At 36.4% G+C, this 72,089-nt stretch overlaps 1 protein-coding gene across 1 annotated transcript; it reads right to left on the reverse strand.

The window, feature by feature from the left end:
- Positions 1–4,699: 4,699 nt before the first annotated feature.
- On the reverse strand, positions 4,700–34,221 carry CHMP2B (charged multivesicular body protein 2B). Its single transcript, XM_030329728.1, has 6 exons — positions 33,955–34,221; positions 20,232–20,323; positions 14,136–14,330; positions 10,178–10,280; positions 5,382–5,488; positions 4,700–5,197 (listed from the first exon to the last, which is right to left on the reverse strand). The coding sequence occupies exons 1-6, from the start codon at positions 33,986–33,988 to the stop codon at positions 5,087–5,089; spliced, it is 642 nt and encodes a 213-aa protein (XP_030185588.1). The 5' UTR covers positions 33,989–34,221; the 3' UTR covers positions 4,700–5,086.
- Positions 34,222–72,089: the final 37,868 nt, after the last annotated feature.

Genomic DNA, 72,089 nt, shown 5'->3' on the forward strand with positions numbered 1-72,089 from the left:
TTCGTTAAATGAAGAAATGTGCTGTTGTGATATTACCAATGAAGGAGTGTGCTGTTAACAATTGCTACAAACTTGAAGGGTGCGTAATTTAATAACACTATTTAAGTCTCACAACCCAGAAAATCATCAGGCTCCTATGAAAAAGACTATCACTTTGTTTTAATTGGCTAGAATATGATTTGTTATTGATGAAAAAGTTTGACAATCGAGTATTTTAATTTAGCGATTTATATCTAAGGAACATATTTAATTTATAAGAATGAACTTCTTTGAAACTTGCAAATAGAAGCAAATGGTAACATAATAGCAATCTAAGTGATTTTTTTTTTTTGCATTGAAAATATAAATCTGCTGGCAATGTTTATTTTATATAACAAAAATGGAAACAATTAGACCAAATTTTATTAATGATTTAGAATGCTTAATAAATTACACTGTCCAGTCTGCTTTTAGTGATACTAATAAAGATCAAACATTATTTCATAATCTCTATAGATCATATGTTTATGCACACATAATCACCATTAATTGGATTGCTAGAAACTTTGATATATTAACAAAAAGAGATTGTTTTCAGTGGCTTAATCATCTATGCTTAAGTACACATCTAGCACCCAGGAGGTGTTGAACAAAATATACATACAAGGACTTTTATTTTTCAAGAGTAAATTCCATATTATTGAGCCATGTAGATATTTAAGTTCTTTGTATAATTCACCTGCTTACCACATACGTTAATTGGGAAGGGATTCTTGAGTTTGTAAAAGGCAGGAATAGGATGTATATACATACATATATACTAGATACATACACAAAAATGCATATATGCATGTCTGAAAGTTGCAAATAGAAAAAAAATAATGCAATATAAATCTAGAATAGTGACTTTTTGCACTTTAAATATAAATCTGAGAATGTTTCATCTGACTTTATACAACAAAAATAAGCATGTATAAATGCTTATATCATCCTCACATATATATGATAATATCAGACATTCATCCATAAAGTCATTCAGGTTTAGATACAGCTAGCATTGGGAAATAATTTTTCTCCCTAAAAGGAGTTATTTTGAATCAATACTTAATATCAAAATAACAAATCTATAGTTATTCACATTAGTTGTAAATGCATTAGTATTTAGAATTAATTTATTTGTATTAGAAAGTTTTTGAGACTATTCTAACTACATTGAGATATTTTAGGGGCGCCTGGGTGGGTCAGTCGGTTAAGCATCTGACTTTGGCTCAGGTCATGATCTCGCACTCCGTGAGTTCGAGCCCCGCGTTGGGCTCTGTGCTGACAGCTCAGAGCCTGGAGCCTGTTTCGGATTCTGTGTCTCCCTCTCTCTCTGACCCTCCCCTGTTCATGCTCTGTCTCTCCCTGTCTCAAAAATAAACGTTAAAAATACATATATATATATAAAGAGATATTTTAATATAGATTGATCTTTTTATAAAAATAGAAAATGGTTAATGCTATTTAGAATCCTAAACTGCAATTAAATAAATGACAAATGTAATTTGCTATGCAGTTATCTATGTGTTCATACTTTCAGGAATAAATGGCAAAACCTGACTTTAGCAAGTCTTTCCATCTAAAGTTCTTGTGAACTCTTCAGTGGTAAATCTTTAGGAATTCAGAATAGTCCATTAAAATGGAAAGATCTGTCACTTATACCAATTGGTACATTCAATTTTATCTTGCACAGATGGTTGACATTCATCCATTGACCCTTCCATCTCTAATGGTGGAAAAATTGATCTAGTAAAAAATATTTTCAGTGTTTTGGGGATGGGAGCAATGTGTCTTTGTGCACCCGCTCTCAACTTCTGGGGGAGATGGGGGTGGGGGAAGGGGAGTGTGTGTTGTGTGTTGTCCCAACAATTAGAGTCCCTTGTATCAGCCGTCACATTCCTCAGGCTTGCTCTAAGGTAAATTCAATCCAGTTGACTCAAAGGAACTAAGTTTAGAAGAATGGTGTCAAGTCCCTTTATGGGAGACTCAATTTCTACAGAGAGGAAATTGGAAAGTTGATCTGTTTTTCTACAGCTGCAAAAAACCTATTCCTGCAGAATAATGGTAATCAAAGGAGAAAGTTATTATCAGTCTCTCTTCAGATCTGGACACACACCTAGTTTTAATGGAAGAGTATCTAAAATAGGAGTGCACAAAAAAAATAAAATAGGAGTGCACATATTTAAATTAGGTCCACAGGGATCAGGCTAGAAGTGTGGCCACTGGGTAGTAAGGAATGTACTTGTGGCTGAGGGGAAAATGCACTTTTCTCCTAAAGGCAATCAGATGCAAATAATAAAATATACATCACTGTGCAGGTTGAATAAAGCCCAAGGCTGCCAGATTCCCTGTGTCTACAGAGACACAATCTTGAACCCCTTTCCACTGGCCGCTGCCTTAGCCAGGTACTCCTCTCCGAGCATGGAATATAGTCTATGCAACGCAGTCACCTGACAAATGATTTTATTTTCTAACCACATTCTACTTCTCTGGTATTCTGAGATCTCTTCCACCCGTGACTTTTACATCCCAACAGAATGTGACATTGGACTGCATCCTTCTTGGTAAAACAGGTATTGCTATACTTTTCCATTCTCTATTGGCAACCTCTTGTCTGAATACAGTTGTTAAAGTAATCCTTTCACCGAAAAAAGAGAAATTAGGGAAACAAAAATTCAGTTGACCATTGAACAACATGGGTTTACCCTGTGCAGGGTCCACATATTTATATGTGGATTTTTTTCAATACAGTACAGTACCATAAATGTATTTTCTCTTATGATTTTCTTAACATTTTATTGTCCCTAAACTTACTCTATAGGATACAATATATAATACAGTTAACATACAAAATGTGTGTTAATTGATATGTTATTGGTAAGGCTACTGGCTATTAGTAAAGTTTTGGGGAGGTCAAAAGTTATATGCAGACTTGTGACTGCATGAGGTCACTGCCCCAATACCCACATTGTTGAAAGATCAACTCTATTTTCAGTAAACTCAATGTATAAGAATCCTTGTTTCCGAATCTTAAGTGTGGAGAATAAGTTTCATTTTTAGTCAAGGATAGTGTAACATAATTTTACAACGATTGTGAAAATTGCTACAAGAGCATTTTATAAATATAACCAAATCAGAATGGCTCTTCTCTCTACTTTGAGTCCCAAAGCCTTCCGTAGTATCCAGGTTTGCCTGAAAATAAAGGAAATCACTAAGACTTATCTGCTTAAAAATAGTATTTAAAAATGTTTACCCCCTACAAGTTCTAGAAAAGGAATCATCAGATGAATTACACGTGAAACCAATTCTTATTCCATTCACAAACATCAATCCTGTACAACTGCTAATTCTTAGGAAAGACATTTGTTAAAATTTAAGAAGCAGAGTTACCTATTTTCCTTCCAGAAAAATAATAAAAATCATTCTTTTGAAAAATTACCAGATATGCATAAAAATGTTAACTTTAGCAGAAGCCAAAAACAGAGTAAAAGGGGAAAAAAGCATAATAGCAATAAATCTTTATTGGAATCTTTTTAACAAAATAATTTTTAAAAACAAAAGCCCCCCGCATGTAAACAAGAAAGTAAATAAAGTTAGTTGGCATTATTATGTACATCCAAGAATCAAAACAAATTCTGGGTTAACATTCCATAATCCAGTAAAATGTTTTGACCCATCAATGTTCAGGGAAACTAATACTGTAAACAATGCAACCTTATCTATGAACATCATACAATGCTTCATGAATTATAAATTAAATAGTTTAACTTTTTATTCATCCCACCAATCCATATGCCATATGGATACTAGCCCTAAAATGGATTTACCTTGTCAACATTAGACCAAAATGTCCATCATCAGATGTTGATCTGGTCACACCTAACTGATCTCTCCTCCAACGTTTATGGTGGGATGTGCTAGAACCCATATATTACAACAGAACTTTTTCAAACTAACCTAATCCTAAATTCTCTAATCTGCCACTTTACTTTTTCCTCACTTTCTATACATACATTAAATACCATAGCAACTTCACCTTAAAAAATACTGCTAATACATTAATACACATTTAGGAAATAATTTCTGACAAAGTTGTAGTTTATTTACCAAGGAAAAAATGCTAATTTTTATTTTAAAATTTAGGTTAAGTATTGTCATAGTAGTCTTAAACTAAAGATGGCTTCCATTTAGAGTGTTCAATATACACAATAAAGATCAAAATTAAACATATTAAATAGTATCTCACATGGGGAAAATTTTCTCAGTTCTTGGAAGAAAGACCAAAATGTAGTTTTATTACTATAAAATGTTATTAATTCAGTGTCTGTTTTTGCTAATTATTTTCATTTTTATAAGCTTTTACAAAAGAGAACCAGGATAATTTTTCTAAGACGCCTCAATATTAATTTAAAATGTAATTTTTTCTGTCAGTTAAAATAATTTAAAGATGTGCACAATATATTTGTTCTGTTTAAGGCAGGTGCCAAGCACATTTTGAAAGGTAATAAACTTACCAACTAGAATGTTCTCCCAAAGGAAAAAAAAGGAAAAAGGAAAAACCCATGACAGTTTTAAGACAAATGTTTATATAGCACTCTTCTTTTGGCTCATTTAAAAATAATTTGGCAGCTGAACCGCCTATGGTCATAATATATATCACTCACAAAGGACAAGCAACAGATACAGAATTAATGATATATTTTTAATATTTTTTACAAGTCTCTTTAGTTGGTGCCTAGTGGCATTTAACAAGATTTTTGTATTCCGTGTAAAAACACATAGAATGTAAACACTACGTAATGAATATAATTTCTCTATGCCATGCAAAAAAGAAGTCAACTTTTTACACATCCTCGCTCCTAAATAGTTCTCAATAAAATCCAACTGTTCCCATTTTTGCATCCTTGTCATTCTTTGGTAAAAGATTCAAAATAGCCATAGGTTAGGAAACAACTGTTTGCTCGTGGTCTTCATTTTTGCAAATAAATGTGTTTTGTAAAAGGAATCTGCACTGTGCCTAATTTATACTAAATAATTGTAAGTAAGCAAAATATCATGGTTTTTCTGACTAATCTACTCCTAAAGCTTTGAGTTGCCGTTCAATCTCTTCATCGGAGATCGTAGCCTTTGAAGTAGAGGCAGATGGTAAGCTTCGAGCAGCTGATGGAGCTTTGGCCATCTATATTAAAGGTAAAGGGGAAAAAATGTGCATTACCAAATGTGGGGCAAGGACACAAAGGATGTGCTTCAAAGATGTTTACTTTACATTCAAATATAAAATCACGCATCTAACAGGAAAGGGTAACTTACAGTGACAAAAGTGGTAGAAACGATTTCTAACTGAGAGAAGAAGACATTCATACCTTTCCAGAGATTTCAATTCCGATTTCATCAAGAACTTGATTCACAATATCTTGGCTTTCTTCTTCATCATCAGAGCCATCAAAGATGTCATCAAGTGTGTCATTGACTTGGGGGGAAGGGGAGAAACAAAGCAATTACTTTCAAACCGATTTCAAGTTAGATTTACAGTTTTAGAAGGTGGTCCAACTATGTGCACATATTTGTATATTACACAAGGGCAAACTTAGCCAACAAACTACAGAAGTCCTTTTTAAATGTTCATGAAGTTCACTTATACATTTTTGAGTTACTAAATCTGGAGTAATTTTCATTGCAACACAAATTTTCCTATAATAAAACAAGTCTACCCTGATTTTTTTAAATGTGTATTTAATAAACAACAACTATATGAAATTCACAGCTAAAGGCTTAAAGTGTTTTTGTTTTTTTTTAAGTTTGAGTGAGAGAAAGTTATGGAGGGGCAGAAAGAGAGGGGGAGAGAGAATTCCAAGCAGGCTCCATGCTGTCAGCAAAGAGCCCGAAATGGGGCTTGATGTCACAAACCATGAAATCATGACCTGAGCCGAAACCAAGAGTCAGATGATCAACCGAATTAGCCACCCAGGCACCCCTAAAGTTTTAAAATATGATTCCACAAATTGTATTCATTGAGCTAGTAGCTGTTAAATCTGACCATGGAAGAATATTTAGGAATCAAGTATCTTATAAATATTTGGGAGACAATTTGCTCTGTTTATACCTATAATTATTTTTCAACTTAAATTTATATTCAACATGTAGGTAGAATATTCTAACAAAATCTAAGGTTCGATATTTTATTAAACTTGTGTAAAGAATGATGTCCAATTTAACCTTGCAAAGATTATTACTGCTATATCCCTCTCTTCCTCCCTTCTCTTCCCAAACTATTTATGGAAAGCCTTCTGTACAGAAGGTATCATGTTAGGATTATGCCTTGTTTATTATCCCTGAATCAAAGGGCCTAGCATGTAGTACAAATACAATTAATGGATAGACGGAGAAAAATGAAGACCTTAAGTAGTTTACACTTAAAATAGAAAAGAAAAAATCAGATTGAGGTAACTAAGATAAAATGATTATAAAAAGGGAAGAGATTACATCCAACTGGGAGGAAGTAACATGTGAGGTGGTCCTTGAAGGCTGCAAAGCATTTGATCAAACAGGTGGAATAGGATGAGCAAAGACTTGGTGGAAGACAATAGGGATATATTCAAGGAAGATTAAGTCCTTCTGTTGTGTGCATGAGTGGAAAATGCTTAGGAGGGAAAGAGTTAAAGCAGATGGACCATAATCATTCTCCTGATCACTGGGGGATGCCCCCAAAGGAAAAAAGACAGGTAACAAAGTCTATCTCCTTGTAAGTACGCTGCTAATTATACTCCTGGTAAACAGACTAATATTTGCCAGTAAGAGTATCCTTGTCTATGGAATGTTGTTAGCAGAATGTCCTTGGTTTAGGACTGCTATAGTAAACAAACCTACAATGTAGGAGTTTATGTGCGATGACTTCCTAGGAAATATCAGCCAAGACAGATAACCATCTGAGGGATAAATTTAAGATGTTTCATAACCTAAATGTTTCCTTCAACAAGAGATGATATGCAAACCTCATTAGCCACATCATCTATTATTCTGGGTCAAAGAGCTTATGTCTGATATGGGAAAAAAAGATCTGGGGAATAATTTGAGATGTCCCAGCCCTCTCCCTGTTTCACATGTGCATCTTAATTGCTTGTATCCTTGACAATATTAATAAAGCTCTCTGGTTGGTATGAGCATGATTTGACAATTTGATTTTTTGGGTTAGCTCAAAAAGTAAATTTGGAAAAGGTTATATTATTTTAAGGACAAAAAATGAAATATCATCTCTGAAGAAATAAAGCAAATGTCAAGACTTCAATTAGAGTCTCAATTCTTCCATTTAGTACCTATTCAACTTGTGGAGACTGTCCTTTTACCTCTGCTCACTGGCAAAATAAAGGGGCATGACTTGAAAATTGTTTTTGATTTACATCTGAGAATTTTATTTTGATGTCAGCAAGAAGCAACTAAAGGAATCTCACTGGTATGCTCAGAGATAAGTTTCTGGAAAAATAATTTAGCAGCTGTAATAATCCAATGCTAGTGAAGTAATGATGGAGGTGGGGAATCCAGGTCAAAGTCTGTAAGTGCCTCAAGAAGTAGTGCAGAAAAAAAATGAAAGAAGGGAATAGATGAGAAAGAACAGAAAGGTATAATCCGGGATTAAAAGAATGCTTTCAGAAAAACTGTAATTAACCATTTATAAATATATGTATACATACATATAAAATTTGGTTATGTAATATATACATATGTGTGTATGTGTGTGTGTCTGTGTGTGTGTGTGTATATATATAAAATACAGACTTCTCAAAGAACCTGTTTCCAAAACTTGAATGTGAACAAGATCTGGAGCAGCAGTGCACAACATAAATATCAATTGGAAAAAGATCTATCAATTTAAACCTTGAATCCTTGACTTTACCTTTAAATGAAACACTGTTAATGTAATTTAGTAGGTTATAGAAGAACTGAGTAATCACCAACAATTACTATTCTTTCAGACTCATTTGCCAAGTACTAAAACATAAATGAAAACTATGATAGATAAGAGTTGTAAGTATGAGCTTATTGATTCTCTTCATTATAGCTTAATGGAAAAGTTAATTCCTCTAAGATCTCACACCTGTACCATCACTGGGAGCCACATAAACATGATACTGCAATCATTATATAAATGACAATTCTCACAGTCATTAAAAATTCACTAATGATTCAAAAAAGTCATATTTTTAAAGATTAAAAGTGAAAGCTAAAAAAATTTTTGAACTTATCAAAGATACACATACAATTTCATTATCTCCTAAAAGGAAAATAGATATTCTGAAATTGAATACTTGAACAGTTGTGAGTTTAGTAATTTAATCTGACACTATTTTATACACTACATGCCATTAAATTAAAATGCTAGTAACTATGCAGAACTAATCTGGCATAGCTGTACATAATTGTAAAACAATTAGGAAATATCTTTGCAAAATAATGATATCAGTTTGACATATCATTTCAGGTAATTATTCAATGTTGACCAGATGCTGTAACTGGCAAAATAAAGATTGGTATTGTCTTTCTGGGAAGAATTTGGTAGTATAAACCAAAAGCCTTATAAACGTTAATACTCAGATTCAGAAAAGTAGACAAAAATAATATAGAAATATTTATCAAAGGATTATCAAATACAAATTTTAAAACAGTCTTATTGACCAATGTAAGAATGGTTCAATAAATTAAGATGGATATTATTTAATATTGATGTTATGCAGTATTTTTTTTTTAGTGTTTATTTTTGAGAGATACAGATACAGAATGCGAGTGGGTTAGGGGCAGAGAGAGAGGGAGACACAGAATCTGAAGCAGGCTCCAGGCTCTGAGCTGTCAGCACAGAGTCTGACGCGGGGCTCGAACTCACAAGCTGTGAGATCATGACCTGGGCCGAAGTTGGACACTCAACCCATTGAGGCACCCAGAAGCTCCAATGTTATGCAGTATTAACACCATTTAAAAAAAAGACTTCAGGAGCGCCTGGGTGGCGCAGTCGGTTAAGCGTCTGACTTCAGCCAGGTCACGATCTCGCGGTCCGTGAGTTCGAGCCCCGCGTCGGGCTCTGGGCTGATGGCTCAGAGCCTGGAGCCTGTTTCCGATTCTGTCTCCCTCTCTCTCTGCTCCTCCCCCGTTCATGCCCTGTCTCTCTCTGTCCCAAAAATAAATAAACGTTGAAAAAAAAAAAAATTTAAAAAAAAGACTTCAGAGAAGACTTAAGGTCATAAGTACATGCGTATGTCATACTAGTATGTTTTTTAAAAGCAGAATAAGGTTCAAAATTACACATATAATAGGATTAACTACTATAAGATATGGAAAAATATAGGAAAGAAACATACCATATTAACAGTAACTATATCTGTGAGATGTGATAATAGATTTTTCATAAATTTCATTCCTTTGTATTCCCTATATTTCTACTACAACATGCAATTAGCTTATAGTCAAAAAGAAGAAAACTAAGTATTAAGTAACTCTGGGAAGGAAAAGAAAAAAATAACAGAAGAGCTCCATTATCTCTACCTCCAATAAAACACACATCTTCTACAGTATGAAAGAATCAACACAACTCTGAAACTATCAAATTCATATCAGGAAGAGTTATTTTATTCACAAGTTGGTTTTGCTGCACTAATCAATAAAGTAAAACTGCTGTGGCCAATATGGCATAGAAATATGGCATATCATATTTTATATTTTTCCTTCCACTAAAGTTGGATAGAATTTTGAGCCTTATACATTGCCAATTTAAAAATGCATTAGGAGTGTGTGGGTGGCTTAGTCGGTTAAGCGTCCAACTTCAGCTCAGGTCATGATCTCACGGTTTGTGAGTTTGAGCTAAGTTTGAGCCCCCCAAACCCCCATCAAGCTTTGTGCTGACAGCTCAGAGCCTGGAGCCTGCTTCAGATTCTGTGTTTTACTCTTTTGCTCCTCCCCTGCTCTCTCTCTCTTAAAAGCAAACATTTAAAAATTTTTTTAATTAAATAAAAATTATTAGAGTTACAATACAGACATCTATTCAGAAGGGTGCTATATCATTTTTTTCAACATTTGTCCTTTTATGGATTAGAATATAAGGTTGCTAGTAAATAAACTTGGCTAACTCAAAGATGAAAAAACTGCAAATTTCATTATAAGTTATTAAACTTACTCATTTCTTCAGTCATTTCCATTTTCATGTTCTCCTTCTGGAAGTTCTGCATTGTTTGTAACGTCTTTTGTGGATCCATCTTCTTGTTAACTGCTTGCATTGTCTTTAAATATATGAAAAGATTCGTGTTGGCTACATAATTGGAAAAATTTTACTATGAAATAAGTTCAAAGGGAACACATCAAATTAGATACAGGGTTTCTAAAAATATACATTCTGTCATCATCAAATATAAGAGTACAAAGTATTCTAGAAACAAATGAAATATTTGGATACCATCTGCTTAACTGTTGTATAATAAAGACCAGGTGATGTCCATCAAATGATGAATGGATAAAGAAATTGTGGTCTATATACACAATGGAATACTACGTGGCAATGAGAAAAAATGAAATATGGCCTTTTGTAGCAACGTGGATGGAACTGGAGAGTGTGATGCTAAGTGAAATAAGCCATACAGAGAAAGACAGATACCATATGGTTTCACTCTTATGTGGATCCTGAGAAACAGGATCTTGAGAAACAGGAACCCAAGGGGAAGGGGAAGGGAAAAAAAAAAAAAGAGGTTAGCGTGGGAGAGAGCCAAAGCATAAGAAACTGTTAAAAACTGAGAACTGAGGGTTGATGGGGGGTGGGAGGGAGGAGAGGGTGGGTGATGGGTACTGAGGAGGGCACCGTTTGGGATGAGCACTGGGTGTTGTATAGAAACCAATTTGACAATAAATTTCATATATTAAAAAAAAAATAAAAAATAAAGTAAGTATAAACAAGGAAAAAATAAAAAAAATAAAAAAAAAATAAAGACCAGGTGAAAAACTCATATGAACAGTAGGCAAAATAAATAAATAAATAAAGTAATTAAAAAACATTGTCAGCAACAACAAAAAATCCAATGCTATTCAAATGGGAAAACTACATTTGCCTATTATGTGCCAAGCAGTTAATGTCTAAATTGAAAATAATTGTAATTTAAATTTTACAAAATTTGTCACTTAGCTTTTGATGTCTAAATGAAAAAGGATACACAGCATGAATACTTAAACCGTTAACATTTTAAATCACGGTTTGGAGAAACGAACAGAACGAGTTTTGCAAAAAAATGTGAAAAGAATTCTTACATTTTATATTCACAAGTTATTTCATTAAAAGAGATTAATGCTATCTAGTATGGGCAAATATTTTATACATATTATATACAAAATTTACATATGTATTACACAGTTAGTTCAGTATTGAAAGATACTATACAATATAAAACACATCAGTTTCAAAGATACCAAGCAGTCTTTTCTCAATCTGTATGTAATGCTGCAGCCAAAGTAACTAGTAACACTGGATTTCCCCCATCCCCCTCCAGCGCATACCTCTCAAGTGGCTTTCCATTGCTCTTAGTAGTAAAAGCCAAATTCCAGAATTCTCTGAGACCAAACACCACCAAACTCTGCTGAACAAGCTAGTCTTATTTTGTACCGCTGCCCTCTAGCCACACTGATCTCACTTGTTATAAATGAAATTCTCTATTTATTGATGTAAATTATATTACTTGCAACTTAATAATACTAACAACAATGATGATAATGATGATAAAGCAGTAAATGCCTATATAGCCTTAACTATGTGCCAGGCCCTGTACCTAAAGCATAATTATGTATATGTAACATTTAAAGTTAAAAGACATTTAGACCTAACAAATGTTTATGTACTAGGCACCACCGTTTTCCCTACACTATAAATGGAGAATGAAGGCACAGAAAGGCAAATTCACTTGCCACAAGTCCTAAAGCTACTGAATAGAAGTGAGATTTGAACTCAAGTAATCTGGTTCAAAATGTATGCTCCTAATCACTACACTGAACCACCTCTTAGAGTGAGCTGTTTTTGGAACAGACTGTCCATTTTAAGCCCCTGCCTGGTTTTGCTGTCTACTTCATCCCCATCATTTGTTATAGTTCCTACTCTAGGGTCTAAACAAGTATTTGCGGAATTAAGACATTTCTAAGATAATTAAGTGAAAATTCCAGTTCAGCCATCTCTGCATGGCAGGACCATATTCAGTACCTTCTCCTAACTACCTGTAAAAGAAAAAACTGCAAAGTAGATGGTTTTTCCCTTATTACTGAAAGGTTACCCAGCTCAACTGTGTGATCATCACATATGATCTTTTCCCAAATTAGATGTTTGGTCCTGTCCACTTGTGAAAACAAAAAAGGAAAACGAAAGTTTTTGCTCTTAACTGTGTATTTTTTACTGTAAAATGACAAAGATCCATCAAGAGTAAATTAACAGAACAAACTTACATTGAAATTTCCTCCATTTTTTTTAAGAACATAATGTGTCACTATACTTACTGCACCTGACAAAGGCAAATTCTATTTTCGTGTGCTCTGTAATCTAAAAAACAATTATAGTTGCTCCTCATTATTTCTGGATTCCATATGTGTGGATATGCCTACTCACTAAATTTATTTGTAACTGCAGACCAATACTCACAGTGCTTTTCTGTTCTTTGTGGACACACAGGGAACGGCAAAAAAATTGAGTTATCCAACATGGTTGTTTCCAGCTGAGGTCAAACAAGGTGACCTCTGCTTTCTTGTCTCAACTCTCATACTGTACACAAGTGTCCTTATTGTGGTCTATTGAGTGCCACATTTTTGTAACTTTTGTTGATGACTTTGCCATTTAAAATGGCCCCAACCATAGTACTAAAGTGTTGCGTAGTGCTCCTAAGTGTAGGAAGCTATAATGTGTTTGTGGAAAAATACATATTAGCTCTGATGAGGCATGAATTCAATGTTAATGAATCAATAATACTTATTAAATACGGAGTCCTTCAACAGAAACACACATTAAACAATGTTAGCGTATAAGTTGGTTGACAAAAATGTTGTCACCAAAGGCTCACAGGAACCTAACCTTGTATTTCCCCAGGAGCAATGATTCGATATTCACTAACTCAGTGTTCCCAACTACAGAACATTAACTACTTCAAGTAACAAGAATCCACTGTACATACCATTTTTCTAATATGAACCTCATACTTGCTCTTCCTCTGTGGCTTTCTTTTCTTTTGGTCTCCATATTCAAATACTCCTCCTTCCTTATATTTAACAACTAGTGATATTTTTCACACCTAGGTCTTCTAAAAGTCTTTCAGATCACTCAATTCAAAGATCTGAACAGTTCACTGAAATTTAGCACACACTGATGTATAGTGGGTAGTTTCCCCATTAGAAATAGTTTAACCTCCCTGCTCCTTACTCCCACCCCATCCTCAACTGAACAATAAAATCTGTGAGAGCAGCGCCTTTGTCTTAAAAGTCTTCTTATTCTTCACAGTACTTCATACACACCAAGGGGCTCATTATTTATTAAAAAATCAAAAAGCTCAAAGTCCCTTAAACTCCATAGTGAAAACATTTATTTTTTTATACAAAGGGTGTAAGTTAAACATAATTTTCTGACAAAATTAACTGGTAAATCCTTCTGACAGAAATCACATGTCCTTCTGACATATACATGAAAATGGATCAAGAGGAAATTACTACTCAGAAGTAATCAAAACTTACAGCTTAATGAAATAACAAGACAAAAAATCTTCTGACAATTTAAGGGAAAAAGCAAATAATACTTTAAGTCGATTTAAAAAATTTAGAAGCTAAATGTGACCCTGGGACAATCAACATGTCCTAACAAAGAAATTTTATAGTAAAACAAATCAGTAAAGAATCTATGTACACCTGAATCTAATATAATATTGTAAGTTAACTATATTTCAATGAAAAAAATCTAGAAGTATTTATTTAGATTATCTAGTCTTATAACTTCTTTTACTAAATATTACACAGATTCTGTACCCCATATACATCAGGAGGTACTTTTAAATCTGATTTGAATACTGACATTTAAATATCTTAGATAAAATTATAAATGTATGGATATAAAGGTCCCCACTTACTTTTGCTGTAGTAGACATTGCTCCTGCCATCTTCATCTGGGAATTCATCACTTTTGTTTGTGTGGACATAGAAGTGACTTTAGAACTTACAGCAAAAGTTCTTGTTTTCTGTTTCCGTAGATGTACAAGCTGTTTCGCTAAAACTCTGCAAGCTTCTTTATTACCAATCTTAGCCATTTTCTTAATTTCTAATTCCTAAGAAAGGAAATAAAAACAGGGGGAAAAAAATCATTGATAGGTCGTTCCCAATGATTTATTTCAGAAGAAAAATCAAACACACATCATATACCCTTTTCTCCCTGATCACGAAGACAGGAAGAGGCGGTCATAAGGTCAGAGAAAAAGAGTAATTGGAGAGGGCAATTTATTCCATATGTTTACATGGGAAAGACAGAACTAGTACCTTCATCCACAAATACAAAGCAAGTCTACAAAATAGTATTCACAAAAAGCCCCAGAAGAAAAGGAAAAAGCTCAACCCAAAAGTCAGTAGGATAAAGAAAAACAAAAAACAAAAAACAAAGAGTTGGTGGGACAGAGAAAAAAGCACAAGGGTAGATTTAAGGCTAATTATATAGACAATTACATTAAGTAAGAAGGTTCATCCAACACCTTAATAAAAGGCAAGTTGTCATTTTAGATAAGAATATAAACCCAAATATATGCTATATCAAGAAACCAACTTTAATTACAAAAAACAAAACTAAGTAAAAGGATAGGAAATATACTCTATAATTATTTATTAAATTCTGAAAATCTGGAATGGCTACATTAATATCAGATTCAAAAAAACTTGAGAAAGGAATATCATAGGAAATAAAAAGGGGCATTTCATAATGATAAAGATATATTTCATAATATAAAGATACTAAAACAATCCTATATGTGCATGCATCTAAGAACAGTGCTTCAACCTTGAAGCACAGGGGCGCGCCTGCGTGGCTTAGTCGGTTAAGTGTCCAACTTCAGCTCAGGTCATGATCTCACAGTTCATGAGTGAGTTCAAGCCCCGCATCGGGCCCTGTGCTGACAGCTCAGAGCCTGGAGCCTGCTTCGGATTCTGTGTCTCCCTCTCTTTCTGCCTCACCCCTGCTCACGCTCTGTCTCTCTCTCTCTCAAAAATAAATAAACATTAAGAAAAAATATGTGAAGCACAACTGAAAGAACTGAAAAGAGAAACAAATACACAATTAGTATGAGGAATATCAACAACTTCTCTCTTAAGTACACTGCTATAATTGTTAGAACATGTGAACAGAGACTATGTAATGCTATAGATTTACAAAAACACTATCACCAACTTGACCTAAACAACATTTTTATTTTTAAAATAACAACAGCAGAACACTCTTTTTACAAGTGTACACTAAAGAAAAATCACCAAAATATACCACATTTTGTATCAGAAAACAAGGCTCAATAAATTTACAAGGACTGAAATCATACAAAGTGTGTTCTCTAACCACATGAAATAAAACTGGAAATCTGGAAAACTGGAAGGAATATCATAAATAAGCAGAAATTGAACAACATGGTTCTAAATAAGTCATGGGTTGGAAAGATCTCAGGAGAAATAAGATAATATTTTGAACTTGGAACAAAAAGGAAAATGCAACATATCAAAATGTGTGGGCTACAGTTAAAACAGTTCTTAGAGGGAACTTTATAGCATTAAAGCTTATATTAGAAAAAAATGAATATCTCATAAGCTTCAAAATAGAGAAAGTAAAAAAAAAAGTAAAACACTAAGTAAACAAGGAAAAATATAAACAATAAAAGAAATCTAGATAATAGGAAAGAAAAAACAATATAGAAAATTAATGAAATCAAAAGCCATTTTTTATAAGAGATTGACCATTGGCATTGATAGACCATTAGCCAGATAGATGAGGGGAAAAAGTGATACAAAGAGAGCATAAAAATTACAAAGATGAGGAATGCAAAGGGGGGCATCACTTCATATCCTAAAGATGTTAAAGGATAATATGGGAACATTATGAATAACAGGTCATTACATTTTAACATTTAGTAAACATGGATCTTGACAGATGCTAACTACCAAAGCTCATTTAAAAAGACAGATTATTGGGACACCTGGGTGGCTCAGTCGGTTGAGCGTCCGACTTCGGCTCAGGTCATGATCTCACGGTTTGTGAGTTCGAGCCCCACGTCGGGCTCTATGCTGACAGCTAGGAGCCTGGAGCCTGCTTCAGATTCTGTGTCTCCTCTCTCTGCCCCTCTCCCACTTGTGCTCTGTCTCTCTCTGTCTCTCAAAAATAAATAAATGTAAACAAAAAAATTAAAATAAAATAAAATTAAAAGATTATCTGATGATCCATTCTGTAGCTGTTTTTTCTAAAAACTGAACTGGTAGTTTAAGAACCTATCCACAAAGACAGCTTTACTGATGAATCTTCTCAAATATTTAAGGAAGAAATACACATTCTTCCAGTAAAGAAATAAGAGAAACCAACTCATGCTTTAAAGTCAGCATCACTCAGATGTCAAAACCAAATAAAGACACTGCATGAAAAGATAACTACAAATCAGTATCTTTCACAAACACAGATACAAATATTCTTTACTTTTTCTTTGTGAGAGACAGAGGGGTAACACATACAGGAGGGGCAGAAGAGGGGTAGGAGAGAGAGAATCTCAAGCAGGTTCCATATGCAACACAGGTTTGATCCCACAACCATGATATCACGACCTGAGTCAAAATGAAGAGTTGGACACTTAACTGACTGAGTCACCCAGCACCCCTAGATGCAAATACAGTAAAACCTTGGACTGCGAGTGCTCTGCAAGACAGGCAAACATTTCTAATAGTTTTTAACTTGATAAACAAGCGATGTCTTGCAATACGAGTAGTATGTGATGCTGAACGTCACATGATCACAACTGAGCCAATGGTTCTCTCTCTCTCTCTCTCTCCATATCACTGTGGAATTGTGAGTGATCGTCTCCCATGCTCAGATGCTCGATCTTAGACCGAGATGTTTGGCAGAAATTGGTGATTTTTCAGAATGTTGGAAGGTGCCCACAACTGGCACTAGTGTATTTTTTGTCACTTCAAAGCACCAATGGATGGTTTTTTGCTTTTCCAAACAAGAATAAGCTTAGGAATGTTCTGCTTCATTCCAAGTCAGGCTGCCTTCATATAGAGACCCTTTCCCCTGCTGCCTTATTGTCAGTTACATTAAATACAGTATATGACAAAAGTTTATAAATACTGTACTGTAGTCAACATCTGTGTGAGTGTACCCCCACACAGGAAAAGGTTGAAAAGAAAGGGGGTAAGATGAAGGAGATGATTATGGTGAAAGTTAAGGAAATTATCGAGAAGTACAAACAAGGTATGCAAGTGGCTGAAACTGCAAGATTTTATAAGAAGTCTACGTCTGCATCTTGTCTGCAGTGAAGGAGGAGGAAAAGGCAGAGGAATTCCTCACTTCAAATGAGATTAGGGAGATGTGTAAAATGTGAGATATAGCGCAAAATTTTGTAGAAAAGCACCACCCGAATAAAGCTGTGGCAGTGCAAACAACAAATCTGTTTAACGACAGTGCAATGTCACACTTAACGTGAAATCCTCAAAAGGAAGCAAAAGCAAGTATCATTGGATAGCTTCTTTGTAAAGCTGCATGAAAAGAAAAAGATTCCACTGAGCCAATAGATAGTATTGATTGTTAGTGACAGTGAAAGTTGTCCAACACAATAACCCTCCTCTCTCTGGTCTCTCACGTACCAGCCACAAAGGTTTTCAAAGGTAAGTGCAGGCTAATTTGCTTATTTTCCTTTATATTTTGTATTTTCCTTATTATTTTGTATTGTATTACAATATTGTAATCATTTTTATATTAATATTTTGGGGTTGTGGAACGAATCGTGTGAGTTTCCATTATTTCTTATGGGGTAATTTGCTTTGATATACAAGTGCTTTGGATTACAAGCATGTTTCTGGAATGAACAGTGCTCGCAAACCAAGGTTTTATTGTATTCTTAACAAATTTCAGCTTACTGAAAATAGTATCTCAAAAAAACACGTCATTACCAATGTAACTTATCCCAGGAGCAAAAGCCTGATTTTAACTTTAATAAATCAATAAATGCAATTCACTAGGTTAACAGACTAAAGAAGAAAAACTACATGACCATCATCTCAAAAGACGCAGAAGTGAACCTCCATGTTCACCTGATAACACAGTGAAAAACTTAATTCAATATGGTTCAGTGTCCTAAATGTAACAACTAAAACTATAATTCTTCTAGGAGGAAACAGAAGGGAAAATATTAGCGACTTTGGGTTAGAGAAAGATTTCTTAGGACACTAAAAGTACTAGTCATAGAAGAAGAAATTTCACTTGATTAAAATAAAAATCTTCTGTTCCACAAAAGACACTATTCGGAAAATAAAAGAGGCAAGGCCAATAACTGGAGAAGATATTTACCAAATATATATTTAATAAAGTACTTATATTTGAAATATATAAAAAGCTCTTACAAATAAACAAAAGGAAACAACATGATGAAAAAAATGGGTAAAATATTTCAATAGACACTTTTGGCAAAAAGATATGTAAATGGCAAACAGGCACATGAAAAGATGCTGAACGTCATTAGCAATAAGTGAAATGCAATTTAAAATGACCATCTACTATACACCACTAGAATGACTAATATGTAAAGACTGTTGACTCCAACTATTAGCCAGGTTGTGGAACAACTTTACTTTCATATCTAGCTGGTAGGAACAGAAAACATTACAGCTGATTTGAAAAATTGTCTAGTAGTTTCTTACACAGTTAAACATTCATTTACCCCATAATCTAGCAATCCCAATCTTAGGGATATACCCAAGAGAAACAAAAATATATGTTCACACAAAGACTCCAATTGTATCTTAATAATAACTTCATTCAAAATAGCCCAAACCTGGAAATAACCCAAATATCCACTGGCTGCTGAACAGATAAATAAACTATGAAAACACCCATACAATAAAGTAATATTCATCAATTAAAAAATTAATACTGATTATATAACATTGATTAATCTCAAAATAATTGACTGAAGGAAGCCACATTAAAAAAAAAGTATTCATAGGGGTGCCTGGGTGACTCAGTTGGTTAAGCATCCAACTTCGGCTCAGGTCATGATCTCACGGTTTGTGGGTCTGAGCCCTGCCATCAGGCTCTGTGCTGCCAGCTCAGGGTGTGGAGCCTGCTTCAGATTCTGTCTCCCTTTCTCTCTGCCCCTCCCCCACTGTGCTCTGTCTGTCTCTCAAAGGTGAATAAATGTTAAAAAAAAAAAAATTTAAAGTATTCATATTATATGATTTCATTTACATAAAGTCTAGAAAATGTAAACTAACCTACAGTGACAGATCAGTATTTACTGCAAAGGAGGGTGTCAGGGAGGGATGGACAGGTAAAAATAATTGCGAAGGGAACAAGGAAACTTTTCAGGATGGTGGGGATGTTCATTATTATCTTGACTGTAGTAAAGGTTTCATCATATATATATATATATGCTGAAATGTATCAAATTATATGCTTTAAATAATGGAGTTTACTGCATGTCAATAATACCTCAATCATGCTGTTTGTTTAAAAGATTTAAAGCAACATATAAAAACATAACATAAAAATATTTAAAGACAAGCAAGACAGTCTATTTAAAAAAAAGGACATTCATTATCACAGACATAATGATCACTAAAACATCAAGTAAGATATCTGTGAGTTAACATAATTATTTCCTGTAACTTTTTGTTATTCAGGACCATTTAATCTTTGTTAACTGACAATAAAATAGCTGTGTTTTGAGAAATATTTCCTCCTGGGCATTCATGACTTCTACAAACTGAAGAATAATTTGATTTTATAATCAGCAGAATACACAGAATCCTGATAAAAGTCAGCAGAATGACACAATAAATGAAGGTAAGCAGAAAATTCAGGAAGACATAAAATGCCATTTCTTAGTAAATCACTTACCACCTGCCATGTGTCTTTTTCTTAGTTAGCTAATTATTCTAACACTAATTTCCAAATTTGTTTGAAAAGTTAAGCTGAAATTTAATGTTCTACTTACCAGCTGTTTTTCTTGTTTCTCTAAAGCTGCTCGATCTCTGATTATAGCCCTCTGCGTACCTCGTAATTCTCGATTCTGTTCCTTTATTACATCTAAGAGAATCACAAAAGAAACTTAAATGTAATTTTCTTCAATACCATTTAAAATATCGGACTTGGAGACTTTATTAAAAAAAAAAGAAACCATGTTTTACTAGATATTAATTTTTTTATTCAATATAGTACATATATATATAAAGTCAAATATATTAAAACTTGGATCATAAATATTAATTAAAGAACTACAAAAGATAACTGCAGATATGCTATAGTATCCAAAAGTGTATATACATCACAATAAAAGATTCCCTTAGAGAACTGATACTATACAATGTTTTATATAGCACATAAATATGTCACAAACACATTCTTCATCTCTTCTTACCCCAGTATTATATGAAATTCCAGGAAGGAAGACAGGTCACTAAGTCATCATATCATCATAACAGAGTGAAATAGTAGACCTTCCAATAAGGCAGACCTGGATTTGAATCCTCCCTCTGCCACCTGACCATTATATGATGATATCTTGGGAAAGTTAGTTAATATTCTAAACCTCAGGTTGCTTATTCATAAAATAAGGATAATTGTTAAGGAGTAAATAACACACAATGTCCTGATACACTATTAAAGTTCCACTCAATCTTGAAGTTTTTCTAATTTATTCATTTGGATCCATCAGGTCCCATCTTTTGAAGAATTAAAGGCTAGTCTAGGTCCAAGGGACTATAATTTGGGTTAGCTGTTACTAAATAATAATTTCTTCAAAGATCACAGATATTGATGGTAATTCTTGCCAAAACTGATCTTTCATTACCAGGAACCTTGCGAAGTGTTGTACATATATTATGCAATATAATATCGACAATAATGCTATGGAGTTGATTTTTCTATTATTTTAATTTAAGTTTTTTTTTTAACATTTATTCATTTTTGAGAGACAGAGAAAGAGTGTGAGTGGGGGAGGGGCAGACAGAGGAGAGAGAGGGAGACACAGCATCCAAAGCAGGCTCCAGGCTCCAAGCTGTTAGCACACAGCCCGATGCGGGGCTCGAACTCACGAACCCGACAGATCATGACCTGAGCAGAAGTCGGGCGGGCTCTTAAATGACTGAGCCACCTAGGGGCCCCTTATTTTACACTTAAAGAAAACTGAGAGTTGGGAAGTTTCAATAACTTGCCCAAGGTCACAAGACAGTATGCAGTAATGCCAGATTTGGATCCAAGTGTTCTGTCTCCTGAATCAGTAATCTTAATCACTTCACTAGAGTACCTTTCTAGTCAAGAAGTAGATTTAAAAATAATGGTAACAGAAAGAATAGTCTCTTTATCAAATGGCATTGGGACAATAGGATGTCTACATGAAAAAGAATGAAATTGGGCCCCTACCTCACAATGTATATGAAAATTAACTAAAAAAAGATTAACGACCCAAATGTAAGAACTGAAATTACATAATTCTTAGAAGAATACATAGGAGTAAATCTGCATGATCTAGGACTTAGCAATAGATTCTTAGATATGACACTAAAAGCATAAACAAAAGAAAAAAAAAAGATAAGTTGGACTTTGTTAAAATTAAAGGCTGTGCACAAAGACATCCCACAGAAAAGGAAAAAATACATACAAACTATATATACAAATATATATGTACATATATGTACATATATATATGTATATATATATACACACACATACACACAAATTATTAATATATAGTCTAGTATTCAGAATATATAAATAACTCTTAAAATCCCAAAACAAGACTACACACACACACACACACACACACACACACACACACACATATGTCAAGAGTCTAGTATCCAGAATATATAAATAACTCTTAAAACTCAAAAACAAGACAATCTAATTAAAAATGGGTGAAGGACCTGAATAGACACTTATACAAAGGAGATACAGAAATGGACAATAAACACAAAAAGAAGATGCTCAACATCATTAGTCATAAGGGAAATGAGAGACATTTCACATCCACCAGAATGGCTATAATCAAAAACAAAAAAGGAAAATAACAAGTGTTATGAGAATGTGAAGACTGGTACCCTTATATATTGGTGGTAAGAATGTAAATTGTTTCAGCCACTGTGGATAAAAATTTGGTGGTTCCTTAACAAGTTAAACATAAAATTACCATATGATCTTACCAACTCCACTTCTAGGTATGAGAGCTGGAGTATAATAAGAAATGAAGTCCTGATACATACTACAACATGAATAGACCATTAATATATTATACTAAGTGAAAGATGCCAGATACAAATGGTAACATTTTATGATTATACTCAGATGAGATATCAGAATAGATTGATCATAGGGGCGCTTGGGTGGCTCAGTCGGTTAAGTGTCCGACTTCGGTTCAGGTCATGATCTCACAGCTCCTGGGTTCAAGCCCCGTGTCGGGTTCTGTGCTGTCAGCTCAGAGCCTGGAGCCTGCTTTGGATTCTGTGTCTCCCTCTCTCTCTGCCCCTCCCCTGCTCATGCTCTGTCTCTGTGCCTCAAAAATGAATAAACGTTAAAAAAAAAATTAAAAAAAAAGAAAAAAAGAATAGACAAATCACAAAGACAGAAAGCAGACTGGTATTTGCCAGGGGTTGGGGAGAGAGAATGTGGAGTCACTGCTTATCATGTACAGGATTTTAGTGTGAGGTGATGAAATGTTTTAGAACTAGAGATGGTGGTTACACCCCATCGTGAAAGTACTAATGCCACTGAACTGCTGTTCACTTTACAATGGTTAACGTTATGTGAATTTCACCTCAAATAAAACGACAGAGCCAACACTCGTTATCCTTTTACTGATGGAACACCAAACTTATACATTTCTGTGTATAATGTATAACTTTACTCATAATAAAAATAACTACGGTCACCTGGGTGGCTCAGTTGGTTAAGTGCCTGCTCTTGATCTCAGCTCAGGTCATTATCTCATGGTTTGTGAGCTGAGTCTCACATCAGGCTCTGCGCTGATAGCGTGCAGCTTGCTTGAGATTCTCTCTCCCCGTCTCTCTGCCCCTCTGCCCCTAATAGTTGAATAGGTTTCTTTGCTCCAAGGCCTCTAAGACTATTTAGTATATGAATATGCAGTCAATTCTTAAGTGGAGAACATATTATAGATTATTTCCTACATTTGTTAAGTCAAGAATTCCTTTTAAGAATCTCTATTAACATTTCCTAGATGTTAATGTTCCATGGAGCACTGGTTGGGATTCTGTTCTAAAATAACACCATTTATTAGTTTCCTATAACAAATACCACAGACTGGGTAGCTTAAAAAACAGAAAACTAATTTTCTCACAGTTCTGGAAGCTGAAAGTCCAAGGTCAAGGTATTGGCAGGTATGATTTTTCCTGAGGTCTCTCTCTTTAGCCTGCAGATGTCTGCCTTCTTTGCTGTGTTCTCATATGGCCTTTTCTCTGTGTGTGCCCATCCCTGGTACTTCTTTCTCTTCTTATAAGGTCACCCTCGCCCTGAATTAGGGCCACATCTTCATAACCTTTTAACCTCAATTACCTCTTTACAACCCTATCTCCAAATACAGTCACATTAGGGGTTAGGACTTAGCACGAATTTTGCAGCGGTGCCTGGGTGGCTCAGTCAGTTAAGCATCCAACTCTTGATTTCAGCTCAGGTCATGATCTCATGGTTCATGGGATCAAGCCCCAAGTCCATGCTGTGCTGCTTGAAGCCTGCTTAGAATTCTCTCTCTCCTTCTTTCTCTGCCCCTCCCCTACTTGCACTTTTTCTCTCTCCCCACCCTCCCCCCACCCTTCCCCAGCTTACTAGCTCACATGTGTTCTCTCTCTCCCTCTCAAAATGAATAAACTTAAAAACAAAAAACAAAAAAACATGAATTTTGTGGGCATACAATTCAGTCCACAGCACACAACATCTTTCCTCTGACAGGTGCAGACAGACACTAAGTGGCAAAGCTCTTATTTCCCTATCTTTAAAAGCGATCATGAGCCTTTTCATCCTCAACACTCAAATACTCCTAATTTTCTTCTTTTGAACTTAGCACCCTATCTTGCCAAAGCCAACGAATTGGTATAAAAACATTCACCACTTACCCTACTGTTTCAACAGAAAATATGTTCTAAATTTAAAACTATGAAATTACAAATAAACTTTTGGAGTATAACATCTTTGTGTACTGAAAAGTCCCTAAACTCAACTAATATAAAATGAAATGGTAATGCTGAGATAGTGATGAGAGTCTTCTAAAGCCACAAGAGTACAGAGATGAAAGAGAAGCCACCATATTGACAAATTAAATTGTGGCCGGATAACTGACACAGATGCAAAGCAATTGCTGAAAGCCTTGATGGAGAAGATCTAGAATTCTATCAATATATACTTTTTCATTATTAGGGTGATATAATAAAAAGCATATATTTGATCTTTGTCTGGAGTTCCTGGCACAGAGCTCCTAAAACCCTTAGTGAGCTTCCTTAGTGATAGCAATATCTTTTAACTCAAGAAAGGGGACCCCTAGATAGCTCCTGGAGGGGACTGGTCACCAGAAAGACCAAATACTTGATTAGAGAATGGGAAGTTCAGCCCCAGCCCTCTGACCTCAGGAGAAGGGAGTGGGGCTGAAGACTAGGTTATAAAAAACTCTTGAACAAAGAGATTAGGAGAGCTGCTGGGTTGGTGAACACACTGATATGCTGGGAGGGCAGCATGCCCAAAAAAGGGCAGGGAAGATCTTGTGCCACTTACAGTCCCCAAAACTTTGCTTCCATTTGGCTGTACCTAGGTAAAGCACTTTTCTGAGTTCTATGACTTGTTCTAGCAAATTATCACACTGTGGAAAGAGTTATGAGGACTCTAGAATTTGTAGCTGGTTAGTCAGAAGTATTGGTGGCAACCTGGGACTTGTGACTGGCATCTAAAATGAGGACAGTCTTGTAGGACTGAGCCTTGAACCAGTGGGCTCTGTGCTAACTCCAGCGAGTGTTAAGACTGATCAACTTTTTGGAGACACCCCATTGGTATCAGAGAACCACAGAGTAGAAAATAGATACAGCTATCTCTGTTGGCAAAACACATTATTATGACAGGAAATTTTACCAAAACATATAACTTAATCAAAACAGTTTTACTTCAATTTTATGTATCTATGTGTACCATAACTGTCACTGTATATTAGAGAAAGAAAAATAAAGAAAATTAACTACTGCATATTCCATAGCCTCATATCATAGTTAATACACCTATTAATATTTAAACAGTTCTAAGCTATAAACTGAGAACATCTAATGTTGCATACTAAAATATAGTCGTAACACTTTAAACCATATTATCATGAGAAAAAGATAGTAAAACGTTTTCTTCATATGAGATGATAGGCATATCCTATAAAACTTATCCTTTACCTTTTAGAAAAAAAAAAAAAAAAAAAAAAAACTCCTATCCTAAACCCACACTTAATGATTTGGTCTTCTAGATAATTCAGAAGGAATAATTTGAATATGGTTCTGAGAAACTTATAATGTTTTTTTAGGCCAAGTTTATTTCCCATTCTATTTATTTTTTGGTAGGTCTAATTTCCTCCCAAGCTCTTTCAGAGCAAGGAACACAAGTATTTTATTTATTTATCTATTTGTATCCTGACTGCACTTTATGCCAACTACTGTCCCAATATAGTATAGTTAGCAGTGACCTAAGGGAGTACAAAGATATTTGAAATGTAAAAGAATGTGCCTCATAGGCATAGTTAACACATTCCTTTAAGATGTATAATAAACTCTATTTGTTACCAAGAAAGATGGTTGATAATTTAACAATAACAAAACTATGATAGATCTCTTTTACCAAACTATGATAGATCTCTTTGTACGGTGGAAAAATAGAGCACTGACATAACCAGATATTTCCCTTACAATTTCCTACTGCCTCTTTTCATTCTGAGTCAAGACAATAATAGAAACATGTACTGGGTGTTGCTGACATCTAGGAGATGGAGCAGCGCTGGACTCCTGTCCATAGTGTGCTTCCTTCTCCAGGCAAAAACAAACAGTCCCAGTTTTTAGATTCCAGCACTTCATCTGCCTTGTGGGGTTGTTGTGAAGCACTTCTTAACAGGTAGTAATAAAAAACTTCCACATTGTTAAAATGGCAATGCTACATGGCTGTGACTACGGTATGTTCTCTTTGTGGTATGTTCTGAGAGATAAAAAGGGTCTGGAGCCACCCCACCCATCACCCTTTTTACCCACCCACACCCAGCACAACACTTAGAGAAGGCCACCCAAGTCAATTCCACTGTAGGTATTAAAAGCTTATCTCAAGCCTTTCAGGCTCTTTTTACTGAATGAAATATACATGTATGACTAGAATGATCACAGACTTAAATTCTGGACTCAAGATACAGACAGAAAAGGTCATTCGGCTCTTCTCGGTTCTGAGTCAATAAGGTATATCTGCTTACAGAAAAAAAAAGTCAAAAATAAAAACAAAACAAAAGGGGTCTCCATAATGTAGTCCAGCCTAGTTTACTAGAATTCTCTACTGGGATTTGAGTCCAGGCCCCAACTTGAATTACGACTGTCCTTCCAGATCCTGCTTATTTATATACAATTTATACATTTCAGGATTAAAGCAAAATAAAAAAAAAAACAAAAAAAAACAAAAAAAAAAAACAAACTTTAAATACAGGCATTCATTAATTTGTAAGTTATATTTTAAACATGTTTAAAGTGCCCTTCTTCTGGGGAGAAGGAGGGAGCCTATCTCAAGTTTACAGGGTAGTTGAGAATTATTGCCCTAGGAGCCCCGAGGCACAACATGCAGATGTTTCCATTCAGTGGGGTTCAAGTTGGTCTACTGGACAGCATCCTCCCTACCGTATACAGGATTTGTGCTTTACTACAAGGTCATGTTTACTATAAGGTCGTAACAAAATCTTAATCTAATACACCATATTTTCTGCTTTAAATGTATTTCTTTAAAGAAAAAAAATAGTTTTGATCTAAGCAATTTTATTGCCTATCAGTCGTCCTAAATTTAGCCATCACATGGATTGAAATAGGAGCACAAAATGTTCCCACATCCTGCTTTACCATTTTTACTAACTTGCTCTGGAGATCAAGAGCTGAGACGAGAGGGCACGTCCACTTTAGATCTCATCTACCATCTCTGCAGCAGCTGTGAGTGAAGTGGTGATGGGCCTGCGGCCCTGGTATAGCAGGGTAATGGGCATTAGATACACCCTGATCATGACTGAACAGAAGAACCACCAGTGTAAAGGAGGTGTGGTGGATTGCACCCAACAATAAAGAGGAAAGTAGTCCTGGCTATGCAGGGATGTACCACCTTCTTGGGTTGATGAGGAGAAAATAACTGCAAAAATGCTACAAACTCAAAAGTTAAGGGATAAGAAAGAAATGTTAAAGGTCAGTTCCTGGAAATGCTGGCTCTGGGAACCAAATTTACTGGGAGGCAGAAGGAAAATGACAATGAGGGACTGGGTAGGGAGGAATCAGAATTCGACATGTAAGCAAATCTGTTTCTTAGGCTTTGGAAATGGTAAACCAAAAAAATCAGGGAGGAATGGTATCAGTTTAATTAACCAGTTTTGATACATAGTAAAGAAAAAATAAGAACAAAAAATAAAACAGAAAACAACTATGGGAAAGAGAAAGGACTGTGGAGGATTGTGCTAACAGATTTCTTCTACATTTGGTCCAGGGAGCCAAGGATCTATTTAAAAACTAGGTTGAAGTTGAAACTCTCAGCAGGTCTTTCTTGGAAGGAAGAGTTGGAATACTAAAGAGAAAATAGGAGGGGTACCTGGGTGGTTCAGTCAGTTGAATGATCAACTCTTGATTTTGGCTCAGGTCATGATTTCAAGGTTCCTGGGATTGAGCCCTGCATCTGGTTGACAGCCCACTTGGGATTCTCTCTCTCTCTCTCTCTCTCTCTCTCTCTCTCTCTGCCCCCCTCTCCTACTCATGCTCTCTCTCTATAAATGAACAAATAAACTTAAAGAGAAAACAGGAGAGTCTAGCCCTATGGTAGCATAAAAGGAATGCTTCCCCCCCGCCGCCCCCAGTAAACTCTCAACTCACTCAGCCCTGAGAAATTCATTCATATTAATTTATTATTAGTAAAATATCAGTGTTTTTCAAGGGCTGAAGGAAGGTTTTCAGATGGGCTATGTGTCAGTAGATCTTTAGGTCTCAATTGGTCCTCAAAGACACAGGCTTTGGTACCATTATCAATAACAGCTTCAGTTCAGAAAATTGTGAAAGAGCATTTTCTTGCTTTAGGTAAGTGAGGGAATGACCAGGAAGCTCCTATGAAAGGGAAGTATTACAGACTTAATGGACTTGGAAGGTAGAAAACAGTAGCATGAAAAGAAATACTAGTCTTTGGGGTCATGCTAGGGATGGAGAAATACAAGAGGAAGACATGTTCCTACAGAAATAACCATACTACAAGTATGGAGAACATTTACTGAGAAAAATGCTCAGAAGAGAGTACTGTGCTCCTGAATCCCATGTTCAGTTATTTTTCTTTGTTGTGCCAAGAACATAGGGGCCAAACAGAAAGTAAAATTTGAGTTTTTAAATATCCAGAACAACAAGCACTAAGGGAACACACAGCATACTAGGAAAGATCTAGGTACTGTAGACAGCACCAGAAGGATCTACCTTATTTGGTAGAAAGCAGAAAAGTTCTGGATAGAATTCAGTTTATATAGACGGTGGGTTTTATTTTCTCTTAAGATATCACAAATGTGGCATCACAACCTACCTTTTGACAGGAGATTCATCCCAAGTTAGTCAAAATGTCACAGATTCTGAACTCTGGACTATTAGCGTACATGGATACAATCCCAATAAGGTAAAAACCAAGAAGCTTCCTCGTCTTCTGTCAATAGGGTTCCTCAATTACGTCTGAACTTGTAGGTGGGTGACAATGGTAAATGGATGTAGACTATAGTAAGCTCTGGATTTTGGAAACACTACTTTTGGTTAGTAAATACTGTTATTTTGAAAATGTGTCTCTAAATTTAATCTGCTACAGAGATACTTCCATGTATTCTGAAGTCTCTGCTACCTTACATATATGGAAAGTAGGAAAAACTCAGAAAAAGCATAATCCAACTTTGGAAGGACATAAGGATCTACTCTAGTTCCAATGAATGCAGGTCAGGAAGCAGAGATTAAAAAAATGAGAATACAGGAGTGAGGTACTTAACGTAGTCTGAGATGGCATCAGAGAAAAGTTCTCGGGGAAGAAAAACACCCAAGACAGTGCAGGTTAGCCAGAGAAAGGAAAAAGAGGATCCTATGCATAAGGACATCATAAGCAAAAATACGTCAGAGTGAGAAAGAGTATTTATGGTATGTTCTGACAAATATAAGAACAATACTGCTGGACAGTAAAATGTTCAGAGTTATGACAAGAAAGACAAGGGCCAAATCAAGGAGGACCATATATGCCTTATCAAAGAGCTCTCACTGATCCTGTTGGTACCAGTGATATAAAAAAGGAGTTCACACTGGGGAGTAGCATAGTCTGATTCGGATTTCAGGTGGATCAAATCACAAGGCAACTCTGTAGATAAACAATTAAAGAGCTATGAAGTTATAGAGAAGAAAAGCAGAAAGATGATGTAATAAAGTACAAGGTAAATGGGATCTGAATTAGAGCAGAAGTTGCAGGCACACAGTGAAAAATCATGTGTGTCAAATATTTAAGAGGCAAAAGGAGCAAAACTTAGTAATAATTAAAGGTAGGAGGCAAAATCAGGACCTGGCAACACTGGAGGAGGAGACTCAGGAAAGGAACTGACTTCAAGGAGATGGTGATGAATTGTTTGGAGTCCCTTTAATTTCAGGTACTTTGAGACATCTAGGTGGAGATACTCAGTAAGTTGTTGGTCTAAAACTTAGAAAAATATAACTAGAGATTCAAATTTGTGATCCATCAGCACTTAGGTAATAACTAAAATAATAGGAGTTTGGATAATATCATGCAGGGAGAGAGTGTACAATTAGCATAGTGGTAGCCCAAGATAGAACCAACAAGAACACTAACATTTAAGGACCAAGTTTAAAAAAAAAAAAAAAATGAAGAAAGGAAAGAAGAGAGGGAGGGAGGAAGAAGGAAAAAAAAGAAAAGAAAAATGTGTAAGAAAAAAAAGAAAAAACAGTGGTCAGAGGAATTTGGGGAAAATATTAAGAGTTTCATGGAAGCCAAAAGAGAATTTCAATAAAGAAATTATTCAATAAAGAAATTATTCAATAAAGAAATGCAAAACGTACACCCAAGAGATGATTACCAAAAAATGGTCATTTGGCAGTCTAGGAGTCACTGATGATCTTAGCAAGATCTTATCACTTAAGATGTAAAGCAAACTGCTACAGAACGGGCGGGAGGGGGGGAAGTGTCTGAGAAATACAGGGGTGGAGATAGAAGACAACACTACTCCTTCAAGAGGTGTACGCGTAGAGCAGAAAGAGATTGGAAAATACTTCCTCAGAAATGCTGGCTCAAAGGAGCGTCAGCAAAAGGAGGTTGTTTCTAGTTCTAACACTGTTAAAAATAGAGTTCTACCAGTAATTCCAAGAGAAAAAGAGACTGATTCCCAGACAAAAGGTTATCATTACATGGTGCCTACTAAAAGTTGAGAATTCCATACGCTAGCAAGAACAGCAAAATTAAATCGTGCCATAGGATCTCTAATAAGAATATACCAATGATAATACTCAAGGGATGAGGTCCTGGTTTTGCCACTAAGTTGTGTGACCATTGGCAAATTACTTAGTCTTTTGTATCTCAATTTCCTCACCTATAATGTGAGAATAATAATAATACTTAAAAGTTTTGTGAGAATTAAATAAGATGCTGTATACGAAATGCCAACACAATGCTGGCTTAGAATAGGACCTCAAATTTGTCTTTATTGAAGGTAACAGACAAAATTATACACACCACACTCACACACACATATGGCTTAAAGAATTTCACTTTTTAAAAGACACACTTAGTTGTCCATTTATGACAAATCCTCAATGCATCCTGATTTACAGGTTCATAATTAGTTTCAATAAATAGGTCACTATTAGTCCACATAGGGGGGAAAACACTGTACACACATTACCCTATGTATATACCTTAAAAATCAGTAAAAGGAAAACCAAATACTCAATTGTAATTTCAAGTTCAAAGGAATCCTTCTCTTCTATAGCACTGAGGTACAATTCTCATTAATTTCTGTAACAAAGTATACACTACAGAGACTTGTTCATCTTTGTGTCAGAAATGAATTAAACATAACTCTGAATAGTAATAAGTGCTGTAATGTTGTCTCCCTTTTTAATTTACAAGTGCAGTAGTCTTTAATGATATAGTATGCAACTCTTCCAGCCAATCCAAAGAGACAAAAAGATTCAATTATTCTCCAGATCTATAAGCAGTTACATATTTCCCTTATATATCAGAATTTCATTACTGCTGAAACAGATAAAAAGGCAGCATACAGCAAAAGATCTTATGATCAATAATCAACGAGTCCAAGGATCTGGGAGAAATGCATAAAAATACATTACATTTTATAATATATAGCCTCATTACTGCTAAGAAGAATGCTGTCACCTTTTAAACAAAACACCTTTTTAATAAAACAAGGAATAAAAATATCAACAAAGCTCTATATCAAAGTAATGAAAGTACAAATATATAATTAAAAAGTCATTAAGTGATTTGAATTGACGTGATAATGTAAAAAAAAAATATGCAGTTATATTAAGTAGTAGCAGTAGTTATAGTAAACGTGCATGGTGGGCAAATTTGCATTCAGAATTTCACATAAATCTTTAAATCACTAGTATAGCTCCTGGCTAAAGTCCTTAAGACTTTATTTTCACAAATAAGTCTCTTTAGCAAAAAACATTATTTCTTGGATGAATTAACCCAACTGCAAATGAGTATACAGTTAAATACCCTCACTGCACATCCTCACTGTGTTTTTTTTTTATTCTGCTCTATATACTTCAAGCACAATAGTCACTAGGCTGCCAAAAGCACCAAGAAGCACAGAAATGAGAATACAGAACTGATATTTTTGTCTTTGAAAATATTTGACAGGTATTAGGCAATTAAAGCTGTTTGGCCTTTAACATTAAAATGTTTTTTAAAAATATAATTGGTAACATCACAGTAACAAAGGTATAACTCCTTTCCTCTGCTTAGTCAATTCTCACTGTATAAAACTGAAACAAAAAACCTTTTCTCCCCTGAAGTACTATACAATAACTGGAAACCACAATATTGGTGCTGAAACAGTGTGTGTTGGGGGGGGGGGCGGTGGGAAGTACCCCATTAAAGATTAGACAGCATTCTCAAATAAAATCCATCCTTCATAATTGTACTACATCCTATACCTACTTGGAATGTGTTCCAGGTACTGTAAATGGTACTTCTTAGTTACTAAAAAGTCCATAAATTGAAGAAAAAAAAAATTTTTTTTACCCACTCAGGTTAAGCAAAAATGTATTATGCTGTGTGCTAAATGAGGGCTAAAATGACATTATGTGTTGAAGTGATGGGTAGAGTGGCAAAGTAAAAATGATGTCTTTGTTATCCTCACCAAAATAATGTTGTTGGCACTGGAACAGTCAATACAAAGGAAAGAAGGAGTTACCCCAGGTCTGGACTCAGCACCCTGTTTGTACCAATCACTGTCTAGCTACCACTGCTCCTTTTGTGGCAGAGTTAGACCCTTACAAAGAAGTGATTCTTTAGTTGAACCAGCAGCAACCTAGACTCAACATGTAATAGGAAACACGATTTTTAAATAGCTTGAATGAATTTGATTCCTGATGGCAGTCAATGAAAATATCAAGAGTAACTAATCAGTGTTATATAAATATACATTACAGTAATTGCCAATAAACACCATTTTGTATATTTCTATTACATTCACTTTTTTCCTCTTAAGATGACGTGGAGCTAAATGTCCAAAACAATGCGAGTATCTTAAAATGGAAACTTCTATGCAGATAATACATATCACATCTCTTACTTTAGACAGTAAAAGACAAGCAAAGGGAAGGAAAAATACATTATGAAAACTAAACCTAAGGCACATTCCTTAGGTTCCTTTTATATTTTTACTGGAGCCAGTAAAGCATTTGTTTCACATCTCTTTGATGGGATATTCTTAGGGCCAAACGACCCAGACCCAGGTTCATTTTGGAACTGGAGCCTGTTACACCATCCTCCAGCTCAGTACAGGTTTCCTGTTCATACGTCTGTAAATAGTACAGCTACAAACTGAAGGAGCAACAAACCAACAGATCAAACCAACAAGGAACTGACCAAATCAAAGTCTAACAGTTAAGGCCAGCTGAATCCTGTCTCCTTAAAATGCTCAACACCTCGCTAAAGGAAAAACCGGGCGGGGGTGGGGGTGGTGAAGGTGGTGTGTGTCGTGTTATCAGAGAGAAGCCAGACTGCCCAGGTGAGGTTGAGGTGTGGCGAGTCAGAAGAGATGAGGAAGCAGAGAAGTGACGCACGAGGGCGGTCACCTGTGGGGCCACTTGGTCCAGCCCCGCCCCTAGGGACAGCAGAAAGAATCGTGGCCGGAAGCCCCCAAAACACGCCAGGGAAACGCCGAGCTGGGCCCCTTCGGCCCGGCCTGAACTCACCATCCACGGTTTTCTTCTTGAAGAGAGACGCCATGGTCGGAGACCGCGCCCAGGCTGCCCGGCTCGGCCCGGTCCGACCCGCTACTGGGAAAAGGCAGAACGGAAAGGACAGGCCCTTGGAGGGTTTGGGGTGGTGGAGCGATGGGCAGGAGAAGAGGGAGGGGTCACCAGGCAGGACCCGCGGAGGGCGGGAAGCTGCGAAGCCTACCGCAGCCGAGTCACCCCCGAGCTCAGGTGACCGAGAACTAAGACACTTTTTGGAGAAGTCACTTCTAGGCGGCGCCTGCGCATTAGGCGCGCGCGCTTGCGCACTGGGGCGCCTGAAGCTGCTGCCTCTGCCCTCACCTCAGCTGCTGCCCGCTTTTCCCGCCGGCGGGGTCGCCGTGTGGCGTGTCAGGAGGGAGCTTGCGGTGGTATCAGAGCGCGGGAGACCGTGAGCGGTGCCGGGAAGCTTCTGTGCCTGGGTTCCCTGCCGAATACAGAGAGAGATGAGCCTTAATTAGCCCTTTCCTCCCTGCTTCGGGGGAAGCTGGAAGTGGGGCTCCCCAGCGTTTTAGGACAAGTGTGGGTCGTCCCGGAACCAGTTGGTTTACGACCATCCCGTTGCTGTCAGTATCAGTACTCTCATAAGTGCAGGGGCTGGTTGCACTGCTGTGGTCCGTGCCCCAGCGGTGTTTGTCCCCGAAGTTCACGTTCTTTCCCGCCCTGAGGGGCCGGCGATCTCCGTGGCGCTGGCCGGCGCAGCCCCCCTTGGGTCTCGAGGCGTTCACCTGCAGTCCTGGGCCCATGGATCTGACCACCCGGCGTGTCTCTGGGTACACTGTTCCTAAGCTTGAGGATGACGGGGCAGGAAGGGAATAAGGAGCAACTTTTTTAATGCAACACTTGGTATTTACAATTTTTGGCTGGAAACATTAAAAAAAATAATAAATCCACACGTTTGCCTACCGGTTTAAACGTCTCCAATTCTATTTCTTAAAATCTCGATTTCTTGCCATTGCGTGAAAAAAAATCATGGCTGTACTGTGAACCTATTAGAATGCTATATAGCTGCATATTAGTGCTTAATGTGGGGGGGGGGAGGAGCCCCTAAAGGAAAAGCATAATAAATTATTCAAAGAATACTTATGTGTATAAGCATAAATATGGAAAATACAATCTTAGGATCAAGACCTTAAATTCATTGTTTTACTTAAGCATGTGTGTGTGTGTGTGTGTGTGTGTGTGTGTGTGTGTGTGTGTGCGCGCGCGCTCGCATATTTCAACTTAATATATTATTTTACTGTTTAGAATATTAATTTTGCTGTGAACTTTTTTCCTTCCAATCTGTTAGTGCTTTAAGCAACACTGCCTTCCATAGGATAAAAATGATAGTAGCCTTTGTTTCATGTCAATTCTGTCAGGGAAAACACTCCAGGAATAGTGTCAATACTATTAGTCATCTCTGGATTTATAAATCATGTCTCAAGGATTTTTAAGTGTTTGTGGGAGTCAGACTTCACTTCCCCATTTTTTTCTCTCTCATATCAAAATCCTCAGTGCCACTGAGAATCCTGCTGTTGTTGCTAAAATTTAGCTAAGAGACTGCTCAAGAAACTTTCTCAGAATGGCATGGTAATATGCAAACTGTAATTGTCTTACTCCTTCAAATTATTCTAGATTTTATAGGAAAATGGAGAAGTAAGGAAACGGGGAAAAAATGTAAACAAGAACACTTAGTCCCTGCGCCCAAAGCCTGGCCTTTCTGGTGTAAACTCTGTGGCAAAAGGCAGTTTACCCTGGCTGCCTGTTGTAATGAATGGCATTGAGCTGTGCTTGAATGCATGAGGCAATAAGCTGTTATGTGTGTAGTAATCGTACTCCTCCCTGCTGCAGTCACCCTTGTTTTATTACTCCTATACAATCCCCCCCACTGACCCAATTGTAACAGTTGGGAAAATGCCAAAATACTTAGCAGCAACCATATGGAAGATCCTCCAAAAGTGCACAGCAGGAGCTAAAGACACGGCTTGTTCATTACAATAAAGACAAAATAAAAATATGTAGTATTTAAACTCACCACTCTAATAGCTTGATTCTCCCATAGTTTGAGCAGGCAGATATTTAGCTGATACACACCAGACTGGCTGGCATCCATTCTGATTAGTTGGTGACCAAACTGTACCAGTATGTTTTGTATTTGCTCCTTATTTAAAGGGAATGTACACTTAAATATAGCCGAGAAGCTGAGATACCAAGGAGCTAAAAAACTAGAATACATAGGTATTTTCCATTTATTTAAAACCACTATCATGAAAAAACACACCATCGTCATAAACAAACTCACTGAATCAATAAGACACATATATAAGCATAGTGGATAGAGGAAACATTTTAATTTGATTCTTTTGAAATCTCATTAAGAAATGATGAACTAATACCCTATGGTCATATCATTATGACCCAATGCTCTTCTTCCAAATTGCCCAGATAGCAAAGAATATTTATTACAAACCTAATGCCACATACCATGCTTGAAGTGAAGAAACAAATACAGTTCCTCCCCACTTTTCTTTTCTTTATCCACCTTCCTACCAGGTTTTTCAACTTTTTTCATTCAGTTGTTACAATTCTGACACTAATTCCAATGTGTGTGTATTTTTCCCCCACACCAAGCAATTCTCAGACACCACCTAGGTGTTCTATAATTCAACTCAGTTCTGATACTATTTGGAGATAGTGATACTATTTGGAGATTCCACAGGTTAAAGGTTCAGTCTTGTGGATTGCCCCCACTTCAGATGGCAACCATAAGTCCAGGTTGTTACTTGTTCTCCTGACTGAGCAGCTATAAATCAGAGATTCCCATCCTCCCCACGCTCCTCCCTGGGTTTGATTAATTTGCTAGATAGGCTCATAGAACTCAGGAACACTGTTTATTCACTAGATTGTTGGTTTATTGCAAAATGTATTAAAGGATACAAATCAACAGCCAGAAGAAGATATAACCAGGGCAAGGCTCTGAATGCAGGAGTTTCTGTTCCCTTTGGAGTTTGAAACCCGGGGCACAGCGGCACATAGAGGCATTCTGATACACCAGCCCAGAAGCTCCCTCAACCTTGTCCTTTTGGGTTTTCACAGATGCTTCATTACATTGCATGATTAATTAAATCACCAGCCAGTGGTGACTGAACTCCAGCTCCAACCCCTGTCTACTCCCCAGAGGTTGCAGGGATGGGACTGAAAGTTCCAACACCCAAACTACAATATTGGTTTCCCTAGTGACCATCCCCACCCTTAAGTGCTTTCCAAAAGTCACCTCATTAACATAAAGTCAGGAGGGTTTGAAAAGGCTTTGTCATGAATATCAAGATACCTTATCTCACTCTTATCCCTTAGAAAAACCCAAGGGTTTTAGGAGCTCTATGCCAAAAACAGGATGAAGATCAAATATATATATTTCTTATTATAAAACACACTATCACATTTGTTCATCATGGAGAAGTAGGCTTTGGCTCCTTGTAAGAAAAAGAGTGCTTAAAACCAGAGCTATTCCAAAATGGGTGCTGTGTGAGTTAGTAAATTCCTTGTCAAGGAAGTGTTCAAGGAGCAGGAGCATGTTGTAGACAGGATTCCTTTAAAGAATCAAAGTCTTGATTAGAAAGTTTCTAAGTTTCTTTAAAATCTGGAATTTTATTTGAATAACATATAGCTCGGGCCAAAGTACCTTGGCATATGATGTTTCACACCCTGCAGATAATACTACCAAACTACCAAATCCTATTGGCTTCACCTTTAAAGTTATGCTAAAGCCAAAAAAGACATAGTATTTCATCATTTTGAATCATCTCGATTCAGGTAACCTTTATCTCTCATCTGGATCATTACTGCCTATGTTATTTCCTTGCATCTATCCTTACGTCACTCCATTTTTGTCACAGCATACCAGACAGAGTGGTCCTGTTAAAATGTGGATCAGATCATGCTGGCCTGTTTCTCAAAAAGAGATCAACAGGGGCGCCTGGGTGGCGCAGTCGGTTAAGCATCCGACTTCAGCCAGGTCACGATCTCACGGTCCGTGAGTTCGAGCCCCCTGTCAGGCTCTGGGCTGATGGCTTGGAGCCTGGAGCCTGTTTCCGATTCTGTGTCTCCCTCTCTCTCTGCCCCTCCCCCGTTCATGCTCTGTCTCTCTCTGTCCCAAAAATAAAAATAAAACGTTGAAAAAAAAAATTAAAAAAAAAAAAAAAGAGATCAACATACTCCCAATACTTAGTCTGGAACACACATGCATGTGGGCACACACATGCACACACACATCTGTTCTACAGACTAAACTTCCGTTGTTTATTCATTAAGCATCCAAATTTTTACCATCCAGGTTGCTCTCCTATTTCCCTTCATTATGTGTCACTCAGGTGGAACATAACTGTTTAGAAGTGATCTTAGAATTATACCATCCATTCATTACCTCTGTTGTTCTGATACCATATTTCTGATAGCGCTCCCCTTGAGTGCATTAGCATTTTTGACTACCATTCTTTGAATCATATCAAACTTTTAGTTAAGTAAAGCTTTTGCACTTTTTTAAAAATATAAATTCCTACTTAGTCCTCCCCATCCTGTATTTGATTGATGGATAATTTTAACCTAAAAACCCCAAAACGAAACTTTTCATGCGTCACTAAAGACATCCACTCATCTTTGTATTTATTCACTTATAAGCACTTTTGAGGCATTGTAGTTATGTCTGAATCCATTTATACGAAACCATCAAGATTTTATTTAACTTTCAGTTTTAAGATGATTTTGAAGATTTTTGTGATTTTTAATAAGACAGAAAGACATTTTTGCTAAAATCAAGGTACATTATACCTGTCTTATTTATATTCATGCTTTATAGTTACAGTAACCATAAAGGTAAAAGAGATGAGTTTGGCATAATTCATACCCGAGGATTAAAATACTCACTTCAATGATTAAAATACTCAAATCAATGATTTCTTTTCCAAATATTAACAAAACATAATTTAATAATCTGTTTAATATTGTTTTTTACAGTATTTCATAAAATAGTTTCCTCTTCTTTGAAAACCGGATATTTGCCATTACTGGCTTTTTGTATCTTAGGTTATAATTTGAATGGATGCCCTCTTCTACTCTGTTGGCTCTTGAGGTGTACAATGTCAAGGTTGAGGGTGCTGACTCTGGACACAAACTACCTGGGTCTGTAACCAACTGTGCCATTTTCCAGCTAATTAGACCTGGGCAAATCACTGAACCTCTCCATGTCCATTTCATGCATATAGAATCAGGATAATATCACCTTAATTTGGCTGTGGAAAGAATTAAATGAGCTAATACGTATAAAACACCCAGAATAGGCCTAAGCACATAATAAGCAGTAACAAGGTATTGCTTACCTATATTATTGTTCCCAGCTAACCTTTCCATTTTCTCGAGTAATGTCTTTACTTTGAAATTCACTCACTCCTAGATACCTTCACTCTATCAACCTTCCCACCTTTAGTCTATTTCTTTCTCCTTAATTTAAAAAAGAAATCTGTTTTTCTTGTCCTTGATTCCATTATTTTTATAATAGACTTGTTATAGGAATGTGTATCTAACATTGGTTTTTATTATCTAAGAAGATACATTGCAGGTTTCTTTGTGTTGTTGTTTTTCTCCTCGGCATCAGATCCTAAGCTCCTTGGGTTCAGAAAGGATGTGTTGTCATACTCTTCAATCATTTCCCTATTGAAAGATACATATATTTTTTAAACTTGACAATGCAATAACATCTTAATATTATTCTATATTTTAATATTTTTAATGCCAAAGTGACATGTGTATTTAGTATATTTGTACTGACTTGACATTCTCAATTTCAAGCCCCCCTATATGTGAAGGGCACCCAACATTATCTATCTCCATACACAACATACATCTAAAGAGCCTGGTTCAAAACCAATAAATAATTGTATCTTAGGGGCGCCTGGGTGGCGCAGTCGGTTAAGCGTCCGACTTCAGCCAGGTCACGATCTCGCGGTCCGTGAGTTCGAGCCCCGCGTCGGGCTCTGTGCCGACGGCTCAGAGCCTGGAGCCTGTTTCCGATTCTGTGTCTCCCTCTCTCTCTCTGCCCCTCCCCCGTTCATGCTCTGTCTCTCTCTGTCCCAAAAATAAATAAACGTTGAAAAAAAAAATTAAAAAAAAAAAATAATTGTATCTTAGGTCTAAGTGAGGATTTTGTGTGGATATCCCCATTTTTGTTTCCTGTTACACTTTGGTTTAAATTGGGGCATACTGCATGATATTTTGCCATTTCATTCTCTACCTTACACTTTATTTTGTTTTACATTCAATAATGCTACAGTACAAAGTATGACTACTTATAAACAAAATTATAAGTAACATGCTAACTTAGGTGGCATTTAAAAATTTAGAGACATAAGTGTAGGACAGAAATAATCATTGGCAAATTCTAAAAATCTCCTATTTCATATAAAAGGTAGATAACCAACAGAGAAATGAAATGGATTTTCAAAATCCTTTAGTTAGTAAGATATTGAGCCAGAATATATAAGGACAGACTCTTTTAGCGTGCTTAAACTTTATAGGCAATGCTGTAGGGTCTGCTTGTCAATTCCCTTGTGACGGTGACTAGACAGGTTGTATGAGCTCGGGGGGCAGGATAGCCAAGAGCGTGGACTGTCTAGGGTTGCTCCTTCCAACATTTACTCACAGAGGAATATAAGGTTTTATCAGAGAACGGTAAGCTACAGAAGGATCTCCTGTTGTACTTCCCTTCCTGGCTTCCATCTCTTTTCAGTGTTCAACATCCCCACAAGGATCCCCACCTATCAACTTCTCCAAATTCACAGCAGTTAGGCAGCTTCTTCTACTTGACTAAACAACAACACTCAAATGAGAGTATCTCAAAACATATGGATAAGCTTTGTACATTTCTGGCCAAACAATGCGTGCAACAATTCCCTATGTTTCAGAGTGTTCGCTATGTTTTAACGTTAAAATGTAGAATTTTTTCTATAATTTCTGAACCCATGCTTTATAGTTCCAGAAATTCACCTCATTTCTCTCTTTGTCAAATCTTGCTTTTAAAAATATATGCCATAAAGAATGAGTCAGACTAGTCAGACATTTAGTCAATGAAAAAGCTAAATGAGTACCCTAAATGTGTGTGGCTGCACATCATTGGTTTTATAGTCTAAGAGAGTTCATGTGTTATTTGGAATATGTAACAACATGATCCTTTTTGAAAAATAAAATAAACTTTGCCCTGAATTCCTCACAATGTTAATAGTAGTTGCACATGAGTAAATCAAGACAGAATTTGTGCCCCCTGGCACAACAGAACATATGTATATATTTGCTCTTCAATCCAATAAGGACTCTAGAGTGCAGAACTACTACCAAGCAAAATAGAAATGAACTTCAATATAGGGGTAATGGGTTTGGTTCTTCAATAAAATAAACCTTAATAGCTATTTCACTTTCTATTTCAAATGGATAGAAATTAAGAGAGGTTCTGGATGTTAGAATTTGGTAAATTAGTAAGTATAAATAATTTACTAAAACAAAGGCATTGTGTTTTCTATACAAATAAGGTGGCCTTTTTGTAAGGCCTATTTCAAGCTACATTTAAGTGGCCTTCTCTTCATTGTTTTATTCAGTCTTGAAACAAACACTTCTAGAGCAGTTACTATATAAAATACGTAATGCTGGTGAGTAACTCTGAGGGATGTGAAAATAAAGTAGACATGAATTTTGTTCTAACGAAGTTATAAGTCCAATAAAGATATTAGAGGTACATCAAGAATTAGATGACAATGAACAATGTGTGGCTGAAAAACTTTGGGCCACTAATAAAATTATGTAATTAATTGAATTTATGACTGTAAATTTATGCTTGGTAATCTTTCGGAAAGCTGGAATATAATTAATATATTGAATTTAGAAATTTATCTTCATTGGGGCACCTGGGTGGCTCAGTCGGTTGAGCTTCCGACTTCAGCTCAGGTCATGATCTCACAGTTTGTGAGGTCGAGCCCCACATTGGGCTCTGTGCTGATGGCTCAGAGCCTGGAGCCTGCTTTGGATTCTGTGTCTCCCTCTCTCTCTGCCCCTCCCCAACTTGTGCTTTGTCTCTCTCTGTCTCTCAAAAATAAATAAATGTAAAAAAAATTTTTTTAAGAAATTTATCTTCATTTAAAAATATGTTACATATATATTAAAATACATATCTCCTTATACATCTGTTTCTCTTATGTTCAAGGAGGTAATTTGGAAGTTCAAAGATGCCTAAAAGCAGATGAAATATTAAAACAATTTTGAAAATAATTTTAGACATTTCTGATGCAAAGACATACAAGAATGTCCAAACTACCTGAGTCTGAACTTATTGATAGACACAACAGAAATGATACACAGTACCCGAATGTACATAATGTTCAGACTCCTAGAGAATACTATATTGTTTTTACATGGTTTAATAGGAGAATTGCTAATCCTCGCCTTCTCTACTTCTACTGTAATTGTGAGAATTACAATTTAGGTTACAAGCCACTTTTTCAAAACATGAAATAAAAATAAAAATTTTAATATTATGTTTATATTGTAGAATTTTAAAATAACCGTTCATAAACAAAGACCTGGACATCGTTTGTTGAAATCTTCTTAATATGTATCTACACCCAGTTTGGGGATTACTCTCTACCTAAGACTATTATGAGGTTCTTATGATAACACAATCAATAATCATATTTAGTGATGGCCTACTCTATATACAGCATAAAGAGATATAAAGAAGTATTAAAATGGGGTCTCTGCCTAATTAAGAATAATCTATTTTGGATGATGACAACTAACCCCACAAGCAAAGTCACTAGTACTAAGAGGGTTAAGGCACATTGGTTTGTCACATCAGAAGAGACTTTATAGGTTACAACAGTTTTTATGATAATAGTTGTTGCCTCTGGAGATGCAGAGTCTCATGTACTATGCAGAGATTAGTGGGCACAAGCTATTGTCTTATAAGGGAGCCTGTTCAGAAGCTATTTTCTCCTCATCTCTCTACTGAATGCTTACCTTTGGTTTTACTATCAGAAGGATGCTTATGAGTTTGTCTTTGTTGCTGTCATGAATTATCACAAATTTAGTGGCTTAAAACAGCTCAAATGTATTATTGTATAGTTATGGAGGCAAGAAGTCCGAAATGATCTCACTGGACTAAAATCAAAGTTTGATCAGGGCTGTGTTCCTTCTGGAAGCTCAAGGGGCAAATCTGCCCCCTGCCTTCCCAATTTTTAGAGGCTGCTTGAATTCTTTGGCTACTTGCCCCTTCCTCCATCTTCAAAGCCAGCAGGGTAGCATCTTTAAATCTGTCTCTGACTCTGACTCTTCTGCCCTTCTTCCACATTTAAGGTCACTTGTGATTACATTGGGCCCACCCAGATATTCCCAAATTGTCTCCTTATTTTATTTTATTTTATTTTATTTTATTTTATTTTATTTTATTTTTAATATTTTATTTATTTTTGAGACAGAGAGAGAGAGAGCATGAGCAGGGGAGGGGCAGAGAGAGAGGGAGAGAGAGAGTGAGACACAGAATCTGAAGCAGGCTCCAGGCTCTGAGCTGTCAGCACAGAGCCCGACGCGGGGCTCGAACTCACGAACCATGAGATCATGACCTGAGCTGAAGTTGGACGTTCAAGCGACTGAGCCACCCAGTTGCCCCAGTCTCCTTATTTTAAAGTCAGTTAATTAGCAAACTTAATTCCATCTGCAACTTTAATTCCCCCTCGCCATTTAACAACACATAGTCACAGGTTCTAGGCAGTAGGATGTGGACATCTTGAAGGGACAGCATTTTACTTACCAAAGGTGAGACTAATTTTTAAATCAAGTATGAATCATTGGTTCCACATAACGTTGTTGGGCTATTCTAGTTGGAGACTGTTTTTTCAATGGTACCTCCCTAACACCTCTAACATTATAAAGAGCACTGTTGACCTTACTGACATGAATGTGCTATGCTCTTCCTTGTTATTACTGTGTCATGGTTAGATGTGTACAAAATGTTAATCTATCTAGCCTTCATCTGGCAGGAGTATTTTTGATGCTTTCTCATATCAGCCCTGGCAGATTCCTAGGAGAGGCAGTAAAAGATATCTGGACAAATTCTGACATGAAATTTCTCATTGAAACAGACCTGGTTTAATACTTTGTTCTAAATTCTGCCCTAGGGATATAGCACATTAGTATTTAATCAAAGTTTTATGTAATTGATATTTAATTTTGGACTCAAGCTGCATCCATTGTATTAACCACTGACATATTTAAATGTTTAAGTAACAGATTGCGTTTTCTTTTATCTTTCATATATCTAACACATATGGGTCCAATAAATATTGCAATATTGAGTCAACAATATCGAATCAAAAGTTAGCTTACAATGAAATACATTTTAAAAATGCATATTTAAATAAATCACTCAATTTTATTGTAAGAAAGATAAACTAGGTGGAACTAGATCAAAATGTTTAAGAAGTTTATTCTGTCATTCATTTCTTCACTTGTTCATTCACTTATGCTCAAATTTTATTTTTATTAAGTGTTTATTTTTGAGACAGTGAGAGAGTACACGTGCACGCATGGGGGGAAGACAGAGAGGGGGAGACAGAGGATCTGAAGCGGGATCTGCACTGACAGCAGAGAGCCCAATGCAGGGCTCAAACTCATGAACCACGAGAGATCATGACCTCAGCTGAAGTCAGATACCTAACTGACTGACCACCCAGGCATCCCTATGCTAAAATTTTAGAGGCAAAAGAGATCTTATAGGTCTATTATCAGCTCTTCACTTTGCAAATAAATATATCAAGACCCATAGCAAAGAATTGCTGAACTTCACTGTTGGCCAGTGAAAGGTCTACAGTGAGAAACTCAGATAACCCAACTCTGAAGCCAATACTTGACCTGTCTCATAGATTTGTCTTAAAGTTTTTAAATTTTTTTTTTCAACGTTTATTTATTTTTGGGACAGAGAGAGACAGAGCATGAACGGGGGAGGGGCAGAGAGAGAGGGAGACACAGAATCGGAAACAGGCTCCAGGCTCTGAGCCATCAGCCCAGAGCCTGACGAGGGGCTCGAACTCACGGACCGCGAGATCGTGACCTGGCTGAAGTCGGACGCTCAATCGACTGCGCCACCCAGGCGCCCCATAGATTTGTCTTAATAAGGAAGCAAAGAATATACAAGAAGAGAGAAGATCTGGAAGGTAGTCTCTGAGAAATCTGCAGTAGTTGTTGATACATTTAAATATTTTAACTTATAAAGAAATGACAGGATGTTCCCACCACCTTCAGTGCCCAGGATATAATTCATGTTCATTGAAGCTGGTTGTGTAGATATGAGGAGCCAGCCCTTAAGGTAAACTTCTCATTCTCTTAAGTATTTTGAGCTAGGAATTTTTTTTTCTTTCAAAGAATAATCTCTGCTATTCAATATAGAGATTCGGTAGAGTACTCATTAATATTTTTATAGAGACACTCTAATTTTCATGAAGACAAAATTATTCTAGGTCAGAAGCATAAATGGGCAGAGATTAGATTATTCCCTAAAAGGAATGATGCAGAAATGGGATTGGGATTATGGAGATGGGATTTTTTGAAGCTCCATTCACAATCTGCTAAGGAGATTAGAAAGTGATGAAGACAATTCCCATGAACAAGTCAGGATATAAACTTGTACCCAGATCATCATTAATGTCTAAGCCATCAGAGACTGTTCTTAATTCTCACATTTTTCTCAAACCCAGCCTAAGGTTATCCTGGTTGAGGAGTTGGGGTAAGGATTGAGCGAAAGTACTAGTATTTCCATGGGACATATTCTGCATTGCAGAAGCAAAAAGCACAGAAACAAAAAGGGTAGACATTATAACTCAACATTACAAAGATTCAGTATATTCTGAGTATGTTTTTACCCTGGAAAAATAAATTACAACAGGTTTTATGTCAAGAGAATGCCTAATGATAAACTAGACTTTTCCAAGATAGAATAAGAAATGTTGATCAGTTATATTAAAACAAATATAAATTATGGTTAATATTAGTCATTTAGTAATATCTGACATTGCAAGAGAGGGCAGTTTCTTTTTCTACATTTCGCTCATAATCCATTACATAGTAAAGCAGATCTAAGCACAGGATTGTGTTACCAAAGGAGGTTGGAGACTCTCTCCTTGGGGGTCATAAATATAGTTTTCCATCTGCTGGAGACTGTTTAGGTGAAACATGCCTGAAGTCAGGGGCTGGATCAGATGATCTCTGGGGGTCTCTTCTAGCCTTTTGAGTCTTTGAGAGAAATTTCTAATCAGCATGTTAATGAGTACTTTAAATTTGTATTCTGGTTTCCTTGAAGATAATTACCAGAAATGCTAAGTGGAGAACAGCATTTCTAAATGCCCGTTTAAAAGAAGAAGACAGAAAGAAAGAAAGAAAAAACAAAACAAAACAAAACACAGTATTCTGCTTAAAAAGAAAAAAAAAAGAGGTAATGTAACCCGCTTGATATCAAAGAAGGCAATTACCTGAGAAGGTAGTATGGTTCAGCGGTCTTGGTAACGTCTGAAAAAGTCCAAGGCTACTGGATCTTTTCCCCGTTCTTATGATGTCTTGCTGTGTGACCCAGGGCAAGTCACTTGACCTTAGTTTCCTCATCTGAAAACACAAGACCCCAGGAGTTGTGCTTGATTACCTGACTAATATCAAGCTACAGGAATTAAATGAAGAATGGAATTTCATTTTGGGCTTCGTCACCGCTGTGGCGATGACAGATGGGAATCATATGAATTACGTTAGCCCCTGCGCTTCATTAACCGACAGAAAGAGAGTCTGAATGACATGGAATGGATGGTAAACTTAACTTTGAAAACCCTTTAAGAAACCTTAAGCTAGATATTATATAGGTGATACATACAGCAAAGATTTATTTCTATTTCTGCATTATGGAAAATCAATTGTAATATTATCCTATGTGTTTCGTTAATCTAGTTACTCCAAAACTGGCTCTGGGAAAAACATGTACTAGGTTAGCCCAATATCTCTTCTTTTTGTACTTAGTTTTTCAAGAGGAAAACAACTTTTTTTATTAATATTGACATACAGCTTCTTTAGAAGTAAAACAAAAGTGTAAGTCCAAATTATTTTTCTCCCTCTGTCCTTTCCTTCTCTACCTATAGTAAAATAAGTTTAATCTGAATTTTTAGATTTCTTGTCATAAAACATGATTTTCTCTGGGTCACTAAACTGGTAGTCTTCCAAAACTGGCACATAGGGTTAAAGACTTAGCCGTGTGCTATTTTCTTTCAGCTTCTTTTTTTTTTTCTACCAGAGATCACTGCTTGTTTTAATAAACATACCCTAAAGAAGAAATCAAATAAGGTAAGAATTAAACAAACATATGTTTGACACACTCTTTAGAGAAGACAAATAACAAATTAAAAAAAAAAAAACAAAAAAAACCTAAGATGATATAAAGATGAATTGATGTTATATTTGTGACCAAGTTTGGAAAACTGAAACATTTATACAAGATTAGATGCCTGAGTACTACTGATAGCCATGATCTACATTTCCATAAACTATATATTTCCATTAAAGTGAAAGAGCCAGATCCATCCTGAAAAAGTAGTTGGCATTTTGTTAGAAACTGCAATTATATGCAGCCTTTTGTTCACAAACACTAAAGAGAGGGCAGGGATAGCACTGGAAATACTGCTCTACATAAAGGTTTAGGGAATCATAAATTCTGGTTCCGACTCTGCTATTCAGCTTTTAGATGGCATTATACCTTAGTCCCACCATCTGTACAGTATGAATAATCATATTTTGCTAACTCACAGGTGTGTTGTAAAATATAGACAATAAAAAGTAACTCTGAACATACAACCATTCTCAGAGCCCTCATAATAAGGAAAACAAATGGTTAAGAGATACAAAACAAATGGGTTGAACTTTACAATAAAATTCTGAGAATCACATTTAACTTGATATAAAAAAAATTATCTAACAATGTTTACCTACCAAAATTCTCATATAACTTAACTTTATTTGCAAAATATATATGATTTGGACTTTGGAATGAAATTCCAAATAAAGTGAAATTCCAAATCCAAATCATGTATACTTTGTGAATAAAATTTTATTCCAAAGTCTTTAAGGGACAGGAAAGGAGAAAACACATCCTGAACCTACAGAGTTTTTTTGTTTTTTGTTTTTTGTTTTTTTTTTTTAAATCTCTCTGTTGAGGGATCAGCTAATGGTAGATTCTCACTATAGGTCTATGCAGTATTTAATATGAAATTATATCTTTAACTGAAAAACTGAACAGTATACTTTATCAGAAGAGCATGGACCAGGGCAACTATTAAGAGTAGAAGGAACACAGGGTGCCTGAGTGACTCAGTCTATTAAGCATCTGACTTCAGCTCAGGTCATGATCTCATGGTTTGTGGGTTCAGGTTCAAGCCCCACATTGAGCTCTGTGGTGACAGCACGGAGCCTGGAGCCTGCTTTGGATTCTGTGTCTCCCTCTCTCTCTGCCCCTCCCCTGCTCATGCTCTGTCTCTCTCTGTCTCTCAAAAATAACACCAAAAAAAATAAATAAATAAAACAAAATAAAAAGAAGAAGAAGAGTAGAAGGAACACATTTTCGTTCCAGGTGTTGACATTTATTACAACACACAGGTAAAATGCCCAGACAGCCTTTGTGTCTCTCTCTTCTAAATTTTGAATTCCAAGGATACCAAATCTACATGCCCAATTTGATCAGCTAACCCCAGATATTCAGAGTACACATATGTTCCCTAACCTCCCACTTTTGCTTATTAATGGCCTATTCCCAAAATAGGAAAAATTATTGTGAACCAGGAAATCACCCCAGGTGGTGACTTTTAAAAAGCAGAGGGGAAGTTAGGGGCGCCTGGGTGGCTCAGTCAGTTAAGCGTCGGACTTCGGCTCAGGTCATGATCTCATGGGTTGTGAGTTTGAGCCCCGCGTCGGGCTCTGTGCTGACAGCTTGGAGCCTGGAGCCTGCTTCGGATTGTGTCTCCTTCTCTCTCCACCCCTCCCCAACTTGTGCTCTGTCTCTCTATGTCTCTCAAAACATAAATAAATGTTAAAAAAAGAAAAATTTTAAAAGCAGAGGTGAGGTGGGTGGGGGGATGAGTTAAATAGGTGAGGGGGATTAAGGAGTGCACTTGTGATGAGCACCGAGTGTTGTATGGAAGTGTTGAATCATTGTACTGTACACCTGAAATGAATATCACACTGTATATTAACTAACTGGAATTTATTTTTTTTTAATTTTAATGTGTATTTATTTTTGAGAGAGAGAGTGAGAGACAGAGTGTGAGTGGGGAATGGCAGACAGAGAAGGAGACAAAGAATCTGAGGCAGGCTCTAGGCTCTGAGCTGTCATCACAGAGCCCCACACGGGGCTCGAATCCACAAACTGGGAGATCATGACCTGAGCCGAAGTCGAACACTCAACTGACTGAGCCACCCAGGTGCCCCACTAACCGGAATTTAAATAAAAACTTTAGGGGAGCCTGGGTGTCTCAGTTGGTTAAGCGACCAATCCTTGGTTTTGGTTCAGGTCATGATCTCAGATTTCATGAGTTTAAGCCCTGAGTCGGGCTCTGTACCAGCAGCACGGTTCCTGTTTGGGATTCTCTCTCTCCCTCTCTCTCTGCCCCTCCCCTACTTGCTCTGTCTCTGTCTCTCTCAAAATAAATAAATAAACTTAAAAATCCTTTAAAAAAAAAGCATATTACTGAATGTTGGTAAGCCTTTGGTATATGGGAGAAAGAAAACACTCTCACTTCCTTTTCTTCATACTTGAGAGGACATTTGCTACCATCTGTAGCCCAACAATTTTTGCCTTAACCCCTTTACCCTCCATGGGAGAAAATCAGAGTTAAGACATGCAGAGATGAAAGTTGTGTTTACAAATCCCTTTCCTTACATGGCTTTCTGGCAGGATTTTGCCCTCAATATACCTCTTTCTTTTACCAACCTCCCTTGGCTTCTTCCTTTTGTGAAATTTGAACTTGTCTTTTTTATCTTTATTTTATTTTTTAATTTGTGAGAGAGAGGGAGAGAGAGAGAGAGGTACAGGGAAAGAGAGAATCTGTTTTTCTTTTTTAAGGAGGGTGTCACATCTCTCCCCTGTTTTATTATCATTTTTATTATTATTTATTTTGAGAGAGAGTGAAATAGAGCACATGAGCGGGGGAGGCACAGAGAGAGGGAGAGAGAGAGAATCCCAAGCAGGCTCCTCACTGTCAGCACAGAGCCTGAGGTGGGGCTCGATTTCATGAACTGTGAGATTATGACCTCAGCTGAAGAGCTGGACACTTAACTGACTAAGCCACTCAGGTGTCCCTGAGAAGGAGAGAATCTTAAGCAGGCTTGACGTTCAGTGTGGAGCAACCTGGGGCTTGATCCCACAACACTGGGATCCTGACCTGAGCCGAAATCAAGAGTCAGACACACAACCAACTGAGCCATCCAGGTGCCCTGAAATTTGAGCTTCTTAAAAGAAAAATGAGATAAGTAACACAATTAAATATGTTGAAAAACCTTGCTTTAAGTGTTAGGAAAGTAGGAAGAAAAGATAATGTCAAGTATGGGTAGTCAAAATTGTGAAAATCATGAATAGTGAATGAAAAGCATGGGTCAGAGAAAAGGGCCATTTTGTTTTGTGATTCCCATCAGTGACCTTCCCACCTGCCATTTCATTAGTGTAGTGCAGAAGGTCATAGTACTTTGAGGTAAAGAGCAAGTGATGGTGAGAAAGAAAGCAAAGTCAGCAGGTATAAAATACACTTCAAAATTTTTAGAGTTCTCAAAGTAGGGTAGGAAGTGATGTCATCTATTGAGAAAGAAGTAAATGGATGGAATTGTGAGTGGAGAAAAAAAACAGAGAAGTTCTAGAAGGGTCACTGTGCTGAGTTCCCTTGGAATCAACAATATTTTGTTGTTTATAAGGAACAAATTTTTTCCCTAACATTTTAACAACTGATGGCAACTAAGCATCACTGCTGGCTCAGTCTTCATGTAACTGCTGTTTCCAGCACATATGGGAACTCCATCATGGCTATTCATATTGTCACTTAAATTGAGTTATGTGCATTGCTGAAAATGTCATCAAAAAGATTACTTACTTTGTGATTCAGTATTGAAACAATAAGTTATTTTGTACTCAGAAAGGCATGTACTCAGAGCAGTGGAGCATGAATTAGATATTAATGAAGCAAATATTCATGGGGGGGGAAGATGAACACAACTCTATAAATTTCTTGTAAAGAACAACCAAAAGCTCTAATGAGATCCAAGAATGTAAGACACATATATTTATTACCGAGTTGTTTATAAAAAGGTTGGCTGTCGCACACCAAGCAACGCAACTGAAGGAAAGGAAAATTGCATACACCTCAGAACAGATGAATGCACTTTTACATCAATGAGAAATTGGTGTGACCAATCCAATTGTAGCCCAGGATTATCTTTAAGGTCCTTCACATCCGCTGGTCAGAAACTTCCAGCTAATTGCTGGTCAGTTCACTTCCAGCAACATGTGATTCAACTGAAGAAAACTGAATAAATATATGTTGAGTCAAATAGGATAAGCTGATGAATACTGGAGCTCTTTGACATGCTGTAAAATTATAGTGTCAATACCAAAGCACTAAATGAAGATCGTGAGCATTGATAAAGAAAGGCAATGTATCACCATGACGCTGTGCATAACTGCCAATGACCAAATGTTTCCTTCATGGTGAATTTTAACTTCAAGCTATTTCTGAAAAATATCTCCTCAAAAATGCTACTCTGTATTTGCATACATATGCATGGGTACACACTTGTGCACACGCACGCACACATGCAGATGGCTGGTGAATGGCTAAGCTGATAAACGAGATAAATGCTTTCTGAAAGAGGTAACTAGGAAGCTTTCTTCACAAGTGTTAATATTTTACTTCATTTATATATTTTTTAATGTTTGTTTATTTTTGAGAGAGAGAGAGAGACAGAGCATGAGCAGGGGTGGGGCAGACAGAGAGGGAGACACAGAATCCGAAGCAGGCTCCAGGCTCTGAGCTGCTAGAACAAAGCCCAACGCGGGGCTGGGACTCACAAACCGTGAGATCATGACCTCAGCCGAAGTCAGATGTTTAACCGACTGAGCCACCCAGGCGCCCCAATATTTTATTTCTTGATTTTAGTTTGTTAGTGTACATCCACTGGACTAGTTTAAAAATAAGCTTACTGAAACTATAATGACTTGTCATTATTCCTGCCAATGTGAGTGAACAACCGCAACCTCATGATTTTCAATCAGCTAACCATGTAGTCACCATCTGAAGCAGGTCCTTGTTTTGAAAGAAAACTCTCTATTAACACATTGTAGTAAGACTTATAAAGTGTCAGATATCAAAAACTGCCAAATGGGGAACATCAGAGGGGCTCAGTCGGTTGAGCGTCCAGCTTTGGCTCAGGTCATGATCTTACATTTTCTGAGTTTGAGCCCTGCATCAGGCTCTGTGTTAATAGCTCTGAGCCTGCAGCCTGCTTCGGATTCTGTGTCTCCCTCTCTCTCTGCCCCTCTCCTGCTCGCACTCTGTCTCTCTCTCTCTCTTTCAAAATATGAATAAACATTAAAAAAATGTAGAAAAACTGCCAAAAGGAAGTCAAGAGTCTAGATGAAAATTTTGGAGAAAATAGTGAAGATGGAAGAAGTAACTTCATCCACAACATACTTAGCAGCCCAGGGAATGACAATTGGTATGAAAACATGCTCATTGATGAATAAGTCAAAAAGAGATTCAAAAGAGTGGAATCTGAAAGCGAATATATTTTAGAAATTCCAAAAGCAATTGGGATTGAGATTTAGAAAAGTTATATAACCTGCCCAAAATGATACAGTTTGCTTATAAATTACATTTCAAAACTTTTGCACATCTAAATAAGCCTAAAATAGCTCATGCGATAACTATAAAATTTTTGAAAATAAAAGTTTCAAGAAGGTATTACATCACAGCTTCATTGGCTGAATTGCTTCCTTCTCAATTGCAAATAAAACAACGGCACTTCTAAGAATTGATGGCATCTTAAATGAAGTAGTGTAACAGGAATTTTTGTGATGTTATTTGCCATTTTTCTACGTTCTCTCATTCATTGATCTGTGCAACCCATAATAAGTAGCAACTTTGTTCTAGGAATTCCACTAAAAACTAAGGATAAAAAGGCTAATGAGGCATAGTCTTTTGATGCATGTGTTCTCAGTCTAGCATAAATAACTATAAGGTGATAAGGTGTATGTAATAATGCTATTATTGGAGTGTTTATAAGGAAGTCACTGGCTCTCTGCCTGGGAGATTTTGAGAAAATTTAACAGAAGAGAAAATAGAGATTAAATCATGAATAAGAGTTCATTGGACAAATAATAATAAAAAAAACAAGGAACTTATTTTGAGCAGAGAGAACAATATATGCCAAAGGCCCAGTGGTAGTAAAGGGTCCTAGGATGTTCAACAGGTAATGTTCACGGAAACATTAGCAGCAACTTACAGGGGTAAATTGGAACCAGGTTTTGAAATATCCTCTGTAGTAATGGGAAATACTAAAGAATTTTTCCCAGCATTTTATTTTTATTTTTTTTTATTGCGGTAAAATATACATGACAAAATATATAGCATTTTAACTACTCTTTTTTTTTTTCAATGTTTATTTATTTTTGGGACAGAGAGAGACAGAGCATGAACGGGGGAGGGGCAGAGAGAGAGGGAGACACAGAATCGGAAACAGGCTCCAGGCTCTGAGCCATCAGCCCAGAGCCTGAAGCGGGGCTCGAACTCACGACCGTGAGATCGTGACCTGGCTGAAGTCGGATGCTTAACCGACTGTGCCACCCAGGCGCCCCTCATTTTAACTACTCTTAAGTGTACAATTCAGTACTGTTACATATGTTTACATGATGGTGCTGACATTTGATGTTTCAGATAATTTTGTGGTGGATGAACTGGAAATTCAAAGCCAATAAATAAAAGATGAATTCAACATTTCAATTGAGATATGATCGGATTAAAGTTAGAATTGGAGACTACTGTTAAGAGGGAGACAATTAAAACAAAGTTTGCAGGAAGAGGATTATTTGAGGGGAATACCAATGAGTTCCATTGCAGACATTTTATTTTGATATGTCTATGAAACATCTGTGGGAAGCCCTTCAGTATACAATTGGAAGTAAAGTTTCAGAGCTCGGGGAAGATGTGGAACTAGAGTCATTAGCCTTGTTGAAATGAATTATCTTAAGGAACCTGCATGAAAGTGAAGGAAATAAAATCAAGGATGAAATCTTGATGAAACTCAGCCTTTAAGAGCTCACTAAGAATAAGGAGTCAATAAGGGACACTGTGTGGGAATAGCAGAGAAAAGAACTAAGAAAGACATTGTAAACCTCAAATAAGGAAAGTATTTCAAGTGGCAAAGGCATCTAGCAAGCATCATATATTAACATTCCAAGAGAATAAAGCTTTTATTTATTTTTTTTAATTTTTTTTAACGTTTATTTATTTTTGAGACAGAGACAGGCAGAGCATGAAGGGGGGAGGGGCAGAGAGAGAAGGAGACACAGAATCGGAAGCAGGCTCCAGGCTCTGAGCCATCAGCCCAGAGCCTGACGCGGGGCTCGAACTCACGGACCGCGAGATCGTGACCTGAGCTGAAGTCTGACGCTTAACCGACTGCGCCACCCAGGCGCCCCGAGAATAAAGCTTTTAAAATTGTTCATTGGATTTGACAATTGAGAGGTCATTGATGCCTCTGGCCAGGAAGAGGTTATGGGCAGAAGTGGACAGAAGAACAATAACAGAAATAATAGGAATAAAAATATAAAAGCATATGAATAATAATAGGTAATATTTATGGAACATTTACACATAACACTTATATAGTGCCAGGCATTGTACAAATGTTATATAACATTATGCCTTTCAATTCCTCTACCAACTTTTTCATGGTAGGTATGAAAATTGTATAGGCTTAGAAGAATTATATAACTTGCCCAAAGACAGATAGCTTTCTACAAATACTAATGCTGAGTTTACACTAGTATATACACCATCGACAAGGAATAAATGGAAACTTTGGATATTTACAAAAGTAAGTATAAAGCATTCTTTCGAGACATTTGACCACAAATGGAGGAAGGGAGATAAGTCAGTACCTCCTGGAAGAGGGAGTAATATTGAGGCAAATTATGGGGGCGGCGAGGGTTGAGTTTTTGTTCTTTTGTTTTTGTTTTTGTTTTTTTGGAGGGGTGGTAGGAGGCAGAGTTGTTTTTAGGTTGAAGAAGACTTAAACTATTTGAATTAGATAAGTGAAACAGAATTTCAATAATGCAAAAGAGAAAGAGAATAATTAGTGAAATGAGAGCCCAAAGAAGGAAAGAAAATAAACTTTTTAGTTCATGGGTCAAAGGCTTACTCTCTGAGAATAGGATAAATCTGATCTCAGACACAGAAGAGAAGGAAAAAGGAATGGGTGGCATTACATATAGATAACTGAATATGGTAGTGAAGTTATGGAGTTTTTTACTGAGATTCATGCTTTCTAACTGTGGAGTATGGTTGGGGATTTAAAGAGTGTAGTAAATATTTATAATAAATGTCTCAAAGAATTGGAAAAGAAGAATTTCTTTGAATTCTTTGAATATTATAATTTTGTTGAATTATAATAGCAAGCACGTTAATGGTTCAGTTTAAAGTAGAAACCATGGGGCGCCTGGGTGGCGCAGTCGGTTAAGCGTCCGACTTCAGCCAGGTCACGATACGATCTCGCGGTCCGTGAGTTCGAGCCCCGCGTCGGGCTCTGTGCCGACGGCTCAGAGCCTGGAGCCTGTTTCCGATTCTGTGTCTCCCTCTCTCTCTCTGGCCCTCCCCCGTTCATGCTCTGTCTCTCTCTGTCCCAAAAATAAATAAACGTTGAAAAAAAAAATTTTTTTAAATAAAAAAAATAAAGTAGAAACCATAACTTTGTGTGAATATCAATAAACATCGCTATGTGGTTCACCTTTCCCAGTGTGTAAGGCATTGATGATAAAAGAGAATAGAAGCTGGTGCTTGTATTGATCCATGGACAGTGATTGGTTCAGAGAATGTACTAGAGAGATGAGAAAGGGAGAGTGTTCAGGAAAGTGGTGAAAATATCATAATGGGGAAATATACCAGTATGAGACTGCTAAGCAGGGTGGGGTTGACTATAGAACGGCTGGTTGGGATCAAAGAAGAAATGTGGCCCAGAGAAAGAGACTCAGAGAGAGGAGGTGAGCAATGGGTGTTTGAGAACACCAGAATTTCAGAATTTAAGCTTACAGAAGTACTCCTGAGAGTTGACTAGTTCACATGTTCCATCTTTTGCTAAAGAAGGAGGGATGAGAGATCCCCCAATTAAAATCATGTCCAGAAAAATGTAATTTAAAAGTAAATAAGAGTTTGGGGGCACCTGGTTGGCTTAGTCTGTTGAGCTTCTGACTCTCAATTTCAGCTCAGATCATAGTCCCAGGCGTGTGTTACTGAGCCCTGTGTGGCTCCACACTGAGGATGAAACCTGCTTGGGAATCTCTCTCTCCCTCTTTCCTTCTGTCTCTCTCCTCTGCTCATGCTCATGCTCATGCTCTTGCTCTGTCTCTATCTCTTTCTCATAAATACATACATACATACATACATACATACATACATACATAAATGTAAGTAGGGGTTTTAAATAATTTGAAATTTTACTCCTGGTTGAGTGATTCAACGTTATTATTCAACAGTAGTTTTGACAGAGAAAAGTAATTCTCAAGCATACAATTCCAACAAAAATATAGAAATTCCTAGGCCTAACTGCTAAGTTTGTGAAAACTGATCCTTTTCCTCACCACACTCTGAAACAGACACTCTGTGAGTACACAGGGCAGTTCCTTTTTGACCCTCAGTCCTGGTTAAATGTGGCTACTACTGCTATTCTATTTCTAGAAGCCAGCATTTCCCTCAAGGTTAAAACTTGGACCTGTGAGAACAGAACCATTATTCTTCCTCAAGGGTTAGTTTTTGTGTTTGTAATCAGTCACTGATGATTGGCAATCCTTTTTGAGGAAATTTACTCATGTTTTCACATCTCTTTATCACTAAGACTGTTCTCAAGTACTTGCATAGTATCGATTTGCATAATGTACTCCATCAGCATTTATGTGACATTTTATTATTTCATCTTTTCTATTGCTTTTTTACCCTTTGCCTTTAGCTGTTATATGATGAAGAAGAAGAAGAAGAAGAAGAAGAAGAAGAAGAAGAAGAAGAAGAAGAAGAAGAAGAAGAAGAAATTCTTTTAATGACAAAGGCATCCAAAGATGGAGCATAAACAAATATCTATGCCTACTATTTTATTATTTTACTATAGAGATCATTTTTAATAGTAAATTAGGCAAGGGACTTCTTGCTGAGTTGCATTTTACCCATGATTACCTTGTTTTTTCAAGAATATAGAAGCTATCTGAAACTGAAATCTATACACAATTAGCCAACCTGTATTTACATCTTTTCTTTAAAGCTAACTTACTTTTCAGTAATTAGTATGTGGCAAAATGGGCTCTTACATGCTACCTGATCTTGTTCAAATGCCATTTGTCATAAAATCTTTCCTGATTTCTCCAGGCACAGTTAATTACTTCCTTATCCGTGTTCTCAGGAACTCTGCTCATATATGTCATTTATCACTTATCGCATTGCATTGTGCAATCTGCTTACACGTATAAATCTTTCTTTAGACTTTGACCCATTTGAGGGTTGGGGCTGTCTTATTTATCTTTGAATCCACAAAAGCAATAAATGTGTGATTTGAATTCTATGTAATTCAAAACAAATTTTTAAATGTTTTTGTTGTAGTATCAACTATACGAAGAAAGTTATACAAATCCTAAGTGCACAACTTGATGAATCATAATGTGTATTCAACTTTGGTCATAAAATGATCCCCTCAGGGACACCTGGGTGGCTCAGTAGGTTAAGCGTCAGACTTTGGCTCAGGTCATGATCTTGTGGTTCATGAGTTCGAGCCCCACATCAGGCTCTGTACTGACAGCCTGCTTCAGATTTAGCATCTCCCTGTCTCTTTGCCCCTCCCTATACTCTGTCTCTCTCTTTCAAAAATAGACAAACATTTAAGAAAATTATAAATAAATAAATAAATAAATAAATAAATAAATAAATAAATAAATAAGTGATCCCCCTAGAATCACTCTCAGTCACTCCTCACTCAGGGGGACTTCTCAGACCTACCCTTCTACACCCCCTCAGAGTCACTATCCCTTCCCCTTGTCCCAAAGTAACCACATCCAGTCATTTCACGTCATAGATTAGTTTTATAATAAATAGTAAGAAGCTGTTTTACATAGTTTTTGTGATGCCATGTGATTTTTGGGTAAATGAATTTGTACCTTTTCTTTTTATCTCTTTATTTTATGTACACATGAATAAAACACAAACTGATGACAGGTTCAAGACCCAGAATAATTCAGATTTAACTATACCAATAAAAGTGTCAGCTAGTATTGATAATGTGCATCTAATTTGAACATAGTGCATGTGTGTACAAATATACTAAAAAGTAACTGACAGTAATCATTTCTCTGACTTTCCAGGAAAAGAGAAACAGATACTTTTTACTTCTTATCTCAACAAACATGTCATTTCTAAGCTAGGAATTTAATTGTTGTTATGGACTGAATGTTTATGTTCTCCTAAAATTCATATACTGAAGTTCTACCCTCCAGGGTGACGGTATTTAGAGATGGGGCTTTCAGGAGGTAGTAAGGTTTAGATGAGATCTTAAGGATTCATTTCTCACATGGGATTAGTGCCCTGACAGGAAGAGACACCAGCAAACTCGCTTTCTCTTTCACCTTGAACACACAAAGAAGTCATGTAAGTACACACCAAGAAAGCAGCCATCCACAAGCTGGGGAAAGAGCTTTTATCAGAACTGTAAGGCTGCGCTCAGACTTACAGCCTCTATAACGATGAGAAATACATTTCGGTTGTTTAAGCCACCATGTCTATGGTATTTTGCTACGGCAGCCCAAGCAGACGAAGACAGTGGTATTTATCAATTTTAGTATTTGGTATTTGGATCCCAAACTTCTCATCTATTTGTAACAATATTTCATTTTCCCAGGAAGTGTATAGGAAATATAGGTGAAGCCCAGCTGTGTCTTATTTCAGCTAGTATGTGTATTATCTTCTTAAAACAAATTGAATTTTGCGAGTGAGAATTTGATGATAGCTTCTTTTCCCATGTTAATGTTGTAATAAAACATTGCCGGATTTCGACTAGGTCTTCCACTTAAGAGGGATTGTGATCATTGAACAGTTTGTTACAACGAAGCATTGTATCCCTCTGTCAATAATGCCAAGGTTGAAAACAACTGAATTAAAAGAAATGTCCATAGATTCTTGTTATTCGTTAGATATTTTGCTGCCTAAGCTTTAATAAATTTTGAGTTACATGCTTGTGTCATTTTTGTTTTGCTCTGCATTTTTAATTTCCAAATTATTAATATCAATTTAAGGGAAATTAAGCTAGAAATGCTAGGAGAAATACACGTACTAAAAATGTTCAAATATCACTTCTGGTACATTCTGTCTTACATGTTTCAAGAAAAGAAAAGGCTGCCTTGGTTTAAATGTGCTTTGGACCATACTCAGTTCCAGGGGGACATTATTATTTACATTAACAATTACTGGTACTCTGAATCATCCAGATACATTCTTCAACTCTTGTTAACACTGCTGCATTTTATTTCATGAATTATTCGATACTAATTCTAAGCAATTATTTTCTTCAACTTGACTAAATTCACATTCCTTATTTGTGAAAATTAGCAACATGTGAAAACTTTTCTAGTGCAAATACTAGATACAGTTGACTTTCTAGAGCATGGGTCATGGAAAATTTCTATGCTTGAATGTTGTGTTTGGCTTTTTAAAAATGGTTACATTTAAGCAGTGATTCTTTATATGACTTTGCCGAAGGTAAAACTCCAACTAATGGTGTCACTTCAGTAGAAAAATGCAGCTGTTTACTTACCGTGCTTTATAATAAGCCATGTATATTAGTAAAGAAGGAGAGGAGGAGAGAGGCAAAGAGCAGCATAGGAGACAGATTACAGGGGGCTGTATATATTATCACCCCGAAGTCAGTAGGGAAGGCTGCTAAATGCTCTTACAACTCTAATAGCCTATCTCATGTTAATTCTAGCCTGAAGCTTCCTGACACTTCTTGTTCAGAGATAATGGGGACAAACTACTCTTTTTTTTTTTTTTTCCTGGGTGAGCAGATTTTTTTTTTTTCCCAAGGACATCAAATAAATTAAGCAGTCTTTGCAAACAGCAATACAAAAGCCTTTTGCTTTGTAGGAATTCCCAGTAATAACATGCAAGAGTTATTACCCTTGATACTTGGTAGATTTTTTAATGGCTAGCAATAATCGTTTTGATTGAATATTGGCTTATAATAGGCTTGTAAAGGAATTCAAGCACCCTTAACTGCTTTCAACCTTAGCTTCATGTGCCTCGGGAAAATCTCTCAAACAATAGATCTTGGAGTCATTAACGTGGACATATTTTATAAAAATGAAAGTTAATACCTATTAACCTCAAAATTGAAGCCAATTAAAATTGACTCTTTATATTAATTTTTAATAATTCAATATATTATTCATTGTCTTCTTTGAAAGAGGAGATTATTTTATGGCAACTTGCAGTTTAATTTCCTTAGACATTCAACTTTCTTTTAAGCCAAGACGTTTCATAGTTTTCATCATTCCTGGTAGGCAAATCAAGTGGAACTCTCTGTACTGAATGCTTCATCTAAATATTCCAGTTTCTCCAACCAGCTGGGGAAAAAAATAGGATTTTTTTGTTTGTTATAAGGAATATAAGAAAACACATTGTTTGAAATACCGGAAATCAAGGTTGTTTTAATATTTTGTTTGATATTTATGTCTCCTCAGTGAGAATGCTTCTAGGCTATACTGTTTTACTAGACTTTGAGAGTAAGAAAGAAATACTCCAGAGGCTAATCTGCTGAAAAATATGTGAAGTGATTCCACTCTGAGCCTGTGGAATCCACTAAAAACTCAGCCTCCACAGCATGAAGGACTGCAAGAGAAGCAGGTTTGAAGGCTAAATTGGACTCCGAAGGATTATGAAAAATGATTTCTTACTTGTTGTTTTATCACTTCCTGGCTATCAGGACAGGGTAGTATCAGTAATTGAAAAACACACCAGTGGAGACTTTGAGTATTTCTGCCCAAAGGACACTACAGCATAGAGCTATGGGGGAGATGGTTACACATTGAAAGGTCTGCATCAACTACTCTTTTTCTCCTTTGAAGCCATCAGTGGTAAAAATGACAGAATCTCATAGATTGCCGAGGAATTTCCACTACTATCAGCTTTTTTTCAGCCACCAAATAAAGCATTTCTGGACTTCTCTTGCTATTTCCCCACATAGATTTTAATATTTCTTTAGCTTTCATTGGTTGATGATTTTGCTTCTATTCTGTATGTGGAGTATTGAAATGTTTATTATGTCTTTACTACATGGAAAGAGTCCATTGCCTTCTTGAATATATGCAATTTCACCACTCCCTAAACGTCATTAGGTTGGGAACCCATATAATAGGCCTTCATTTAATAGTTACTGAATTAGTAATGTTATGCTCACATATTCTTACACATTTAAAAGACCACTTTATTGAAACAGTACTGGAAAAGAAATTGATTAGAAACCCATTGGTCATAATTTTAGGATATACTTTTTGACTTATATGCACAGAATTAATGGTGATGACCCATAGTCAGTAGAATACATTTGTTAAATGATGCCCCAGTGCTGGTGTTGGGTTATGCCAATTCCTCTAATGATCACAAGGGCACATTTGTAATAGTGACTTCTAGGGCCGATGATAGGAGCTGTCACCTTAAAATATAACCAATGGGGGTAGGGAAAATTAACTGTTCATGGTATAATTGAAACATATGACTTTAGATTAAATTAGTATCATATTCTAAGCAGGCATTTAAATATAACAGTAAACTCTGGATTATTCACAACATTCACATTAATGAGTAATCATCTGTCTTAACGTTTCTCCCTCACCACGTTTGGTTCCCCCACCCCTCCTCGGTATCTTTTTCCTACCACTCTATAACTATCTTGGGACTACAAGCCTCCCTTCTCCCCTCCACACACCCCCTACAATGATGTCTCAGGCCAGACTCTTTGCTGACACCTGCACTAATAGCAGGGTAGATTATCTACTGTTCTTAATTATCTCTCCCACAGCTTGCCTCCATTAGCTTGGATAATTGACTGTATATATAACATTCATAAGCAGAACAATGTGCTATAGAAAAAAATTAAGGGAGAGAAAAAATGAATCTTCAGTTTATATAAGATTAGCTATGTGTGGTGTCAGACGTTGTATAGCATCTGGAGTTTTGGGGGCTACATCTGGTTTTCTTTTGTTGGGAAAGTCATTAAGACTTTGGAATGTGCTTTTCAAAGGGTAGGAGGAAGTGCTGCATAAATTCTTCATTGAGAAGGTATTCAAGAAAGAGAATTTCAAGAGAGAAAGTCATACTCTCACTCATAAGAGGACTGGAAACAGAAGATGATGAGAGCTGATGAAGAAGAAACAGATTGGCCATGAGTTACAGTGCTGTTTCTGAGGCCTAGAGCGGGTGAGGATATGAGTTCAGTGGAAATTGGTCATCAACAGAATAATTATAGAGGAAGAAGAAAAATATATTTCCTTTATTCTTTGAGTCAGTCCTATTGATTGCCCTGTAATTTGTGTCTCTGTGAAATGGGTAGTGATCCCTACTACATGACTAGTAAATTCAAGTGTTGAATAGATTTAACAATCTTCCCAAGTTGACAAGTGACGACACTGGCATTTAAACTCAGAGAGTATGATGCTTGAGGATGCACTGTGATGCAGCATGCTATTTGTACCATTTGTACTATTTCAAAAATTATAACTCAAAGTTGTATTGCTTTAAAAGCAAACAAATAGCAACACAAATAAAAATAATGTGGAATTATTACTATGAGTCTACATTGCCTTAAATTTGTAAATAGTAAATGTACGTAGGGAGAGTGAGAATGAAAATAAATTTGTGATTTAGTTGTCAGAGTACTTCCTTAAAAGAAAGGAATCTCAGGAATTTTAGATAAAAGCAGGATTAGAGAATTGTTCACCAGGAAAGTAATAATTCAACATTTCATCTCTCTTTGTGTTAGATTAAATAATAATGCAAAGTTCTTTAATTTTACACATTTTAAAATTAATTTTCATAATAAAAATAAAGGTCATTTATATACTTATCTGTTATAGGCACTTTAGATTACCTACTATGACTTCCTGATACATCAGTATTGAGGTTCCAGGGGAAAAAAGACAGAATTTTGCTCTCATGTCTCTTATGGGTTTGAGTGTGCAGAAGAGGAAGTGTACTTTGAAGGGATTTGTTCTTAGGTCTGGTGTGAGGTATAGTTGCTTAAAGCTTCTTCTTCTTCTTCTTTTTTTTTTTTTAATGCAGATTTCATCTTGCTTTGTTTTGCATGCTGCTAGAAGTGTTTGAAGCTGAAAGGTTTCCATTTGTGTTTCTGCTGACTTGCACATTTCACACAATAGGCCTTGTTATTAAGGGTCTTATCATGGTCAGTGCAATTTGCAGTGTTAGCTAATTTTTGAAACTAGTAGTGAATTTGAAATTAATTCCAGACTATTTTGGGTTCATTAGTGTCCATGAAGTGTTTTATGCCTGTTTGTTGGTTTTTAATTGATTAAAAGGGACAAAAACAACAAATGCTGCTTTTGCCTATATGCAGAAAAGAAGTGGTGAAATCTTCAACTGAAACTGTGAGGGTAGTAGCAGCAGAGACAATATAATCAACTGATTTGGCAATAAGAGAACATACGCATATATCCTATCTGCCATTTGTGCATCCCAAAGCACGGAATAAGAGGGACAGTGTTAAAATAATTAAGTGACAAAAACCAAGAAAACAACACAAGTTTTGCAATTTCATGCATATTTACCAAAAGGGGTCAAAGTGCTAAGCATTCCATATAATCAAATAATTTATTAGGTTTGTGAGGGTAACTGCTTACAGCTAAACAACTTGTAGCTTAATTGCTTCTCATACTAGAGTAGAGTTAGAAATGTCTTTCTGCCCCCTATCCCCAAAGCAGGAAACCTAGCCTCAGGCACTGAAAGTGCTATACAGGAAACAGTAGGTAGCATAATTCAGCCATGTCAAATTAATGTTGCTATCCTGGGAACATAGATAGCATAATGAAGGAAGAATAAGGACATTTAGGAGAAAGAGTCCTTCAGTAGGACATCCCTTCTGGTTTCCATTTATGTGCATAAAATAATGATTTATATCTCATTATAAATAACATTCTGGAAATTAATTTTAAGAGACTAGATATACAGTTTAGATCATCCATTCATTTTTCTTCTTCTTTTTAATATTTGGTAATTCTCTATCATAACTATCAAAGTCTCTAGAAGGGATAGGGAGTGGAGCATTGTGTAAAACTTGAGAAGAAAATACTGAATTGAATGTATTTTTGTGTGTGTTCTATGTATAAATCTCCTTGTAAGCCAAGTCCATGACTGCTCTTTGCTCCTGTGGTTTAAAGTCATCCTCGCTCTTGTTAGATGATAGATTATCAGCAAAGAGAAACAGCAGGTTTGAATTCACAATGATAGATAATGGGCTGAAAAAAAGTGTGTTCTTGAACTTGGTTGAACAGCCAGCCTCATCACTTGAGACATTTAAAAATACACTGGATAAAGGAAAAGAAAATGCCCTTCAGGGAAAATCATTTTCTATATGCATAGATAATCTGTCTTTTCAAGATTTTGTTCTCTATGAAAAGTGGAACTAATGATATACCAACAGGAGTCTGAGAAATCTCCTTGAAACTCACACGCACACACACAAAAGCTGACAACTGCTATGCGAGAGTGGCAAAAAGGCAGCTTGTCCTCTAACACTGGGTGAAGGGTGACACATCTGGGATGGGTTCTGCTCTGCCCATTGTGTACCCCTGAGCTGAGCCTCTAGTTCCATGCTCTAGGCCATCCTTTAAATACCGTTTGTGTAATTCACAGAGAAAGAACAGGGGGGAACAAGGAGTCATTCATACAAGTGATTAGAAAATTATGTAAGACGGTTTGCACTTTTCCGTAACTCAAGAGGTAGTATTTTGGCGCATTATGATGACCTGTGTAGAAATTACCTCCTTGGAATATTCAACAAAATACACAAAGTACCAATACAGGAGAGTTCTTAAATCATCACTAGAAAAAAATGCTCAAAGACACAGTTCTCACACTAAGTTCCAATGAGGAATACAATTTAGAAAATTATATCTATTCAAGGATTAAAGTATTAGCTTTATTTCCAAAACAATCTTGGACACAAGTGCAGTGGTGATTAAAAAAAGAGAGAGAGAAAGAGAGAGACTGAAAGTCATCTTACTCCATTATTTGTTTTAATCAGCAATAGCAAATGAGATATGACCTGTTCCAGATATTTGGATTTCTTAATGTGTTGTAGTAAATAGATTGTTATTCATATTATAATAGATTGGACTCATTGCCTGGGGAGTGGCACTGCATTATAATTAAAATGTTACCAGAGGGGTTACCAGTGAATATTTCCCAGGTTCTAAACTCCTTTAACCAGAGAATTCATTGTGTTTTATAAACACTTACGTGTTACCATTGAGTAAACTTCCCAGGTTTTGATTTTTATTGCTCTGAGAGAAGCATGAAGGAGTTTTATGTTATCTCTTCAAATACATAGTCCATCTGTGGCTAAGAGGAGGTTAGTTTTAGAAAGAACCAAATACTGCAAAGCTAGGTTATCAGATTTTTATGTATTTCTCAACACTGCAGATAAAAATGTGCTCTAGAAAGCTTTCCAATCAGTTTCTGGGAAAGAAAGTTTGCATAAAGAAAAGTTGTGTTATCTTTTTGTGATCCCCAAGCGTCCTTTATTTCCCATTTTAATTTTTCACAATACTAATTCCGGTTTCTTCGCCAGGGGCAAGGAATGTTTACCCAGGGCAAGGATCACCTTGCTGTTTTCCCTTTATCCCCAATTCATCCCTGGGCTGCTCTGTTCCCTTTATGGGTTACTGACTAGAACCAGGGAGATGTGAGAAATAGGAAAAGAGCTTTTTGATAGGCACAGTAGGACTCCAGGGACCTTGCTCTGTGAATGTGGTCGTTTTGCCAATACGGATACTCCCTGGTGGATAGTTTCCTGGGTTTCTCAGGTACAGGCCTTGCTGGGGACCTCTGACTGAAGTGCTTCTGAGGTGGGCAATACTGATCTCAAATAGTCCATTCTACTGATGATCCCTCTTTCAGACCCCTCTGGGGCATCCAGAGGTCCATCCTTCTGCCCAAGTCACAGCAACCTACCTACCAGGCAGTCATTTATGTGACATTTAAAAAGGGCTTCAGCCTGCACGTGGTACACATCTTGCCCGCAAGTCCGAATATAACACATACCTTTCTTCTGCTTTCAGTGAAATTTGCTTCTGTTGTGGCCTCTTTACTCTGCTAACTAGTAATTTTTTTTTTTTTTTTTCAATTCTCAAAGACCTTTATTTTACAATGTCATCCATTTGGGGGAAGGGCACCGAAGGACTAACGGGTAAACAGCGGAGTAGATAAATATTTATAAACAAGAAAGCATACATTAATTACATAAAAATAGTTTTCGAGAGTAGCTTAACTCAACATGTTGTCATCAGTGGCAGCAAAGGAGGAAACCCCAACAGTGATCAAACACTTAGCCTCCACGGACATTTTAAGATAAAGTTCTGGTATCCCTTTCTATGACTAACAAATTTCAAGGGCCAAGTGTTTCTCTACATGATCCTTACACTTGGTTTAGATCAAGAGAGGGAAAATTACCTTTCCTTCAGCCAATGTTTGGACGTGCATGCACAGGAGGAGGGTGGATATTAAAGCACTACAGAATTTTCTCTACAACATCAGCCTGGAAGTGGGTAATAGGTTAAGAGTTGCAAATCAGGTTTTGCCACTCTCTTAGGAACTCTACCTACAAAATGCATTACCTCATTTGGGGAATGTGGCAACATACAGCACCTATTGTTCTGTTCTTGACCTTGTGGTTAATTAGTTAATTGAATAAGTTAAAATCCTTTTTTATGTAGATGTGAGTTTGAATTTTATTCTGAAGGCCACACAGAGTCATGATATAATTTTAGGGGAATGAAATAAATAAATTATATTGTAGGGAGTTCGTTTCAGCAGCAGGATAGGCAACAGATGTGAGGAAATGAAATGTATTTTAAGGAGATTTGTAGTAATCTAAATAAAACTTAAAGGAAATAGAATCTGTATGACTTGATTATTCATTACAGACAGGGAGTGAGAATGAGAGGAGACATCAAGCAAGGTATCTGGCTTAAAAAAGAAAAAAACAGAAAGAAATGGGTCAGTTATGTAATAGCAGCTGTGTGTTTTCACACATATATGCATGTTATCTGTGCTAACATTAATGTATATCATGTGCATTCTTCTCCATGAATCCTTTTGCCACCTTTATTTAAAAATTCATGTTGGGAGGCTCAGAAAGATTCAGGTGACCTCCACTGTAAGCTTCAGGCAAGATTCTGGTGCTTGGGACAGCAAAACAAATAATAAGCATCATTTGTTATGTTTCCACAGGCATGATTAGAGCCCTTTAGATTATACATACATACTTTCAGCTAGAGATCATAGGCACGTAACTGAAATACTAACTTTACACTACACTATTATGCTGGAGTTTGGGAGGCCAATTCAGTAAGGTTTTTTTTTTTTTTTTTTTTTTTTTTTCAATGAATAAAAACTTTGTTTACTTCTGCAATGGCTACTCCCATTCCCCCAGTTTAAAGTAAAGAAAGAACAGGGATTTGACTTGCTCACATGGAATCAAGGAGCTTTAGCCTGGAAATGTTTTCTTGTGAATCAACAATCAAATAAGTTAGCTGAGTGATGGATAAAATATCTCAGGGCTTTCTGAAGCCAAGTGGACTGGCTGCTCTTTTCATGCTTCCACCTCCTTGCTAACAGTATTTAGAGAAGAACTAAAAACCCAAAAACAAAGTCAGTTTGTCAATTATAGGGCTCATGACGTGCACCCTGTACTTAGTTTAGGCCTCAGCTCAGTTAAAAAACATGACTTATTTCTAAATCAGCCGCAGTGACTGTGGTAAATTACAGATGTGGCCATAATTCCTTTCAGTTTCTCTTTGTTAAGAAGTGGAGTCTGTTCCTCCATTCCTTGATTCTGGGCTGGTCTTATAACTTGCTTCGGCCAATAGAATTTGGCAGAAGTGATGTACTGATTCTGAGCCCAAGCATCAAGAGGACTATGTTATTTCCTCACTTTCTCACTCTTGACTGCTTTGTGAGGAAGCCTAGATTTAACTGCTGCATGACGAGAGAATGATGCAGTTATCCTTGTTGTCCCCAGACATCAGTTGACCAATACCCAAACATGAGTGCCAGGCTGTCCCAGATGGCCAGTACCCACCTATCCCACCAGCTGAGTGCAGATATATGGATGAACCCACCTAAGATCAACCCAGTATGACCCAGCTCAGTCTGACCCATAAATGGTTGTTGTTTTGAGCTCCTGAATTTTGGGTTTGTTTGTGACCTAGGAAAATCTAACTGATAGAGAAGCTACTCTTAATAAATTATTGACAAGCTCAATTTGCTCAAATTGCCTACTTTCTGAGATGTTTACTAAAGTCTGACTGCAGGTATTTAGTGGCAGCCTGACAAGCCAGTTACCAAAATAGGAACAAAGTACCAGTTGTCACTCACATAAACAAAATATCCACATTTTGATGATAACTATAGCTTTTCGTTTGTGTTTTATTTATATTTATTATACACTATGTAACTACAACATTGATTGAGGTGTTATTTTCTAACTTTCAAATTCCAGATTGTTCTACTATTAAGGAATATTAGTGGTATTAATATTTTTAAAACAGGAAACAAATTAGTTTCCTTCATTTCTTGCCTTTTATTTAGAATTTATATCAAAAATAGACGAGAGGTAAGTACTTTTATGTCCCTACTCCATCACTATTTTACTGCTAATTAACAGCATTAGGATAAAATCTTCTATCCTAGAATTAAACATGTTCTGACCAAGATACAGGAAAACATTTATGTATTTTAAAAACACATTTTAAAAAAGGAAGATGTCAGCAAATAGACAGTAATAGGGCCACTATTTACTCTCAGGTCATACTGTCCATCATTAGTGGTTTAGATTTAGTTAATTTCTATTGGGATCTGCAAAGAGCACACTGTGACTAATTATCTCATCTATACCTCCAGGGTTTTAGTTATGTTCTCTTGTTCAGCTAAAAATACTCACATGCAATACAAGATTTTCTGTAGCTTTTAAAAAGAATTTTTGGTACATTGACTAGTAAGCACCGTCAGCTATTATATTAATTGACATTAGTCTTATTTGGAACACTTCCAACAAGCAATGGTCAGTATGAAAATAGATACTCTATTTTTCAAATGGAAACATATTTTATTCATAATAAGTGTGGATAGAAGTCAACTGAATTCATTCTATCATGATATTACTGATATTTAATAAGATTATCTTTAAAAGAATAACACGAGAACAATAAGAATTCTATGATTAATTAGCCACAAGCACATTTTTGAGCTTCGTTCATAGTTTCAACATTAAAATGAACAAAGATGAGATAAGCATAGAGTGTTTATTTTTTCTTTATCCATTAAACAACCACATATAATTTACTCTGTGGCAGACATTGTTATAAGTGTTTATGAATATTAGCATAATAATCCTCATAACAACCCTAGAGATACTATTATTTTGCTCATTTTACTAATGGAAAAATTGAGACAAAGAGAAAAATTGAGGCAAAGAGAGGTAAAGAAACTTGATCAAGGTTACATGGCTAATAAATAGCTGATTATGGATTTCAACCCAGGGACTCTGATTCTTAGCATCCATGTTTTAATGACTATACTATAAAGTTTGTTTCCTGAGTTCATCACATTCATATCATTAAATAGTTGGTCTTGTGTTCCCAAAAAAACACAATATTTCTTTTCTTAACATGAGAAAATTTCCCTGGTACGGACTATGTTCCACTATTCTATGTAATCTTTTATATGATATTGCACTCATAATGCTCAGAGTCGATTTTACCACTTTTTCAAGATCTAAAGTGATGCTAGATATCTAGATGAAGGTTGAAGATGTTTTTCAAATATCTGACATGTAGTCTAACCAATGCTAGATACAGAAAAGTTCTTGAGTCCTTGAGTCACTAATATTATTAATTGTATTATATAATCTTTTACACTTACCTGTATGTATATATTTAAAACTAAAATTCATAGCACCGAGAAACATTCTAAATACTCACTATTTTAGTTGCCTAAAACCCAAAGTGAAGCAACAGATGGAGGGGAGGATACAGAGAGTTGCCAGGGGTGATTGCTAATTATCATGTACTACTGTAGGCACCAGAACTGTATGTAAATTGTCAGTTGTATGTTATATTTATCACCAATGTCATCCTTTATCTGCAGGCTATTTTCAGAAGCTAAGTACTCTGCCCAAACTATTAACCACTTCATTTAGTCCAAAGTGGAAAGGGGCCTTTTATGAGTAGGAATGTATGGAGGTAGCAGTCGAATTCATAATTTAGTAATGCATCATGAATCCTTAACTTTCCCATTTAAATATTCTACTATGTGGGCAAATATAGATGCTCTTTCAACAGTACGGCCATAAAATATTATCTCCAGGAAATAAAAAATTATTCTAATGTGGCATAACACCAAGATATTATTTCTCAGTCAACTTTTAGCTATATTATTCCTTAGGGCAATATTTAATGCTACCATTATAAAATATTTTGACAGAACATAATTTCTATAAACCTAAATGCTGCAAGGGATTTTTTTTTGAGATAAACTCAACCTTATTGTGGAAAAATTAGATAAGCTTTTTTAAACATGGGAGGTTATGTTCTACAGAAGGAAATATGACTAATACTAGACAATACAATGTCAGTTGAAACAATATGACACCTGCAATAATCTATTAAGAATGCATCCAAATTTTATATGTTAAAGTGAAAAATGTAAATGGATGATGACTAGAAATTTAAGTGTAGGCATCACTTAGAAACAATTTTTAGAGCTAAGAGAATGCAATTAAATAGCAAAAGAGTCTTATAAAATAGCAGGTATCCTGACAAGTGTTTGAAGACCCAAATGGCTAAAAGAGCACTAAGAAGCAAATTTGGGAGACACAATAACAGTGAGTGAAGGTATCCATGTCTATCCTGTGTCTTTTCCTGTGACTTTTCTCCTGACTTACACCTTTGAGAAAAGAATGAGGAAAAAAATGTGAAAAGAAGCTTACCTTGAGGTAAACATTAGGGAGGTTATGTATTACAAACTCTCAGAGAGAAGTTAAACAGATCATTAGTGTTTCAAGACAGGTTTCTTTTCCTGGAACTGTCTGTAGGGCACACATGGATCAACTCTGGCATATATGAAGTCAGGTAGACTTATTCTGAGGGCTTATGAGCTTAAAGTCTGCCAGAACAGTTGATAACGAGTAACATAAATTTGCATCAGCATGCTGGAAAGAAAATGAAAAGCAAAGTTGTGTTATTGTCAACATTTCAAGTGAAAATGTGAAGAGATTTTGAATTGGACAATTAGGAAAAGTGAAAGACAAAAAAATTAAAATGAGAAGATCATAAGAGGGAAAATACAAATAATGATCCAAATAAATGCAAGTTTTTAAAAAAGTTTGTATTATTTACTTTTGAGAGAGAGAGGGAGAAAGGGAGGTAGAGAGAGGGAGAGAGAGAATCCCAAGCAGGTCTCTCGTGCTGTCAG

Source organism: Lynx canadensis, chromosome C2 (assembly GCF_007474595.2).
Source record: "Lynx canadensis isolate LIC74 chromosome C2, mLynCan4.pri.v2, whole genome shotgun sequence".
Classification (NCBI taxonomy): domain Eukaryota; kingdom Metazoa; phylum Chordata; class Mammalia; order Carnivora; family Felidae; genus Lynx; species Lynx canadensis.

What these genes read in the sequence shown, in the direction of transcription:
- CHMP2B (XM_030329728.1), bottom strand. Translation starts at nt 33,988, where the DNA reads ATGGCGTCTCTCTTCAAGAAGAAAACCGTGGATG. An exon ending in CAAGAAGAAAACCGTGGATG is followed by an intron (nt 20,324 to 33,954) that starts GTGAGTTCAGGC and finishes TGATTCTCTTAG; the next exon opens with ATGTAATAAAGGAACAGAAT. An exon ending in AGAAACAAGAAAAACAGCTG is followed by an intron (nt 14,331 to 20,231) that starts GTAAGTAGAACA and finishes TTCCTTTCTTAG; the next exon opens with GAATTAGAAATTAAGAAAAT.